At 40.4% G+C, this 72,089-nt stretch overlaps 1 protein-coding gene across 1 annotated transcript; it reads left to right on the top strand.

The window, feature by feature from the left end:
• The first annotated feature begins 10,296 nt into the window (after nt 1-10,296).
• Aqp9 (aquaporin 9) lies at nt 10,297-54,296 on the top strand. The gene is made up of 7 exons (XM_020184574.2): nt 10,297-10,493; nt 11,373-11,860; nt 37,157-37,283; nt 42,161-42,298; nt 43,598-43,716; nt 47,187-47,404; nt 52,217-54,296. The coding sequence occupies exons 2-7, from the start codon at nt 11,750-11,752 to the stop codon at nt 52,386-52,388; spliced, it is 885 nt and encodes a 294-aa protein (XP_020040163.1). The 5' UTR covers nt 10,297-10,493; nt 11,373-11,749; the 3' UTR covers nt 52,389-54,296.
• The last annotated feature ends 17,793 nt before the right edge of the window (nt 54,297-72,089 follow it).

Consider the following 72,089-nt stretch of genomic DNA (forward strand, 5'->3'; position numbering starts at 1 on the left):
GAGCTATATAAACAGCTGCTGCTTTCATTCTGTCCTCTGAATCTTGCACAAGAATTTTGCACATGGCTGACCCTAACCAGAAATATAGATGAAGGGCACTGGGGGAAATTCATTCAGCTAACTGAAGTTGACATTTTACTAAGACACCATAAAGAATATAGCATTGGTATATATACAGCAAAATCTTCTAGTGAAACAAAAGAAATTTCACAAAATCATAATCTTGAACCTGCTTTTCTCAGAATTGACAGGTTCAGTGTACTGGGCAGAATTCTAGGATGGCCCCAAGTTTTCTGCCCTGGTATTTACATACATTGTAGTCCAACTCCTTAAGTTTGGACCAGACTTTATGAACATGATGTGACACCACTCCTATGATTATGTTGCATTGCATGGCACAAGGTCTTACAGATGCAAGAAAGGCCCCCAATAAGTTGACTTTAGCTTGGCAAAGAGAAATTACCCTGGGTGGGCATGACCTAATTAAGTGAGCCTTTAAAGTGGTTTGGCCCCTTCTAAAGTAACTACTGAACTCTGAAAAGGCCTGTGGAAGAGGCCACATGGCAAGAACCTAAGGGCAGGCTCTAACAGCTAAAAGCAGCCCCTCACCAACTGCTAGCAATACAATGGAAACCTTATTCATTGAACTACAAGGAAATGCATTCTGTCATCAATCTGAGGGTCTGAGGGTGCTTATAGATCTCTTTCTCTAGCCAAGCCTACAGATGAGGACACAGCTGGCCAACACTTTGATTTTAGCCTGGCAGTATCCACCAGGCCAGATTCTTGGCCCATTGAATCTGTGCCATCATAAGTTTGTTTTGCTTAAAAGTAGGTTTGAGCTAATGCTAGGTTTGTGGTAATTTGTTATGCATCACAGGAAACTAATACACTAAGTATCATTAAGTAACTAAGGATTCATCTTGATTATGTAAATACATAACTTTGTGCAATGCAAAGATAGCCTTCAAAAGTTGGTAGAACGTGGGCTGGAATGTAACTCAGTGGTAGAGAGCTTGGCTAGCATGCATGAGACCCTGGGTTCTATACCAAGAACCCCACAGAAAGTTTGCAGAACATTGAAAAACATAATCATGTGTTGATCCACGACTTTTTACATTCCAAAAAATAGAAATCTTAGACAGTGGATTCCTGAATATTCTGAAATAAAGCTAGATATTGTTAATAAAAATGTCTTGAACACTGTGTTTACAAAATCACACTGACAAGTAACTACTTGGTCTAAGGGCAATCAACACAGAAATAAGACTTCTTAAGAATGAAGCACAATGCACTCGCCCACAGATTTAATCAACTCGCGGATCAAAAATGTTAGAAAAAATTACATCTATACTTAAAACTTATAGGCTTTTTTCCTTTTCATTCCGTAAACAATGCAGTATAACAACTATTTATATGGCATTTAAGTTGTAGTAGGTGTTACAAGTAATCTGGAGATGACTTAAAGTATACAGAAGGATGTACGTGAGGCAATATTGAGTTCCATACCTTTTTATAAAAGCAAATTGTGCATCCATGGATTTGGATACCTATGAGGGTCCTACAACCACTCCCATAGATGCAGAAAAGTGAAATATCAAGATAATATAAAAACATATCCTTCATTTGCTTCTATAAGAAAGAATAAAATGATAGAGTAATAGATAAGTACAGTAAATGAAATGAAAATAAATCAGAAGAAATGAAATAAAAAGTTGATCTGATCAAAAAGAATTAACCTAGAAGGTAACACCCACGCACAGGAAATCAATGTGAGTCAATGCCCTGTATAGCTATCCTTATCTCAACCAGCAAAACTCCTTGTTCCTTCCTATTATTGCTTATACTCTCTCTACAACAAAATTAGAGATAAGGGCAAAATAGTTTCTGCTGGGTATTGAGGTGGGGGAGCGGGAGGGGGTGGAGTGGGTGGTAAGGGAGGGGGTGGGGGCGGGGGGAGAAATGAACCAAGCCTTGTATGCACATATGAATAATAAAAGAAAAATGAAAAAAAAATAAAAAGTTGATCTGAAATAAAGCAAAACTGTCCACAGACAAAAATCAAGCCATGTCTCTTTAAAAATAATAATAAAAGTGAAATACTTCTAGCAATTGAGACCAATGAGAAAAAAGAAAACAAAAACATATTTGACATGAAAATAGATATCTTAAATTGTATACCACATCTGGATTCTTAATCTTGAAATTCTAGACTAAATAAAATGATGTTTAAGAAAGCAGAAATGATTAAAATTTACTTAAGATCTATAAACAGGCTGGATATGGTGGCTCACTGCTGTTAATCCTAGCTACTGGAGCAGCAAAATTCAAGAGGATGGTGGTTCAAGGCCAACCCAGACAAAAGGTTCACAAGACCCCATCTCAACCAACACAAGCTGGATGTGGTACACACCTGTTATCCCAGCTACATAGAAAGCATAAATAAGAGGATTGTGTCCTAGGCCAGCCCTGTGCATAAATATGAGAACTTATTTGAAAACAACTAAAGCAAAAGGGGTAGGAGGTACAGCCCAAGTGGTAGGGCACCTGCTTAGCAAGCACAAGACCCTAAGTTCAAACTCCCGTATAGCCAAAACCATAAATAAATAAATTTATAAACAGCCCTAACTACAGTAGATATCAAAACATTCTCAATGGTCTATTACCCAAGGAGGAACATGACTTACATTTATATGTATTTGGAGGCCATCAACTTTTAGGGAACATATAATTCTTGGGCTATTTAAACTGTTCCATGGGATAGAGATAGATGGAACTCTTACAATTCATTTGGACATTGCTAGCATTGGCCTGACATGAATGTCTGTTAAGTGAGACACAAATCACCCTTTAATAATTCTACATGTGAATGTCCAAGCAATTTTTTAATTTCAGAAAATGGAACCTACCCATATATGTGTATTTTATCATGACCAAGTAGGGGTCTTCTTTTAGGAATCCTAAGTTGTTCAGTAGTATAATATTTAAAATGCAATTCACTAATTAATGACATATGGAAAAATAAAAGGAGCTTTTGAAATAAACTCATTACTCTAAAAACATTTGATAAAATCTAGGATCCATTCCTGTTTTTAAAATGTCTTAATAATTAACAACAAAAAATCTTCATATAACAATAGAAAATATGAACCTTAATGAATGGTGCACTCAAAGTACTACCTTTAAATTGAGAAATGATACAAGGATGCCTATTTTCACTATTATGATTCAATATTTTTGTAATGTTTCAGCAAAAACAAGATAAGAAGAAATAACAAAAATAGGATTATTAAAAAAGAAAAGATAGCATAATGATTTATAGTTCATATCATGTTCTACCTCAAAAATCTAAGGTAATCAAACCACTAGGAAATTTTAATGGTGACGTTAACAAATCACCTTCAAACTGGGTTTAAAGTGTGAAATACTATTGGTGCATAGAACTGGAAGCTCAGGGTTGGAGTCGGCCTCAGGGTTGGTGGATCCAGAAAGTCAGAGAAGTCATCAATGCAGGTTTATCCTGTCTTCATGCCCTGCCTAGTTTCTCTATTAGGCTTATTAGAAGACTAGTTCTCGCCTGCCCTCGCCTATCCAAGATTATAGGATGTCTGGCTGGAATAGCTACAAGCTTCCTTGCTCGTATCCAGTGCAGGACAAAGAACCAGGTTTTCATGGCTTTCACAGAAGTAAGGAACTGCTTTCCAAAGCCCCAAAAGGTCCCTTCTCAAAGAGTCACATTACTTCTGAACTAGGCACAATTTTACTGGGGCATGGGGGAGATTATTCTGACAGGATTATACTAATTAGTGTTTAGCCTTGGACAAAAAAGTGCATAAAGGAAAGTTGTATAGAGATATGCAAATGGAAGTACAGTGCTATTAGAAAGAGGGTTTAATAGATACCAAGTAGACAACTTACAGTATTTACTATAGTATCAACTAGAAGCCTATTTGAAGCTAGAAGAAAGTTTATTGGGGTGGAAAGATATAAAATATAGACCCAGAAATAAAGTATTGCCTGTAATCATTGGTTAGAAGAGAATAAAAGAGGTCTCACCCTAACTCCAAACATCAATGTAAACAAATATTGGGTGCCTAGAAATAATAATTTGTTCCAGTGGATCTGGACAAATTATTGGATAATCAAAGGTAGAACAATGCACCTGTACTTAAGAACATAAAGAAGACTTGAGTTAAGTGGAGAGATGGACTATATTTCTGATGGGGAAAATTCAATATTATGACTTTATCCATAAAGTTAATGTGTTTTCAGTAGTAACAGTTGGGAGGAGATGGAAGTTTTAAAAATGACCCTAAAGTTCACCCGACTAATAACTTTTTGAAAATAATAATGAGGAGAAACCTACTATACACAAAACACACTAAAATATTTAGGACTACTAGAGTGTTTAAAATAATCTTTTGATTGTTGTGCTGGGTGGGAGCCCATTGTAACATTTACAAAGGTTCTTACAACATATCAAGTACATCATACTTGAATTCACCCCCTCTACTGCTCTCCTTCATCCCCCCTCTCCTGATTACTGGAACAGTTTCAATGGGTATCATTTAAAATCATAATTTTAAGTTCTGGGAATTTTTTTATTTACAAGAGATCAAATGTCAAATCAAATAGTATTGAAAAGCTTGTCAAAAATATGGGGAAAATATTAGAGGCCTACCTTACTTTGTATATTGATATATATTCTAGGACAAATAAAGATTTAAAAAATAGGATCATGAAAATAGTAGTGTAAAATACATGAAAAAAATACATGTAAAAAAATAGGATCATGAAAATAGTAGTGTAAAATACATGAAAAGGTTTAATAATTTTTATAATTTTGAGTTATAGGAGATCTTTCTTAGAATAAATACCAAAGTTAGAAACAATCCAGAGATGGTCTTACGGAATTAAATACATGAAATTTTCTAAAGTTCTTTATAGCTGCAAACACCATTGTCATAGATTAAAAGATAAACAGTTAACTGGGAAATGACATGCCATACTTAAAAGATAAAGGATTCTTATTCTTAATACCTTAAAGAGCTAAAACATTATTAAATATAAAGTAAATATTAAGATGAAAAATAGGCAAACAGCATAATTTTAAACCTTAAAAAGAATAAAAAGTAGCTAACATGAAAATGCTTAGCCTCACTATTAATCAATATGAATTTCTAGCTATTAGAATTGGAAAGAGTTTTAAAAGAATTACATTACCCAATATTAAGAGGGAGAGAGGAACTGGCATTCTAAAACATCTTACTTATATTCTTTGATACAACCTCTAAAAAGTTATGCTAACAGATACACAGGTGTATACACAAGGATGTTCATTGCAGTGCTTTTGTTTTTTGTTTTTTGTTTTTCACCAAGTGAACCAAAGACTTCATTTTTTAAAGCAGTTACCACCAAAGTACATTGTGGTGGCACAGTTTACTGCAACAGCAATTAGCAACATTTTCAAAACATCAGCTGAATAAGCCAAATCAATAGTTATAACTATAATTTTTCAAGCAATATACAGACTTTCATTCACAGTCTAAATTTAATTTCTACCACTATTATTCACAGAAGTTCCCTGTGCCAGTTTAGGATTGAAATGGGGCCTCCTGAAAGACAAGCTCAGCTGTCTCAATTTCAAAGATGCCCTCGGGCCAATCCAGAACTCCATGGCAGTCTTTGCAATCAGGTTGCCTGATGCTGGGAATCGTGTTGATGGCACACAACAAATTGTACCTCTGAAAAATTAAATCTGACTTTAGACGCCTTTGACACACTCCAGTGCCCACGCCATGACACCCAGGTCGACCCAATGAGGCTTCTGAACCCAAAAGGAGTCCCATGCAAAGAAGGTTTTAAGAACAACATTTAGCCCATGTAAAGGCAGTGGATGTACTTACCCATTTCTTTTTCTGTCAGAGAAAGAGGGAGAGGGAGAAAGAGAGAGAGAGAAAGAGCGAGAGATAGAGACAGAGAGAGATGGAGAGAGAGACGGAGAGAGCAAGAAAGAGAGAGAAAAGTTTGAGACCAGCCTGGGCTACATAGCAAGACTCCATCTCAAAAAAGAAAGAAAAGAAAGAAGGGGTGGGGGGAAGAAGGAAGGAAGGGGAAAAGAAAAAAAAGCACTGGCAAATGGGAGAATGATACCCATAATATGGTTGCAGAAAACAGTTCCATAAATCCCTCCTTTCAATAATGTTCAAAGGTGTTTATGACTAAAAGGAGGTCATAAAAACTGAGAATTGGATTACTCTAGAAGAAAGAAATTCCTTCACCCAAAGTGGTATTGGTGATCTGGTGCAAAGAAACAAGGAAAGACAGAAGAATATAAAATCTACCTCTATTTTTTTTATTTTGCATTTGTGGATATGTGCCTGGTGGTTGGTAAGAGTTCTTCCTATTCATTTGAAAAATGAGTTTGAGTGCTAAGGAGGTCTACAGAATCCCAGAGCCAAGACTCTAAGTCTGTAAGGCAAGATTTTTGTTATCAAGGGTGGGAAGAGATGGAAGACAAGTGTTAAAAGGCTGGTTCAGGTGAGTTCTAGGCAGAAGAGTCTCAAAAATAAGGCAAATTGTGGCTTCTCAGTTTGAGACTATCACCAGAAAGGCCCACTGAGGCAGAAAAAGGAGCCAGCCAGGGGCAAATCACTGAAGGATTTTTCAGACAGGACAACTATTACAGCTGGTTGGGATGACTGGGGTCATGTGTAAGCAGCAAACCCTTGAATCTTGAACTCAAGGTCAAGGTCTTTGCATATCCCTTGCAGGACTCCAAGCATCAGTTTTTGGGGTCTGGAGGTTTGTTACTTTTCCTAAAGAAGACATGAAGATGGAGCCCCAGGAGAGAGACCACAAGAGGTGAGCTCTCCCAGGGGAGGGTTCGGTGAGAGTCAGGTGACTTCCTGCACCACGCAGCTCCCCAAGTCTTGTCTTCCCTTCACGGCAGGTTATGAGTTCTGTGGCCACAGGGAGGTCCACTGGGTACTAACTGTTAATGGCCACTGTCCCTTCATAGGTCCCGGGAGCGGGTGAGCACCGAGGAAGAGAGGCCCCGTGGCTGCCTGGTAAGATCCTTCAACCTACATTCTATTGCTTCTGATGAGGGAGGATGGAGGATAGTTGGGAACAAGCATCTGTCAAAAGGAGCTTGCTTAAATTGTTGCACATTTGTATAAGGGATACAGTCATTATAAAGAAGAATTGTGCATTGTCAGAGAAAGGTGGACAGAACTTTTTCAGTGGGAAAAAAACCTGTTCACTCTAGTAAATACAGAGAATCCCCCTTTTAAAGAAGAAAATAAATATTTATCTTGATCTTAAAAAAAAATCTGCAGGGATATATTTCAGTCTGTTAAATGTAGTTATCTGTGAGGCAAGGATTCTAAAAGAGTTTCACAGTTGAAATATTTCTGACTTTTTTTCAATTCAGGGGGAAAGGTTTTCATTTCCTCAAATAGGAATGAAAGAAAGTAGAAGAGCCAGGTCTTTCAGTATACGAGAGACCTGGACTTGTTTCAGGACCTGAGATAAACATCCAACTTGAGCAAGAGAGAGTGAGGAGGATGCTTACTGGCCAGGGCCTCCCAGACAACTAGAACAAAATAGGAGACGGGTTCCCTTTAGAAAGAAGAGGGAAAGGAAAGGGGGATACAGAAACAAAGTGATGCCATCTTTTTGAGGAGGGGGACATGAAAGGAATTATAGCCAGTGAACCCTGTTTAGTTTCTTAATGGATTGGGAGAAAATATAATCAGCTAAGTGAGAAGGTTGGGACTGGGAGATGGAGCACACAGAAGAGTCGTGCAACTTCTGCCACCTAGAGTGGCATCTGAATTATGAGTGGTATCATGAGTCTCAAGTGCACTCGTGAGACTCCTGGGCTCTCCCAGATCTTCAGAATCAGTCTCTGAGGGTGGGGTGATGCTGATGCATGATAAAATCTGGAACCTTTGAAATAAAAGGTTAACTAGGATATGGGGCCACTGCTGGTATTGTGTCACAATATCTGCACTGGGGACAATCAGTACATTTATATGAATTTCCCCAGCATCGTTCAGCAATCTGGGAAGAGAATACTTAGGAAGAATGAATGGCTGGGCAGTCTCGAAATCGGGTTTGTGCATTGTGGGTATAGAAGAAAGTCTTCAGGATCAACGGACCCTGAGATGCTGGCAAGTGTGTCCTTAACCTAGCTAATCACTAGGTAAAAGCTAGGTGGAATTTATGAGGATGCAAAGCAGATTCGAGAAAGAGAGTTGGTGAAATGTGAGGACTGAACATTTTAATCAGTGAAATGAATGTGGGTGTTAAGATTTTGAAAGAGGAACAGTACTGGGTGGTGATATGGTCCCAAAGGTGGCCAGGCAAAGGGCCTTCTGAACTAGAGTGGAGGTAAAGTTGACTAAGGTAGGAGAGGTTGAGAAGTGATGTCAGAGTGCAAGGTGATCACCCTGTTGAACACCTGCAGTTTCTTGAGTGGGAAGCAGCAGATAAGAAGAGAATGTTGGGGCCAGGGAACAGAGGCTGCTCCTGGGGGCACAGCATGGCACTGTGTCCAGAGCACAACCATTTTGGAACTGTTGGCCTCAAGACAAATCAACATGTTAGCAAATGTGGAGTGATCTCTCAGGTGTCCATCTGTGTAGTGACAGTTGGAATTTTGATTCAGTACCTTGCATGTACCTCTGTTTCACTCTGTGGGGTATTCATTTGGAGGTCATTGGAGCTTAGAGTATTAATTCTTAACAGTAGAGATCTACCTATTTTTGAATCCTCAGTGCTTAACATGGTGTCTGACACCTGGCAGGTACTTAATGAAAACTTTTTCGGGGTGGATGAATGAATGAAAGTAATTAAGTAGGTCTGTGCTTCAATTAAAATGTTGGAGTGAGGGTATTTCTACCAAGGCCATATCACAAGTGGAGAAATGAAAATGTGACATTTATGGCTTATGTTCTTGGGATGCTTTGGACTGTTTGGTGGCTGGCTAGGGTTGTGGGAGTGAGCTATATTTGATGGTAATGGAGGTGGCAAGTATGACTAACACCTGAAGGTAGAATAAAATAAATAATAGATATTCCCCCTCTACCTCAGCATGATATGAATGTTCTGTAGTTCAATTTCTTTTGCTTTCAAACTCTCTTCCAAGGAAACCTAATCTGTCCTCCCTCGTAGCTTCAGCTGTCACCTCTGTGAGCACATGGAGTATTGTGGTCCATATTGCTCCCAATTTTACATCTCTCAGAAGTACCTGAGGCTCAACTTTGCACAAATGAGAATTAATGATCCTCCATTGCAATCCTGGTCTTCTTCCAGGGCTTCTTCTCCCAAGGCTTAGTGCTACCTTCCTCAGCCAGCCAAGGACTCACCAACTACCCCAGCAAGTCCCTTTTCCTTGTCTCCACATCCAGTCCACCAACACTAGATACAAAGAACTCTTGAGTTCTTCCATGTTTTCATTATCAAAGATTCTCCCAGTTCTGCAATTCTTTAATACCTCAAAGGAAACTACCTATACCCGTTTCTGGTTCCCTCCAATCTCTACCTCACAGTTGGAATAATTTCTTCAAAACTCAAAAGAGCTGATGCTGTCACATTCCTGCTTAATTTACTTCAATGATTTTTTTATGCATCTAACCCTAAGCACCATTTACAAGGCTCAGCATGGTCTGACAGCTGTCCACAGCTCCAAGTTCATTTTGCACACAGCACTTGAGTCTTCACCTTCTCTGGGGACTGGCCAGAGTGGGTGTTGCTCTCATTCCTTGATGGGTATCATGCTGTCACCACCTCATCCCTCAAAGCCTTTGTACAGACACTTCCTTCCCCATTTTATGCAATTAACCCCTGTGCTTTGTTTTGATCTCATCTCAGATATGATTTCCTTGAAGACACCATCAGAGATACCTTCAACAAGGTGAAATCCCTTTGTTACATCTGCTCTTAAAAATATGTCCCCCACCTGCACAACATGTATCTCAGTTGTCATTGTATATTTGTGCATGTGTGGTTATTTTGTTTGTCTCTCTCCTACTCTAGGCTCTGTGAAGAGCTAGAGTCCTGTGTCCTTTTGCTAAGTGCATTGCTTGGCACACAATGAGTAGGCCATAAATATTTTTTAGATGAGTGAATGGAGAGACCAAAGAACACCCTTGTGTGTTGTTAGTTGAAGTCACAGTAATAAAGTCCTGTTTCACTGGTCTATCCACTGGGACTTGGGAATAGTATGGTCATAGAAAATGTTTCAAGATGATTATATCCATGATAATTTAACCAGGAGTTAAGGCCAAAATGCTGGGTTTTATCCTAGTTCTGTAATGGTGTGGCCTCCAGAAAGTTATAACATTTTTTAGGTCTAAATTCTAAATTTTACCTATAGGTTTGGTGTCTTCTGCAGTTGAGTTCTCACCAGCTCTTTTCTCATATGCTCTCCTTTTTCCTTCCTGCTTGCCACCTCAGCTGGAAATGACTGAGAGCCTCCCGCAAAGGTAGGGAAGGGCCTGGAACAGCCGGCTTCTCTGTGGGAGGGTTGGGAAGGGAGCACACGGTGTGGGTACTAATTTCGTGGGACTGCCTCGATATTCAGAAACTACTGCTGGATTGTATTTCTTCAGGCAAACCAGCTTTGAAAAGTAAGGCTTGAATATTTGGCAAATCAAGAAACTAGTCCCAAACATATCCCTTGCTTACAAGGATATTAATTTAATCAACCTAAATGGTGTAACCTAGAAGCACTGGTTAGTTAGACATCCTTACCCCTTTCTTGTTTAATGAGGTGTTTCAGATTGCTCTCTTTCTGGCTCTGAGATCTCCATGCAGTACAGAATTTCAAGCTACTATTGTTTATTTTCAATGCATGTTGCCTAAATATCTCATGGTAAATGAAGGGGAATAAGTTGGTTTTCAAACTGGAATATTTCTTCAGAGAAACCCAAGAAGTAGCCTCCTCTGTCGTTCTGATTCTTCTATCCTAAACTATCCTCAGCATAGAGGGTCCAGTTCGAGTCACTGACGGGGTGTCCTTACTCCATCCCTTAGGCTTGCGGTGGGAATCTTGGAATGGTCTCTCAGTATGCTTACTTCTCCATCTCTAGACTGGTTCATCTTACAGTGGTTCTTTACAACCTCCAAGTGATTCCAGAAAATCCCCAAAATGCTACTGAAAGAAAATATGAGGGATTAACTTGTGGAACAATGAATCTATATTTTTCATATTCTCTTTAGGAAAGAATGTTTACACTGGAGGTATCTATACCTCATTTGACAATTTCAAATTACACCCCAACCACCCACTTCCGAATAGGACGTAAAAAAGAAAAAAAGCAGAAGCCTGCAATTGTGTAACATGTAAATCTCTTCTGGAACAGGGCCCATCTCTGTGGTTTGGCAACACAACCAGCAAAACATCTCTCATCTCATCTCTTGGAAACAAAAAAAAAAAAAAAAAAAACCAACAAAGAAAAAGTACCTGGAGAATAAAGGTAATGATTAATCTATCATCTCAAAAAGGATCGTTTTGAGGATTTCAGGTTCTAACTCACTAATTCAAACAATAGCAGAGAAGAGGGAATTACAGTTTCACCAGAGATTAAGTCACAGCCTCTAATTGGGACAGCATTTGCACAGAGAATCTCACCCGACATCTCCAGGAATCTGTGTGGAGTTATCTAGTTTGCCTTTTCATGTGCTTGTGAAGGTGAGGATCAGAACAAGTGCAAAGGGTATCTCTCAGAGAAGCTCCAAGATGCAGCCTGACAAGGGACAGACGAGGAAGAGCATCAAGCAGAGACTGGCCCTGAAGAGCCGCTTAGCCAAGGAGACGCTTGCTGAGTTCCTGGGCACATTTATAATGATTGTGAGTACTTCCTGCTGTCCAAAATTCTGACCCACTGGTGCCCTCCTGGCTGCCAGGCTGGTGGAGAGTTTTGGTTTGGTTTGTTTTCTTTAATTATCAGATTCATCTCTTCCAGGAAGCAACAAGTTACTTCTAGACTGGTGGCATAACATTAGGTTTGCATTTACTCATTGCATTTACCCACAACAGAGGATGGGGATGTAAGAGGGAGTGTGAAGTGCTTGCTTTACTTACTTAATCTAAAATGGTTTGCAGCTGGAAAAGTAAATTGCTACAAACTTTTCTCATTAAATAATTGATCTGTACTCTGCTTGCATTCCACCAGCATTGAACTGACTTAGTTGCTTGGAATAAGTATTGGAAGTCAATAAATTAGAAGCAGCCCGCCATGAAAGATGGCTGGCAACAATTGTACTGCCAGATTGCTTGACTTTGATGAATTAGAAATAGTACCAGGTAAGATTGGTGTACATGCAATAGTCCAGCTTTGGTTTTGGATCATTCCTCCCCACTCCCCACCCCACCCCTCTATTCTCCTCAAGCAAATCTCTAACGACCTTAAAACAGATAGATATAAGAACTTTCTAGATATAACAAGCAGCCGATTCTATGATCCTCTTGAGGATTTGTCCAGAGATTTGCTCAGCTGTTAACAAAAATATGAAAAGTACTAGAAAGTATGTTTACATAGCATGAGTTCTAAGCTTTCACCTTGCTGTGTGTTCTAGACTTCTCTGCATCCCGAATTTTTAGATGGAGTCAGATCATTTGTGAATAGAAAATTCTTTTCATGTAGCAACTATTGGTTTCAACTTATTTTAAAAAAAACACTCAAAAATTCCCTACCCCAGGTATAAGTAATTTCATTTCCTTAAGGATGTAGAAAATAGCCCATACATTTTGCATATTAAGAGGTTCTTTGCTTTAACTTAGAAGAATAAATTTAGAATGTCAGCTAAGTCAAGAATGAGAAACCAACATGAACTCAAAAACCGAGTGAGGGTAACATAATAGTTCTGCATTTTCTGATCACAGAGAGCCCCTTCCTCCCCGTTCATGCAATGTTTTGGGGGAGTAATAGCCCTCGTTATTCTAGCCATGATCATGCTCAGAATTTAGGTAGAGGGAGTTAGAAGCAAAGGGAGACAATAAAAACCAATGGGTCTTCTGATTTTAATCACTGTTTACTGGAAAACCATTCTCAGAAATGTGATAATCTCTGATACTTGACAATCTGGCCCCAAAGAAGAAAGCAGTTGTCACTACAGACTGATTTCAATCCTATGAAGACTTGGACAGAAAAAAATGAAACAAACTCAGCATGAACCTTAGTGTTCTACAGAGAACAAAGAAGAAGAAGTGAACTAAACATCCTCTTTTTTTTTTTTTTTTGCAACTGGAAAAGCTAAAAGCCTCCATATTTCTTAACACAAATCTGTTTCATAACCTGATTCTTTTTAAGTTGAGAAGGGGAAATTTGCTTTCAGCCACCCGCCGTTTTGCTCATGTCACTACTAGCGTGTCTTCCCGACTGTGATATTGTCATACACAATTTTTAGTTTTCACCCATAGTTCCCATCTCACTCCTCCCTTCCCAAGATAGGCATGGAAACTAGAATTTCTCTTCCCTAAGGCAGGTCAGGTCATAGATTCTAATCTTCCCCTACTTTTCTGTAGCTGGACATTAAACGAATTTTCTAACCTATCTTGTCTGAAAGTAGGTCATAAGACCCCCATTTTAGGAGCAGCCCTACCGCATGCCCTGGAGGAAGAAATGCTGCATACAGAAGAATCTGAACAGACAAGCCTTTCTGGGTTTCCCTACCCAGTCGTTTTTTGTTTAAGTTTTGGTGCTGAGGATCAAACCCATGGCTACGCACACCCTCTACCCCTGAGCTCTATCACCCAACCCCCACCCAATATTTTAGCAATAGATTTTACTGTTTGTGCAATCACCTGTTCACATGCTTCAACATGTCTATGCAATGAAGTCCCATAAAACCCAAGGGGCAGCTAACACATAGAGGTGTCTGAAGGATGGTGCATCAGGAAAAGGCATGGAAGCAGTGCCCCTCCCCCTCTTATCGCCCCCATCCATCTTTTCATCTGCATCCTTCATAATGTTTTTTATAATAAACCTGTAAAACCTAAGTAAGTATTTCCCTGAGTTCTATGAGCTGCACAGGCAAGTTAGCCAAACCCGTGGGAGGAATTGTGAGAACCCCAAATTATCCTGGTCTTTCAGATGCACAGGTAAAGTAATCTGGGGTTACAGCTGGCATCTAAAATGGAATGGGGAAGTAGTTCTGGTGACTGAGCCCTCAACCTATGAGACCTGACGCTCTACCCAGGTAGATTGTGTCAGAATTGAATTGCATTGGAGGACCCTCCAGCTGTGTCTACTGAAGGATGAATTTCTTGCTATCTGGTGGGGAGAGACCCTATACCTTTGTGGAGACAGAAGTCTTTTTGTGCTGATTGTTGTGGCGTGAGTGAGAATACACCCAGTATTCAAGATGGAAGCTAAAGATAAGATATCTTAATACTGTATGATGAAAAATTAAGCTTTGTATCTTCTGACTAAAGCCAATCATTCCATGAAAGGATTATTTCCTATTTATACTGTATATTTGTTTTCTAAAGTACACCCTGATGAAATCTGTAATTGTGATTATCTTCAACTTTGTGAGGAGTGTGGGGATATACAGACAAGAAGTTTCTGCACAAGCTCAAAATATGTTTTTAAACAATAGATCTATGTAGTTTTGCTCAAAGGTTATCCAGATTAATTATCTCTGGCTTATTAGAAAATATGCATTTCACCTTGATTTTTCTAGGAAAAAAAGCTTTACCTCTTGATAAGGTCTGGGGAAAGAGACAGACCTTTGTGGCTGAAGATACACAAAATTCCTCAGCCCTTCAAACTGCTGAGGTTACTTTCTCCCCCAGATGCTGGGGAGCCTAGAGCCATTTTTCTCCCTCTTCTCAAAATATGCTTTTAGGGGAAGCATCTCAAACCTCATTCTACAGTGGTGTAGATAGCTGATAAGGCTTATTTGTGGTAGTAAGGGAAGAGAAGGTCCAAGAAAAATTCTTTGTAAACTACAACAAAAAACAAAACAAAAGTGAAGTTATTGCCAAAAAACTAGCTCTAATTTGTCCCTGTGGCTCTTGGGGGAGATAGGTCTTCCATCTTTACTAGTGTCAGAGATAAGTTTTGAAGGCATTGAGCTGCAGGGTAGGGAGCACGTGTTAAGTACTTATCCTTAGTTACATTTGCTTAATCCCTGTGATAGCTGTATTCCTTGTTTTGATTAATTAACAATTATATTAGCAATAATTAATAGCAAATAGCAATTAGATGCTTGATTATCATCCATAAACAGCTGGCAAAAAAATGAGGGATCAAAGAGATAAAGTAACTGGCCAGAACCAGGAAAGCATCAAATTATATATATTTATAATTCTAGAACCTAAATTCCCATCCATCACCAGGATCCCTTGGGATATGTCATAGTAAGTCAGAGTCCCTCTGTTTCAGCATTTCTATAGATGGGAGCCATGAAGAAGTTGGTATTTAGCCAGACACTGGTAACTCAGGCCTGTAATCCTAGCTACTCAGCAGGCAGAGATCAGGAGGATCACATTTGGAAGCCAGCTCCAGGCAAATAGTTCCCAAGACCCTATCTCAAAAAAAATACCCATCACGAGAAAAGGGCTGGTAGAGTGGCTCAAGGTGTGGACCCTGAGTTCAAACCCCAGAACTGCAAAAAAAAAAAAAGTTAGTATTTGCTTGTGGGCATAAGAGTTGAACATATGGTCATGCTGGTGAGACCAGTCATTGTACCCTGGAGCCAATGTCCTCATTTCCTCTGAAGCAGAAAAGTCTGCTCCATGTGAGTGGACAGATGTGAATTAAAAATGGAGAACAAAATGTTAAGGCCTCCGCACCTGGGCTTGTAGCCTGAGGACATCAGACTGCAGAAGCTGCAACAGCACTGAGACCCTCAGGGGAGATAACACTGCTTCCTGAAGACTACATTATGACTTCAAGCAATGAATTTTGTCTCCTTAACTCTTGGTTTCTTCAACGGGAGCTGACATTTCACAGTACTTCGTGAGTATTGAAATGCTGGTTCCCTTTCCCCCTTCTGTATGCGGATCCTTGTAGAATCTGACAACAGCTGCTTTGCCTTCCCCTGGGCATCTCAAAGAACCTTTCCCAGCATCTGCTATGTAGCTCAGCACAAACACAGATGGAATCCCATAACTCTGCATGGAATTAAAATCCCTGCTTTAGGCCAAGCTTCCCAGACTCTCTCATCACTTTGAGTCACTTCATAGGGACTATGTTCACTCCTCATTATTCTATATGCCATCCTCTCTTTTTAACTTTTCAGGATTCCTTGATACAAAGCTTATCTTATTAAAGATGCTGAAGTAAGCAATCCAGAAAGCTTCCATACTTCCTCTTGAGGTGGAATGGCACCCTTCTTGGGTGGGACTTAGGAGTAGGAAACATCTCCTTATGTAATGGGGAAGACCCTTAATTCTTTTCTTACCATGTCAAGCAGCCCTTTTGGCATCTGTTAAGGGTAGAGGGAAAAACACAACTACTTCTGCTAAAATTAATACCCTTGATCTGTGCCCTAAGGGAAATAAAAAGGAACTATCCTGGAACAGAGAATACAGAGGGGATAAGGAAGTGGGCAGAGCAGAAGGGAGGAAGGAAGGAAGCAGAAGGTCTATGATACATATGAAATTTCAGACACCACAATATTTCATATTTCCCGCTCCTGCCCTCCCTCTGTGACTTCACTACTCAGGTCCCTCTTTGCCAGGATCACAGAGTTCACAGTTCTATTCTGGAAGGATTCTCAATCAGATATTCTAGCTATAGAAATTTAGGGCTTTAAAATAAATTTAGAGTAGGCATATTTTGAAACAGAAGAATACATGGTTAGCATTTAGAATAAAATAGGAAAGTTTTTCATAGAAGCCAGATTAAAGGAGCCATCTGCTTTTTGGTCCCTAATCTGGGACAATTTTGGGCTACTGCTTTATTTGGAATCCCCAGGTACTGGTAGGACAACCTTGAGATAGGGGTGGGAAGGTGTCTTTGGGCTTTTTCATTGGTAGAGGACCCGAGGCCCAGGCTGATGCAATCGTGTGTCCTCAAATCAACCCAGAGTCCAGCTGCCCTCACGTACACACTAACTTCCTCTGTACTTTTCCTCCGAAGAGCACAGTGTGTGCTCATCTAGATCTTGTTTTGCTTATATCTCTCCTGGAAGAGAGAAAAAGGAAGGTGACCAACTTGATGTTTCCAGACAGGGAAACAGGTGTGACATATTTAAGAGGCTCACCCAAGATCACCCAGCTAAAGCTGGGCTTGACTCCCATCATTCCTAAAGTACCATCATTTGGTGAGAATTAACTCATTCAATGTGAAAATCCAAGAGAAGAACTTAACTAATTTTTGTAGCCTAAGATACATTAGACATTAGAGATGTCAAAAGACAATTCCATGGAGCAGATGCAGTCATGGCAGGGATGTTTTATAGATCTGCTAGCAGTTTTTGGACCTCCTTCCCCCACAAACACATCCGAATCTCTTGTAACACCATGGTTCTGAACCATGACTTTGTGGCATGTTGCCCATGCATTGCACTGGGTTTCCTCTAGTACTTGTATTTTCTAGGTTCTCCTGGAGACCTCCCTTTTGGCCCAAAGTAAAGGACCAACAGGGAAGGAGGCCTCAAGGGAGCCTGTACCTTTTCTTCTCTTACTTTATGCTCAGAAATTCCCTGCTCTTTCTGTTTCCTGTTTTGCTTGGTTCTTCTAGTTTATGGCTTTGCCAAACTCTCCCTCTACCCGAAGCCTAGGATGACCAAGACCTTGAGGGCCACACAAATCTAGAGCTGTCAGTTTGCCTACAGATGATAAGTCGGGAGCCTCCACTGTCAGTGGTGGCCTGGCTGATTCTGGCCACTGACAGTGATATGGCTTGGATCTTGAATGTCCCCTAAAGATCCATGTGTTTACAAAGGCTTGGTCCCCAGCCTCTGGTGTTACCAGGAGGTGGTAGAACTTTTAAGAAGTGGGTCTAGTAGGAAGAAGTTAGGCCGCTGGAAAAACGCCCTTGAAGAAGGCTTTGGGACTCTGGTCCTGTCTGGTTTTGCTTTCTGGCTGCTATGAAATGAGCAGCTTCCTCCACCATGTGCTCCCTACAGCAATGTACTGCCTCGCAACAGGCCCAAAGGCACCTGGACCAAGCAAAACCTCTGAAACTGTGAGCCAAAATGAGTCTTTTCTCCCTATAAATCATTTACCTTAGATATTTATTATAGTAATGCAAAGCTATAACACAGACTTACAGAGCTGTGGAAGGATCCACCATCCTCAGGTGCTCACACAAGGGCTTTGGGAAAAAAGTGGTCTCTGTTTTCTGTTGTTACCATCTTTCAGATGAGGGAACAGAGACCACAGTCTCACAGAATTGGGACAAATGTTCTTCCTATCACAGCAGAACGTCAGCGAGAACTTGCATGGTCGATCCTGTCTGCTGCTTGTTATTCATTTATGATTTGTGTACAATACTTTGTACCTTTGCACTTGGATGTTCCACACCTTTAAGAAAGTCCAAGGTTTTAAATAAAAATGTGTGGAAAAGATAGACACTGAGGGTTCCACAGGGGCTTTGTCCTGATGGCCTCTGCAGGTGTAAGGAGGCCTGAAGCAGGAGGTTAAAAACAGCAGGTTGTCCCCCTCCTAATACAGTGATAAGGATGAGAGAAGATAAAAGGACTCAGGATTTATTAAGCATACTCTACACACCAGATCCTCTTTAATCCTTAAAAAAATTCTCACAAGATAAGAGAATCAGTCTCATTTCACAAATGAGAAAATCAGGACTTAGTGTGGTTAAGTGACTTTCCTACAAGCAAGTGTGTGGCAGAGCTGGGATTAGAGTCTACTCCGTTTGGTTTCTCTTCACCCTGCTGAAGTTACCATTCTCATGTATGCTTCTGAACATTTACTAATGTCTCTTGTAACAATATAAGTTGCTATTTAGTTTGTATCTGAAATTTACATGCATAGCTTCATAGCCTATATATCTATTATTACTTGAGCTTGTCCCTGAAAGACACCTTTTGGGATTTACCCAAAAAGTCATTCATTGCAGCTGTTTGGGCTGCCTTATAGACCCATAGCCCTCCATGAACTGTTACTTGGTAGCTGGGTTTTTTTGGTGACAATTACCCATACTACTGCCTGAGTACCTCTGTACAAGTCTTCCTGAGCACATGTATTCAAGAGTTGCTCTGGAGAAAATGCGTAGACCTGGGTCTGTTGTCCTAGACTGTGTGGATGCTCGACTTTATGCTGGATTCTCAGATTGTTTTTCAAAGTGGGTGTAGCCACAAATGGTCTTACACTTTTCCACATACTAACTATTCTTGGTACTCTCCAATATTTATATTTTATTATTCTGACAGATAGAAAATAGAATTCCACTAGTGATTTTCACCATTTCCAATGTGATGATCGCCTTATCACAAGTCACTCTGGGTCATTAAGTTTTCTGCTGTGACTTGCCTGATCATCTCCCCTGCACAGTTCTCTTTGGGATTTTCTACTTTTCCTTAAATAGTTATAGAATATTAGTATTTCTTTTAGATCTGGACTCTGAAGACATTTTGTGTTTTTATGAAGTTTTAATATTTTGCTTTTCCTTTTTGGTTGGGTCTTCAAATAATTAGATTTTGTTTTGATGTATGATATGGAGTTGATGTCTGTTATCCATGTCTAGAAAAGTGGACAGACTATCCTACCTCCACTGATTGTGGTGACATCTCTGTTGTATACCAGTTCACGTATCTGTGTGTGTTTCTATGTCTAGACCATTCAGTCCCAATGGATCTGTTTGTCCAAACTTGCACCAATTCCATGTATTTTTGTCATAATCACTTTCTGAATATCTTTTGGTTTCTGATATTTTTGTCATTATTTTTTCAGAATTGTCTTGGCTATTTTTAACTTTTTATTCCTCTATATGAATTATAAGGTTAGTTTATCAACTTCCATAATGACATTGTAGAAAGTTTGACTGGGATTGCATTGAATTGTATATTATTCTGAGTAGAACTGACATTTTTAGAATATGAATTTTCTTATTCATGAATATGAAGTAGTCTGATTTTTATACTTAAGTTTTATAATTTACTTTGTATTAATTATATATGTATTTTTGTTAGGTTTCTAGGTATCATATAGTTTTTGTTGCTAAAAAGTACCTTTTAAAGTTTTTAAATACTTACCAAAATTGATAAATAAAATAGTTTATAGTGTACAGCACAAAGTTTTGAAATATATGTGCATTATGGAATGGCTATATATAACTAAGTAACATTTCCATCACTTTAATAGGTTTTTCCCCTGGTGAGAACACTTAAAATCTAGTCTCTTAGTGATTTTCAAGTATACAACATGCTGTTATTAACTACAGTCATCAGTAGATGTCTTCTCCTGTCAATCTGACATTTTACATGTTTAACCAGGATCTCCCTAATCAGCACCCCTTGGCCATGGTAGCCATCATTCTATTCTCTGCTTCTGAGTTAAACTTTTTAAGTTTCTTCATGTAAATGAAGTCATGTGTTTATGCTTCTGTGCTTATTTCACTGAATATGGTATTCTTTAGGTTCATCCAGGTTGTCACAAATACAGGATTTTCTTTTTTTTAAAGGCTAAATAGTATTCCACTGTGTGTATGTGCATGTTTGTGTGTGTAAATAATCTTCTTTATGCATTCATCCATTGATGGATGCTTAGATTGGTTCCATATCTTGGTTATTGTGAACAATGCTGCAATAAACATGGGAATGCAGATGTCTCTTTGACAGACTGACATAATTTTCTTTTAGATATTCTCCTGATAGTGGAATTGCTGGATCATATGCTAGTTCTATGTTTAATTTTTGAGAAATCTCCCTACTGTTTTCTATAATGGCTGTACTAACTTACATCCCACCAACAGCATGCAAGGGCTCCCTTTTCTCCACATGAATGGTATCTTATTAAAAGTGTATTTTAATTGATGGTTATTAGGGCTTAGGGACAATATTGATTTGTGTTTGTTGGTCTTACATTCAGCAATTTTTTTATTTTTTCAATTAAATTAATATATTGTCTTGTATGTTCAATATAGAGATGGTCCATCAAATATGTTAGCTATTAGTTATAAGCTATTAACTTAAGTTTCACATTTAAATGAAGCTTAAGTACAATAAAACAAACTGAGTCCCCGAGTTTTGCCAGTCCTTTAAGTGCTCAGGAGTCATCTATGTCTACTGGTTGCATACAGTGCCGATAGAGAATTTCTCCCTCCCTGGACTAGCACAATGATGCTTCTGTCTGAGAGTGATGAAGACTTTTATTTTTTATTTCTAGTTCTTCAATATTTAACTTCTTCTTACTGTCATCTTTTGTGGTTAAAACCCTCTTTTTAATGTTAATAGGAGCCATAATTATATTATTTCATTCTCAACTTCAAAAGACTTGCTTCTAATGTTTTTACCATGAAGTATGATAGTTCCTGTAGGTTGTTGGTAATACTCTTGATTTAAGTAAGAGAATCCCTGTCTGTCCCTCATCTACTGAAATTTTCATTGGAAAGTTTGTGGAATTATAAAAAATCCCTTTTCTTCATGTATTGAGATGACCCTATGAGATTCTCATATCTGTTAATTCAGTGCATCTCATTGATAAATATTGTAGCATTAAATAATCCTTACTTTCTTAGGATTAATCCCATCTTAAACATGCAATGTTCTATTAAAGATTTGGGCTATAATTTCTTTTTACTATGTAGTTACTATGTAGTTACAAAGGTTACATTAGCCTCATGAAGTGAATTGAAATTATTTCCCCTTTATTCTGAACACTTTGTTTAAGATGAGGATGAGCGAATCCTTAAGGATTGCTTAGTATGTGCACTGAAAAAGAGAGAGAAAGAGATTTTTTTTTTAAGTTACAAGTCCAATTTAGATTTTTTTGGTTCTAATTTCAATTTGCCAACTTATTTATCTAAGAAATTGCATCATTTGCAGTTTCATGTACAGTTTTTCAAAGCTGTTGATCCTTTCCAAGCTGTATTTCAATTTGGAAATGATAGCCACAGTATCTGCTATGACTTCTGAAATCTCCACTGTGCCTGCAGTGACGCCGTCCTTACCTTTTTAAAAAGAGGTTTCTTTGTTTTCTGCTTCAGTACTTTTTGCTTTGATCTTCCTAGTGCATTGATCAGGTTTCCTTATCCTCCCCCTTTTTTCTCCTCTATGTGTACTTTTCTATTTTAGGTACTTATCCTCAAATTATTTTTAAAAATGCTTATTGAGTTAAAGCTTAAAATGAAGCAACATCTCTTCTCTCCTGAACAACACCAAAACTTTTTAAAAGTCCTAACTCCCTCCAAAAAAATTAAAATATCCTAATTCCCACCAGCCATTCCACTGTACATGTGTCTAATAGTTAAATCCCTTATTACTGGTATTGACTTTTAACAGTGAGTATCTGCTTAAATTTGCTATCAGTTACCAGCTTATTTGCTAATCGTTTCTGCATACATCCATTTCTTTCTTTTGGGTGTGATTTTGTCTGTCCTGTACTTCCTTTAGAAAATTTTTTTGGGGGAAGGTGGGAGTGGGGTGAACTATTTCAGACCCTGTGTGAATATGGGCTTGTGTTATGCTCCCTACTGAATGCTAAATTCGTTGCTAAGTTTTAGATTGAAATTTTGAAAATGTCATCCCAATGTCTCTGTTACTCCTGTTTCAAGTCTATTGCTGGTCTCATTTTAGTCCTTAAAAACCTGCATTTCTCTGGGTATTAATGAGAGTTTCTCTTTGTTTTTCATTCTGAGATGTCATTATAATACGATTAAGCATGGACTTATTTTATGTCTAGTGCTCAGGACCCTCTGTTGATCTTCAGTCTAAAGATTTACAATGTTTGCCAATTCTGGAAAAATTCTGTCACCTTGCCTTTCCCACAGTCTGTTTTCTCCTTTTAGAATTCCTGATGTGTTTGTACACATTTGGCCTTCTCACTCTTTTTATGTCTTCTAACTGTTCTTTTCTCTCTCTTACTCTCTCTCTTTTTTTTTTTTTGTTGTTGTTGTTGTTGTTGATGGGACTGGAGATTGAATTCAGGACCTTGTGTTTGTTAGGCAGGCATTCTACTACTTAAGCCAAACTCCCAGTCCTTTTTGCTTTAGTTACTTTTGGGGTAAGGTCCCCCCTTTTTGCCTGGGCTGGTCTGGATCATGATCCTCCTATTATTGATTCCTGTGTACCTGGGATGGCAGGCATATGCCACCTCACCAGCCATTGGTTGAGATGAGTGTCTTGGTGACTTTTTGCCCAGGCTAGCCTCAAACCACAATCCTTCTGCTCTCTGCCTCCTGAGCAACTGGTATTGCTGGGGTAAACCACCACACCCAGCCTCTTTTATTCTCTTAATCCATGTTGAGTCTTGCATAGTTGTCTCAAAATATCTTCCAAACTACCAATTCACCATTGAGTTTTAGCTAATCTTCTGTTTAACACCTCCATTGAGTTTTTTAGCTTCATTAATATTTTTAGTTCTTTAAATTCTGTTGGTCTTTTTCTTTACTGATTTTCTCTTGTGTGCTTATTTCTTTGATCTCTAACTTACTCAAGCCTAATATATTTATAGTACTTAGGACTCTTCAATCTGTTGCCTCAAGATTTGGAGAGTTAATCATTCTGATTATTTTATCCACTGACTCACATTCATGAAGAACCTTTTCCTTTAGTGTTTTGTACTGTCAACAATTCTGGGAGGTTTGTTTTCCTCTGTGAGAATTCTTTATGGCCCAAGTTGTAGAGCTGTTCCTCTGAAGCAGGTTTGCATTTGCTTCTGCTGGGTTCCCCAGGTGTGTAACAATCCAGAAGAGATTATTATGAAGTAAAAAGATAAAAATAGAAGATTGGTGGATGCAGAAACCTGTTAAAGAGCATCCTCCCAAAAGACCAGCTCTCCTAAAGTGTTGTGTCCAACCATGAATGATGAACAGATCCCGTGTTTCTCCCCATGAGGTTGGTCCTACTCATGTCCTTAGACCTGAGTCAGCAGCAGCCAAAGGAAGATAGTCCTGTGGGCTTTCCCTTATCCACAGTGAACAGGGAGAGCCAGACTTACCTGGGGAGCTTCACAGTTCCAAAGGATGTGGGGAAAAAAGTCTGTCTCAGTCATTAATCTAAGGGCTGCAGACTTCCAGAGACAAATTGAGTCTGGCAAACAGGACTCTTCTTATGATTCCTGAGTTTTCATTTTGACCCAGAAACTCACAATTTTCATTGACTGTCAAAAGGAAACTACTATTTTTTTCTACTTTCTAGAAGTGGGTTTGATTGGTTTTTCTATAGAGGCAAAATCCATTGCATCATGTTCTCGTTACTTGCCAAGAAAGCAGAAGCCGGAAATGAGAGCAGAAGTTGTCTCCTCTTTACTCCACAGCCCTGAGATGAAGACACGACAATAGCAAGGGGCTGTGAGGAAGGAAAAGAAGACTTGTGAAAGTGAAAGAACAGCCAGGAGAGCCACTCAAATTGCAGAAAGAGTTAGCAGCCAAGGCTTCTCAATACATGTCATGGGGCACCTCATTCCATGTCTTGGGTAGGTGGCTCAGTTCACTGAAACTGCTAAGCAAAGGAAATGCTGTGAAAGAAAATGTGTCAGCAAAATGTGTTCCTCCTTTTCCATTCTGTTAGGTTGGCAGATCATGCAAAGATACAGGCTTAGCATAGCTAGTCAAGACCATAGAGGATCAGAGGACCAGACCCTCTCCTCTTACAACCAGTCCATATATCTAAAACTAGGTCTGAAAGTTCAGACTTTCTTACAAGAAAACCTCCCCCAAATCCTAATCATCTATCAAGAGGTGATCGATTAAAGATGGGGGGTATATTCACACAATGAATTATGTTACATGCTGATATGGAAAGACTCTAAGCTATTCAAAGGGAAGAGTAGGCAGAAAATGCTATGCATAAAATGCTACCACTTGTAGCAATATTGTTGATAGATAGTATTAGTATTAGTTACCTGTGAAGAATAAAATTTGAAATCTGGGGTGGAAAGGAAACGATATTTTTAATATTGTGCACCCTTTTGTTATTTTAAAAATTCTACCTGTTCATGTGTTTTCTTTACCCTTTTGCTCCCTGTGAAAGGGTTTACCCAGAGGAATATGCCCTTTCCAAGTGTTGTAAGGAGTTATTCAAGAAATCTTCTAAAGACACTAGTTGTATAAAATGCAAGTGAGGATTAAGTAAAGGAAAACATGCTGTCCTTCCCATGTTCACTTGGGAAACAGTGGGTTAAACCAAGTAAGCTGGAATTCTCAGAGGCCTGAATATTCGTTGCAAATCTCTAAGAGGGAAATAGAATATATTCCTCAGACCCGCTTGTCCACAAACCTTTGCCATTTGAGAGGAATATCTCATGGGACCAGCAATTTCTTGAACATACTTTGAGAATCACAGGCCTTGTAATGAACGTAGGAATGCATCTGTTCCCAGAAGTCCTCCATCTTTCAGGGATCCTCCAGACTGAGAGTGATCTGAGGTGCACTTGACATTGCTGGGCACTGTGGATTGAGGGAGAACTGTCCCCAGTAACCCGCATCCACAGACAGGACACTCAGACCCGCAAGTCTGATGCAAGTATACACACACACACACACACACACACACACACACACACACCCCTTAACAAATAAATGCATAATTAGTTTGTTATTCTGGACCCTAGGATCATGATCAAGTTACAGTCCAGCTGAGCATTTGGGAAGAGTTGAAGGATGTGAGTGATGCCTGGGGTAGATCAGAATAGGAGAGCATTGTTCTTTTCAGCCTAGTAGCTAATGGAGTTTAATCACCTCCCATTTCTGCAGTCTGAGTTGGTTTGTGGCACTCTTTTTTACTTGGAGAGAGCACTGGGGTTGGCTATTTGCCCACCCACCTGGCTCCCAAACTACAGATTCCTTTTTTTCTATGAGCCTACCCTAATAGGGTCTCCTTTCAAGTACAGCTGGTTCTTGAGGGGTGATTGATCTCATCCTGATATTCCCTCAGGCTGCAAGCCACTAAATACTTATTTTTAACCAGAATGTTCAGGTTGCAGTCTTGGTTCTCTGTGTTTACTTTTGTTATGACTGAGAAAGTTTTATTTTCCAATTGGAAAACTAACTGCCTGGAAAACTGTGCATAAATACATATTATGTCCTTAAAAAAGGAACAGGTAGACCCGCAGAGGCAGTAGTGTTGTCATAGGAGGAACGTGGTGTAGGGAATCAGAGGACCTAGCTCCAGGTTAGGGCATTAACACTTGGACCTGTCACTTAGACATGGTTTTTTGTGAAGTTGCTTGAGTTTTCACTTTTTAAATGGGTATTGAGTATGTAGGAATAACAGAAATAATGTCTGTGAGTTTCTGGCCCATGTTGTATGGGTTTTAAGTGCTCCTTTTTCACTCATCCAGTGGTTAAAATTATCTGCAGCCAGACCTCGACTCCCATTGTTTGCTTCATGTATGAATGTGAGAACTTCCCCTCACCTCTCTAAGCTTTGATTTCCATATTTGGAAAAATGGAGACAAGAGGACCTCCCTCACAGGATCACTGTGAGAATTAGTGGGCTAATATATGGAAAGTGCTTAGCTCACAAAAAGCTCTCCATGAATTTTTGTTGTAACCGTTAGTGTTGCATGTTTGAATGGACATAGTCACAAGTGGAGTAGGATGGATACAGGACTCCTATGACATAGGCTGGTGGGTCAAGATTTACAGAGAATACTATGCTGATAGATGAGCATTTGTTGCCAAAGCAGCTAAGTTACAAAAAAAAAAAATGCTTATAGGAGCAGCAAAGCCTGTAGGAAGGCCCAAAGTGGCCCCTTGTTCAAAAATGGCAATTGTGGATTCAGGTCTGTCTAGAACCACCATCTTAGATAAAGCTTTCCATGTAGTCAGTCTTTCATTTGAAGGTAGTCACACCTCCTTACTCCAGGAACTGAGTGGGTTGGAGACATGTCAGACCAACTCTATTGTCACCATGGTACTTATGGGGCCAGGAAATAGTGGGCCCCAAAAGCTTAATGGCTTTGTCTTCCCAGATCTTAAGACAGGACTCAAGTCCTGTCCTGAGACCAGACAGGCAACAGGATTGAGTGAATTGGGCCTAGTGGACTTAGGGGTGCAGTGGACAGTGTATACACTGTCTTGGGAGTGGGGGGTGTGTCTACCATCAGACCCTCCCCATTGTGGCCCAGCAGGAAAGGGTAAGGCTTGGCCAGATTTTCCAGTTTTTCTATGTTCAATTTTCTATTTTCAAATACTAGCAATAATTCAAAAAATTTTTTAATTACTGTGTGGGCAAAAGAAAGCCCAGCTATAGTTCAATCTTATTCATGGCCACCTCCAGCCATGGGTCAACAGTTTAAGACACTGCTCTAAAGACATCTACCGTTTAACCACATTCTGCAAAGACAAAGTATGGCAAATGGAGAGACTTATGAAGGTCTAAGCCTTCTGTTTGGTATCATTTGTTTATGGGTGCTATGGTTTGAATTGAATGGAGTTTGTCATCCATGGATTCATATGTTGCAGGCTTGATCTGCAATGTGGCATTGAGAGAGGCAGAGGGGGTGCTAGTGCAAAGTCATTAGGTAAACCAGCCCTCTTCCCACACTTTCGCAATTTGGCTTCTTATCTTACCATGTGATCTCTCTCTCTCTCTCTCTCTGTCTCTCTCTCTCTCTCACTTTCCCTCATGCTCCCACCTCTGTGATGTTATCAATCCTGAGGTATTCACCAGAGCATAGCCAATGCTGGTGCCATGCCCTCAAAGCACAATACTATGAGTTAAATAAACCTCTTTTCTTTATAAAGTACCCAACCTCAATAATTTCATTACAATAACATAAAATGGACTAATACACAGTAGACTTGGCTGTTAGAAATTGAATTCCCCCACATGCAAGATTGTGGTCCTTTTCTTTCCTATCCAACCAACCTGACAAAGTTGGTTCAGACAATGGTGGGCAAACCACTTTTTTTGGACAATATCAGAAGAAAAACCTTGATTTCATAGCATTTTAATCAAGTTCTTCATTAGGCCAATTTGTTATGCCCTCAAATGCTGACTATATTAATATAATCTCAGATTTAATGATATAGGTCAAGTGATTCGATAATTTGGGAATTATCCACCATCTACTTTAGTAAGGCCATATTACAAAGTCATACTTTGACATGCACGTTTTCTGGGCATAAATGTCTGAGCCATTCATTAACAAGCTACCTACCCCGTCAGCTGTACTTACCTCATGATTCTTACCACTTCTTAGCTGGTTTTACAGCTGTGTATCCTACCTCTCCTGACGGCCTGCAAGCTCCCAAGGAAATGTGTTCTGAGTTTTTTCATCCCTGCTCTCCCTGGACACTGTGCTTGACCCTTAGAATTTTTAATGTATGGGCATGTGGAGGAACAGATGAAGGAAGAAGGACTAGCTGAGTGAGTGCCAAATCCCAATTAGATTGCTTATGGATTTGGGGATCTTAGTTTCCTACAATCTGAATTTCAAAGATAGACTTCTGGAGCCCAAATCTGGATAAACTACTTGTTTGACTCAGGAACAGGTGAGGGTTGGTTAGTGTCATGGGGGGCACAAGTGTTAACTTTCACTAGTGCATTGAATTACCTATTGTCTTAGTCCTAAAGTTTCTTTAGATGGAAACAGGACAGATTTCCTCCCATTCAGGTTATTATGGAAACCAAATATATTCATTCTCTCTCTCTCTCTCTCTCTCTCTCTCTCTCTCTCTCTCTCTCTCTCTCTCTCTCTCTTTCTCTTTGTCTCTGTCTCTCTCTCATGGAATACATATATATATACATACATGTACATGTATAGGTATACATACATATTGCATTAAATCAGTTGATTTAAAATTTGTGTTGCCACAAATAAGCTTTTTAAATGTTTTCTGAACATCTGCATCATTTAATGGCATATTATCCACTTGGGAGTGTATTTAATTTTCTTGCATTCCTTTCCTGTTTCCACAAAGACCTGTGGCAGCTGCAAGGTGAGACGGTCTCACACAACACATTTTCTTGGGTTGCTGCTTACTTGGGGCATTGCAAACATGCCCAGTCTGGCTGCTGGATTAAAGGGGGATCTTCACTTCCTCTTAAAGTCTTTAAAGGAAAAATAACAAATACTGGCTCAGTGATATTTGGAGACACAGGGGCATTATAGAATGGTCACCTAAGTTACTTCTTTGGTTCTGGTTCAGTTAAAGGTACTAAAAGGGCAGGGAGGGTTGGGGAAAATTTTTGGTACCTAGACTCCTGGTGTTGAGAATGGGAAGATATGAATCCTAAATAAGTCCCCCAAGTGTTGACCAGTGCCAGTCACCCATGTGGCTGATGCTCAGTGTCAGTAACATAGAAAGGCCCAACTCAGCATGGTTCAATGTCCCACTCAGGCCACTGACTTCCAGTATTAGGCAAGTTTGGTGGAGTGTTGGTGATCACAGAAGTGGGAGACACTGTGAGGAAAGAAGAAAGTGAGAAAGAACAAAAGAGGAAAGGGTTTAACTACCTTTTGGTGCAGTTTTGTGCTAGTGAGCACTTGGTCATCTAATGAAACCTGTCTATGCAAGGGGAGCTTGAACTCAAGGCAATAGAAAGTGTGGAAATTGGTTTTGCATACATTTGAAAAACTGGCTATAATCACCAACATATCTTGTTGGTCTCTGAGAAAGGAGGGGAACTGGAGCTGAAAGGGAATTTCTCTCTAGGTCACTGGGAAGCTTTAGTGAAAAAACTCAATTATCAGGTATTTTCTAAACCAAGGTGACCATGTGTTGTCACACACATGCACGCACATGCGCACACACACACACACACACACACACACACAATCCACTTGCTGTGACAGAAAGACTAGATAGAACTCCAAGCAGGCTCCCAAATTAACCCTGGCCTCAGTCATGTCTTCTCAGACTACATACCTGGTTTACTAGTGAGGCCATTTATATTAGATAGATTGGTGACGGCTGCTGCCTAGGGTCTCCATGTCCCTCAGCCTTTCTGGACAACCCATTGCTTCCAGCATGAAAATAGGCAAACTGATCCTCTACCTACGTCGTGTGGAACACAGGAATATTTCCAATGCTCCTGAGGATCTCAGAAGGTGTAATGATTCACACCTCTGGCTAAGCCAGGTCTGTGATGGTTTCCTGGTTCTGTCTCCTTACAATGGCACAAAACTAGGCAAGTTGCTCAGTGTCATCATGCATAAGATGGAGACAGTGCTCTTTTCCTCCCAGAGGGATTGTAAGTTAATAATAGGATAGCGATGAAGCAATACAGTATGCTTAGCATGGAACCTGGCACAAAGAATGCACCAAATATGTTGGGCGTGGCTGTGCACTACTCTAATTCGCTTACTCAGGAAGTGGAGGAAAGAGGATTGTAAGTTCAAAACCAGCCTGGGCTGCATAGTGAGACTCAATCTCAAAAAAAAAAATGAAGCGAGCATTTGTATTCCTTTATTCACACAACCCTAAACAGACAAGTTAAGAGGTAAATGGTTCATAAGGGGCAGATCAGGACATATTACTCTTCCATGTTGGGACACTGTCTCATGCATAGGAGGTATCGCAGACTTCTTGCAACAATTCCAAGTTTCCCTGGTGGTTCCTAACCATACGTGTGTTATTCACACACATTTGCAAGGAATTACTGAAGTTCATTACTGCTTTTCTGAAAGGGCTCAGATTTTATTGAGTCCATAACACACCATATATTCTACTAGGAACATTTTATTTCACATTTTAAAATAAGCAATAAATATGAAAGAAATTTGAGGGGGTAAAACACAGTAAAATCTGTGGGCAGATTCTTCCTCTCCCCATCCCAGGCTATTCAGTTAATGAGAATCACTTCGTCATGCTAGGTTTCACTTTGTGTCCAGTAAACAGCTTGTCACAGGGGTCATGGCTCAGTGAGGGACTTCCCAGCACTTCCAAGGGATATTTCTTAGAAATTACACCTCCTATTTTCACATCTCATTCCACACTATAACCTTTTCTCCTTTTCTGCTTTCTCTTGATATCAAGGAAAACATGTTTTCTCCTACTTCTGTTTAAATATTTTAATCTTTCTTCAAATATTATTTAAACATAGAATATAAAGAAGAATGAGCTGCTCTCGTGGACATTATTGTCTTGCTGAGGTGCCACAAGACAAAGTGACATATAATGAAGTGACAGTCTATAGATGTGGTTGAAGAGGCCAGTAAGGGTTTAAGTTGTGAGAAAAAGCACCATGAAGAAGGTGAGATTGCAGCTTGAGTTAAGGATTGATTGACTTTGGTGGTAGAGACACAGGGAAAGGACATTCTTTCTGGGCCGGACACAGAGTGATCAGACACCCAGAGGTGAATGACAAACATCAGCTCAAGGGACACAGAGTGACCAGCACATAGCCTGGTTGATGCTAAAGATTCGTGTTGGGCAGAAAGTGGCCAGAATTTGTGAGACAAGGGAGTGGAAAACCCTCAATGCCAGCTGGAGGAAGCAGAGAGGTTTCGGTGTGTCTGTAGCCATGATATCTGGCATGGTCACTGGGTGGCAGAGCGGATGTGAGAAAACTGGTCAGAGGCTACAGGTAGAAGGCTGAGCAAGATATGGGAACATTGGGTATGAGTGAAAGAAGGGGAAGGAATACCATGTTTGGCTTGGGTGATTAGGAATGGCATGGAGTAAATCATATACCAATTAATTACACACCAATTCTGCCTTTCAAATGTTTTTCCCCCCTTTTCCATTGAAATTCTTTCTCTTGCTGCATAGAACCTAGTATTAGAAACAGCATTTACCCTCTTCTTTTCTTTTGTTGCTTTTCTACCCAAAGTATTGAAACCCTGCCGATTATACAGTGGTCTGTCTTTGGAATTTCACCACAAATAGGCAAAAGAACTTGAAGGAGTCATCACCTTTCCATGTCCCTTCCCTACCTCCCAAATTTGATTCCATGAATAGGAATGAAACTAACTATTTCTACTGTCTGTCATAGATGTATTTTTGCCCCTGTTTGTATTTCCAGGAAGTAAGTTAGTGGTTAAATTACTCATGGGTGCAATTGTTTGTACTTATTCACCCTGAACTGGAGTTTTTTTTTTTTTTTTTGAGTTTACATGTAATTCAACAATATCCTGCATTTATTACTGCCCTTTGTTGTTTAAATAGTGCCTTTGTTAATGTTATCTCATTTGAACTTTTATTCCCAAGTCCTATGAAGCAAGCCTGGCAAGATACTGCTTTTTCCATTTAATAGAGGAGCAGGCTGAGCCCAAGAAGCAGCGTGTTCATTTGCACAGATACCAATGTTGTTCTCATACCTGGAACAAATAATCTGATGAATAATTACCTCTAAAGACAAAGACACTTAATATATAATCTTGAATATTTTCTCGTGAAATTTTGAAACCAGGCACAAACATGTGAAAATTGAAGTATATCCTGAGGCTAAATGGCCCACCAGATGGCAGTAAAAGCCACAAATCAGAAAGTACAGGATTATTTGTTGTGTCACAACGTGATGCCCAAATACAGGAATATGGTGTCCATTTCTGCCAACCTAAAGCTTATCTAGATGAGACTCACTAGAAGTCTAAGGAGCTCCAGGGACCAGAGATGAAGGAACAAAGGTCCAGGAGAAGAGAAAACTCAAGAGAACAATATTGCTACTGCCACTTATTGGAATGCTTGTTATGCATTCCCAGAGGGAACAAGAGTGGGTCTGAAGCTAAAAGACTGAAATTACAGAAAAGAAGCCTCCAAGTTCATATGGAAAGGACTCCTAAACCCCTACATCAGTAAAAGAAATATATACAACAAACTACCTAATGTGTAATGAGTTCCCTACCCTAAAGGCAATATAGCATGGGCCTTTAAATATCCATTTAGGATGTTGTAGGGAGAATGCCTATAGCAGATTTCTTCTGTCTGATATCAAGTTCAGAAGTATAACTAAAAAGACACATGATACAGGAATTAAGAACACAGACTCTGAAGCCTGTATGATGCTCACCTTTGAAATCCAGTTGCCATGTTGTAAAGAAGCTAGGCCACATTCAGAAACCAGTTGTAAGTGTTTTGGCCAATGCCCAGCATTGGTCACTAAATGATTGAATAGATGAGCCTTCAGATAATTCCAGTGCTCCGACCTTGAAAACCACCACACTTAAATACAAATGGAGCAGAAATGAGATGTCCTACAAATCCTGCTCAAATACAAGATTCATAAGCAAAATAAATACTGCTCTAAGTTTGTGGCTAGTTATGCACTGCTGGACAAATGGTCATGTGACAACTGAATCACCATTGATCTTCCAAACCCACTAATAGCACTGAGTCAAGCAGAAGGTGGTATTATTTGTAGGACAGTTGGGTGGGTTGAGTTGATGAGAGAAGAGAAGGCCTGGTGAAGTTATTTGGAGAGTCTGAATGAAAGATGAATTAGAACTTTTGGAGACAGCAAAGGACACTATGAAGACTTTATCCATGGTTTTGTGATGCCACCCATCTCCTATAAGGTTTTGATATTTGACTAATTCTTCTGGAGAAGGCAGGTAGACTGAGCAGGTGCCGGGTCTTGCCAAGAATGTGAAAGAGACCTTGTAAGTTTATATAAGATCTATGGAGGAAGAATTGATGAATGGTTTAGGAAACAGAAAACCCAAGGGCACAGAGACTAGCATGTGGCTGATTGCTGGTATGGAAAGTAACCATAGAGATTGTTCTCTAAATAAGGAAACCAAGAGCCAGGCACTTGGAAAACAAGTCAGTATTGATTGTACGGTATGGACAGTATAATTGAATTTCAGAGAAGAGAGGTTAGGTTTGGTGAGAAGAGTATGAATGGGTTGGGGGCTTAAATAAGCTGTCCTGATGGAGAGGCCAGAACAAAAAACACAGGAGATATATGATAATGGACCCTTCCTGTGTCTAAGAATGGGAAAGATGTGACAGTTCTTAAAAGTCAAACCAAAAAATCGTATGGGAAATTTTACCTACAATACCATATAGTATAGACAATACTTTCATTTTTGAAGGGAAAAAATACACTGACTTATGAAAGAAGGAAATTAGAGTGAGTGACTAATTTTCCCAGCAACCAAGCCATGATGTACTAGAATATCCAAGTGCTGCTTGGCTGGAGAAGGCGGGCAAGGGAAGACACTAGTAGCCAATACCTGTCTTCCTCATTGCTTTTCAGGCTACAATAACTATATTTAAAAATTCAGTCTCAATGCTGAAAATCTGGGTGGAGATCTTCCAGGTGGCAATTCTGGTGAGGGTTACTGAGGCCCTCACATTTTCCTGTCCTCTTGTTTCTTCCCCACAGTACACACCAGTGTATCCTCCCTAGAAAGGCAACCCCAGCAGCGAGGGTAGGACACAAGAGTAGTAATCACAGTGAAACTTGACAGGGTAGAGGCCTCCCAGGTCCATTTAAGTTTTTATGTTCTCTCTGGTCCAGCAGACGAGCATGTGTGTTAGAACCCTGAGGAAGGGAAGGTGCCTATTTGAAAAGCACCAACCGCTAGGATTGCCTCTCTTGGGGTGTGTGTCTCCTCACTCCTGCTAGTCCAGATCAGGTCACTCTTGGCTCTCCTCTTTTCAGGATAGTATTATAAAATACTAGTTAATTTGGAAGTTGTACCCAGAGCATTCTATTGGCTTTAAATTAAAAAGAAATAGTATGGAAATTTCACAGTGAAACCCATGTACAACACAATGATTTGTACAATCAATTTATACGAATAAAAGAATGGCAATAATGTTTAATTCTGACAGGTATTATAATAGACGGGATTCTAGAAAAAATAATGTCATATCTAGGTGAAATTGGTAAGCTATGAGATAGACTTAGGACTTTCTGAAAAGGGAGGGAGAACATGCTCCTACTGCAGCTGTATTTAACATTCTGTGTAGGGTTTTGATCCAAGAGTGTGGGTGAAGTAAGAAAAAGTGCCCTGTGCATGTGGTGTGCAGACCCAAGGCCTCCCTCAAGAGGTCAAGCTCTCCTGCTGCTCCTCACTGTCCAGTAGTTGGAAGACAAGTGAGTATGCCGCAGAACTGGGGGTGGATGGGACATCTGAAGATCATCCATGTGCCATCTGTCTTCTGCCTGTAGGGAGGAGTAAACTGAAACCATTCTATATGTACTAGATATCTTTTTTCTGCACCATATTTCTCTGACGGGCCTCACAAATGAGCCCTTTGGAGACCATTTAGAATAATTCATTTCTGTCAAAAAATTGTTTGCAAACTTTCAGACTTTAGTTTTGGATTTTTTTCCCTTTTCATTCTTTGGAAAGAGACACTATAGCTAGATATTATCTTCCTGATAAGAAACCTTCACATTCTTCTCTGTGTGTGTGTGTGTGTGTGTGTGTGTGTGTGTGTGTTGGCACTGGGGGTTGAACTCAGGGTCTCCTTCTTGCTAAGCAGGTGCTCTACCACTTGAGCCATGCCCCCAGCCCTTTTTGCTGTTGTTATTTTTGGGATAGGGTCTTACAGATTTGCCAAGACTGGCCTGGATGGTGATCCCTCCAATTATGCTTCCCATGGAGCTGGAATAGCAGGTGTGCACTACCACACCCAGCTATTGTTTGAGATGGGGTCTTGCAAACATTTTTTTACCCAAGAAGTTCTCAACCACTATCTTCCCAATCTCTACCTCCTGTGTAGCTGGGATAACAGGTGTGATCCACTGTACCTGACCTGAAGCCTTCATGTTCTTAATTGCTTTTTCCTAAAATCTTTTTGTTCATGAAACCATTGCTCTACTATTTTGCTGCTCTTAATGATATTTAATTGCTTGATATTGAATCCCCCTCCTAGTTATGATGTCCTCCCTTTACCAATGGTTTTGCTTTCTGTCATTTCAGCCACCCATGGTTGATAAGAAGCAAGGTGGGTTAAATACAATGAGATATTTAGATAGTGCTGGGGGAGAAGAGGGGTGCCATATCCATGTAACTTTTATAACAGCATATTGTTATAATCATCTTATTTTAAGTTGTTGATAATCTCTTCCTGTGCCTAATTTATAAATTAAACTTCTATCATATGTATGTACTTATAAAAAACATAATCAGGCATAATGGCACATGCCTATAACCCCAGTTACTTAGGAGGTGAAGGCCTGAGGATCTCTAGTTCGAGGCCAGCACTAGCAACGTTAGAAAGACCTTGTCTCAAAAACAAAATGCAAAGCAAGGAGCTGGAGGTATGGCTGAAGTGTTAGAGTGCTTGCCCAGCATGCATGAGGCCCTGGATTAAATTCTCAGAACACACACATTCACCACACACACACACACACACACACACACACACACACACACACACACACACATACCACACACACAATCATATATAGAGAGTTTGGTACTATCCATGGTTTCAGGCATCCACTGCAGGCCTTAAAATACATCCCCTACAGATAATGGAGTCTACTATAGCTGCTCTTCCTTGTTATGAAGTCGAAACTAGACTCTATTCCAGGAAAAGTTTGGCCAATTTGACACATAAAAAGCAATCATCTAATGATTCCTCTGTCCCTATCTTATGTCTCCAGGACCACAGCTGTTTTTTAAACCAGAACATGATAACACCTGGTGGTCATTTGCTGTCTTTCTTTCCTACCACACTTGTAACAACTGCTTCATCTTTCCCAAGAACCCTCGTCCTCCAAATTTTCCTTTCATGGACTATGATGAAATGTTTTAAACTGGTTATTCCATGAATATGTAGGATCCATTTTTAAAGTCAGAAATGCATGTTAAATGAAAAGGAGGGCATACAATGAAAACTGTGCTTTCACTACCTGTCAATCACCCAGGCCTCCCTCCACAGCACCAATTGTGAAAATGCCTGACATAAATAGTGGGCAGAATTTTCATATTGTGAAGACCCAACAAAACTCAATCTATCAGCAAGATACAGCCTTGTGTCTACAATTTGGCTACCTGTGTATGGCTGGAACATCATAATTTGATTTGCGTGAAGTCTGAGGCAGCCTGATCCATGAATTTGCTTTAAAAAATGTTACTGATACTGTGAATTTCCATTGCTTTTGACAGTGGCCATATCCACATTTGCTTGTTGAGTTTTCCTCTCTTTCCTTCCAGGTCCTTGGATGTGGCTGTGTTGCCCAAGCTGTCCTCAGTCGAGGACATTTTGGAGGAATTGTCACTATCAATGTTGGATTTGCAATGTCAGTTGTGATGGCCATTTATGTGACCGGAGGCGTCTCTGGTAAGCAGTAGAAATTACAGCAGCTACTGTTAGCTCAACAATCCCAAGGTAGGAAGACAGCGCTGGGTGCTTTACATGCCTTTATTTATTTCTATATCAACAATCCTGGAAGAATATGAATTTGATCCTTTTATATATGATAAAATTAAAATCTCTAACAACTAGCAAGTGATTTATGTAAAGGCAACTTGTCTCTTTTAGCAAGAGACAACAATGGGGATTTGAACTCACAATTGATTCATTCCTGAGTATGACCACTGCCTCATTATCTTCAGCAATCAATGTGGTCTTTTACTTGCTCTACCTGACACTTGGAAACTACTTCTCAGATGTCCTGTGAATAGCTCAGTGGAGGTCATGCCATCAGAAGCAAGTCTCTGGACTTTCAGCAGCAGCAATAGAGTGTAGTGTCTTGCAAAATGGATGGAACTTTTAGGGCAGTGAATATCTGATCTAAGTCTTAATCTAATTCTTCCCTGAGGGCTGGGCTGATGAGAAGCCATTTATAAGTTTCTGAGAAGCAGAAATAATGATATTTAACACAGTCTGGAAACTTAAGAAGGGACTGTGGAAGGTGCTCTGAAACTTTCAGCAGCCTGGTGTGGGTACTGAGGCAAGACAGCTGATGAGAAGAGAAGAAAAGGAACTGAGAAACCGCTGTATACTGGGCACTGTGCTGGTTACCAGACATCCTTCATCTCCCTTCTCCTTTGCAATAGCTCTGACGCCGTATTATTGTCTTCATTCAACAGAGAAAACTGGGGAGGAGAGAGATTTAGTATATTGCCTAAGCTGTGCAAGGGGTAAAGGAACAGAACAATGATTTGACCCAGGTCGGCATGACAGTAAGGCTCACAATGGTCTGTTTTGGTTAAAAAGGCCCTGCCAGGTAAGATGATTGGCCTTAAAATAGATGCTGCCTTTAGAGTGCTAACGAATGATTGCCTGGACTCCCGGGAGCCTCCTGAACAGGATATCTCAAGTGGTGACTTTCTATTTGGTACCCTTTCCAAATCACAGACTCCCACCCTGGGGTGATCTGGTAATAGTTTCCAGTGTATATGATTTGTTTGGCATGTGTAGTATCTCCATTCAAGTTCTTCTTGAGTTTTTGCTGTGATCCCAGCACCATACTACCTACTTCAAGGCAGGCATCAGGTAGGGCACAAAAATAATCATGGGCCTGTCCTGAATGTGCCATGGCTGGATTGGAGTGCTGGACTTGACACCAGTTACAAAACACACTCATGGCTTAACACAAGCATGCCAGATTCTCCGTGCTATGCCCTACAAGCTCTCAGTGCATTCACGTAAGTGTGGTTTCTACAAACCACATGAGGTGAAGATGGAGGTATTGCCACCTGTCTTCTGGGTGCAGACGTAATTTTGGAGTATTTTGGTTGACTAACAATCTGAACTGAACATCATTAAGTAGTTACCTAGGATTCATTGGTCCTAGACTCTGCCAGTACAGGTAACACCTTTCACCACCATCTTGGTCCATACCTGTTTGTACCCACTGCTATATGTGGAGGTGGCGGGGGGTGGGGGGAGGTCATCATAGGAGGAAAAAGGGCAGTGATCAGCAGGAAGAATAAGAGGGAGTGAAAAAATGGCATGGAGCCTTCTCCTCTGGCCCTCGAACTTGGGTTAAGCCCCTGTGAGTAGAAGGGTAAGGGCCTATTTTCACTAGAAGTTGCATTTCTAGGTGAGTGTCATGTTGACTGCAGCTAACATTGGTTTGCGGCCACATGTGAGGCTCTCTTTGAAGATTCTAAAAACAACTGTATATTGTGCATAAATATAAGTGTGATCTCATTTTGTGATTGCACACTGGTGAGGTCAGCTGACATTTGACTTTTAAATATAAGACATCACCTTACTATAAAGAAGTTACAGTTTCCCGGTCCTTTGTGAATATGCAAACCAGAATCAATAAATTAGAACTCACCACACCCTTTTTGTGCAGCAGCCCACACAGAGTTTGAACTACCTGATGGTAGTCTCTTTTGATGCTGCATTTTGTTAGAAAAATAAATTCACTGATAAAAACAAAATAGCTTTGCTTAATGACAGATGAAATATAAGATATCTCTATCACTGAATTTTCTATGTGGGGTAAGGAGGAGGGAATTTGCCTAGAACAGAATCTTAAAAGAGTTCGCTCTGCTCACCTAAGACTCATCTTGGGCCTCATGGGTTCCGGCTGTCCCCTGATACTCTTTATGTGAATAATATGATCATCAAACCAACCTTGGCAGAGTCAGTGTTCAGGTGCAGGACTCTGACTCTAGATCATGTTCTTTCCACTACACTGCTCTGCCTTGTCCTTGTAGAAGCCCACAAGGACACTCATTGCTACGGGGAGAAATTTCTAGAAGTCACTTGCCCCCCAGCGAAAGAGGGGCAGGGTACCACTGGTTCCCCCTTTACTGAACCTTTTCTTCTACCTCTCAGACCTTTTCAAAGCATCCTCCCAGACACACCCTCTCTGACCTCCAAACAACTTTCCCTCTCTTTAGATCTTTGTAGTTACCTAAATAAGGCCTCCGGTTATTTCTCCAACTTTCAAGTCTCAAAATCCTACTAAGTTCCTTGTATTGTGTGAGGTTCAGGGTGCTTAATGGGGGGTGGGGAGGTAAAAAGCAGCAAGGTACGTATCTATGGGAAATTTTATTTTAGACATGGACTTTGTTAAGAAGTCTCCTATTGGTGGACTTATGTGAGGGGAGCTATTTTTGATTAGAGGTGACTTCCTCTGGCCCCCTTATGCTTTCACAGTGAGTGCCTCTAGGCTGGCTGAGTGACAGTTGCTCCTGATGCATCCTCTGGGAGAAGAGGAACAGGCTGGCTTCAGGACCTTCCTAGTTCCCTGTGTGTTCCTGTCCAAGCCCATGTTCTTAGTCTTGCAAGAAGACCAGCTATCTTCTGCTGGTCCCAAGAATCAAGGTTCTCTTGGATTTTAAAAGCAAAACACTACAGTTGAAGTATCTTCAAGGTTTCAGCAAATTGTCTATGCTTTGATATATTGGCATTTTCTTGCTCTCATTAACCCATTGGTGGAAGAAGCAGGTGAAGAAAGGACCCTTGTGGTTTAGCCAGCAGCCAGAAGCCCCATACAAGCACATTTTGGCTTGGAGAGGCAGGAAAAGCCTTGCTCTCTTCATGGGGGGAGGCCTTCTGGAAACAAGCTCTTGGTCAGATGGTACAGTTTTATCAGCAGCAGCTTCATTATCACCATGACATTCATTATTGCCGTTATCACCTCTCTTGTTTACAACCATGTCTACACCCTGAAAGTCCACATTTCAATGTGGTCACCTTGGCAGTGACTCTGATTCTCCCTCCACATAAAATGTCATCTGTGTTCCTAAAAAGAATGTCTTGTCTTTTTTTTCCTCTGGGAAGTGAACCTATATGCTCAAAAATGATTTTTTAAATTCTTTAATTTTTTTTCTCTGCCCACAAAGGGTGGCGAAGCCTTTCTTTGGTAAAGCATGTCTGGAAGTGGATTAACATAGAACCTGGCTCCGGAGTTCATTTGAATCTGGATTTGAATTTTATCTTTTGTTTATCTTTTTGTTTGCTTGTTTTTGTGGTACTAGGGTTTGAACTCAGAACCTTAAGCTTGAGCACTCTACCACTGAGTCATGCCTCCAGCCCTTTTGTTTGTAGTTTGTTTTTCAGATAAATTCTCAAGCTAACTGCCCTCCATCCTTGGCCTCCTGAGTCCTATCTCTACTCCCCCAAGTAGATGGGATTACAGATATGGGCCACCATCCTCAGATTCATTGTGTTTTTAAGAGGTTCAAATGTACATAACATCCCCATGATAGTTCAGTAAATGTTGCTATTACATCCAAAGCCCACTGGGGACAATAATGACTTTCCACAGAGCAAATCTTCTATCTGATTTTATGAATAGATGAGAATGAGAAATCCAGTTCCACTAGCTGTGGTCTGATTTGGAGAGAAGAAATTGTTGCTGTTTCTGTGTGAGAGAGATGTGTTATGTTCAGGCCAAGGAACAGAGGATAATCTGCTGCGATCACCCCAAAACCAAGGCAACACCTCACTTCAGGGACAGGCACAGAGCATTAGCCTGGGGCACTTCCGTTCAAAAGACCTCACTGTTCAGTGCTAAGACTGGGCATGGGCTGAGGAGTTTAAACCTTACACACACGTACTGTGTGAGTATATTGATGTTAATAGTTTACATCAGTCTGTTTGGCTTCTTAATTGATGATAAAATCCCATTAAAGCGCTTGAGCACATCAATTTCTTTCTGTCTTATCCCTTTTCATAGGATAAAAATTCTCAACAGTAGGTAATGATGTCTCCTCCCTTCACACTCACACTCACACACTCACGCTCACACTCACATACACACACTCACACACACTCACACACACTCACATTCACACTCACACTCACATTCACACTCACTCACACTCACACACACTCACACACTCACATTCACACTCACACACTCACACTCACACACACACTCACACTCACTCACTCACACACACGCTCACACACACTCACACACTCACACACACTCAACTCACACTCACACACTCACACTGACTCACACTCACACACTCACACTCACACACACACTCACACTCACACTCTCACACACCCACACTCACACTCACACACACTCACTCACACACACTCACACACTCTCACACACTCACACTCACACACACTCACACACACACACACACACTCACAGGCAAACACCTCTTTGTCCTCACATACGGCTCTTACCTAGCAGAGTGAATTCTGCCAAGGCTTCTACGTACAGTTTTCTTTATTACAGTTCCTCCTGGCTGCCCGCTGACATCCTAACCACCTTCTCTTCCTTGCAGGTGGCCACATCAACCCAGCTGTGTCTTTTGCAATGTGTCTCTTTGGAAGGATGAAGTGGTTCAAATTACCATTCTATGTGGGAGCTCAGTTTTTAGGAGCCTTTGTGGGAGCCGCTACCCTCTTTGGCGTTTACTATGGTGAGTAGGCCCCTGAATTCAAAGTTTTGAAAGCCAGAATTACTTGGTGGGAAGAAGTGAAATAAAGCAAGAATGGGGATAACTGATAGGAAATCCTAAGTTTAAGATAATTAGGCCAACATTATCATTTGGACAAATTTTATGAAGCTTCTTAATGGAAATGGTGACATCTTAAATGAGGACGGGGATGAACTTAAAGAAGCCCATTTTTAGGTCTAATTTGTACTCTGATGTGGACACACAAGAAATAAGAAATAGGCCAGTGGCTTCTCCACATTTTTTTCTGATTTGGCTGAGAAAGGAGATTCTGTTTGGTGGCAAAGTTTATGACCAATAAGTATTTAGAAAATGTCTGGGAAAATGTCTTGAAGAAAAGAGGATGCAGAGAAATGGGCTGGATAAGGAACTTCACCCCCTTCTATCAGGCAGCCAGGGCTTCCATGCCACAACAGTCCTTGGGGAAACATGGTACTGGTGATCAAAGACCAAGACTTGAGTTTTGCCTGTGTCAGTAAGGGGCTGTGTGATTTACAATAAGTCACCTGACCTGACAGACCTCAGTTTCCTCCTCTGGAAAATGAGAGAATTGAACTAGCTGACTTCTAAGGCCATTCAAACTAAGAAATCTTGAGATTCCATGAAATCTACCTCAATGCATTATGACTATCAAACAAAGACCCTGAGAGCTAGAACTGATAAGCCAAACTTTAGGGGAATAAACTGTGGAAAGGGACATCTCCCCATCATGTCTCCCTGAAAATTAAAGTCTAAGAGGACTAAGGAGAAATCAAGGCCAGACAAGACAGGCCTAGGGATGGTGCTGACTGTGTAGGTAGCTACAATCCGCCTGGTTCTAAAAGTCCCTGTGGCCATCCCCCAGCTCTCACTATAGTGTGATACCTTCAAATACTAGAGTGTGTTATTAGGGGCTACCAAGAACCCTGTGTGAACTATAAACTCTGCCTAGAGCATATCGAAGCCTCACTTTGACTTTAGGTTGATCTTGAAAATTAAAAAAATTCTGCAAAAAGATTAGTTCCCAACACCACACAGACTAAGGATTTGGTCCAAGTTTGGAGTGAATCCTCAGGGCAGCCAAGGGTTTTCTGCCTTGAAGCTACCATCCTAGGATTCCCCTTAGGCATCTCTAAGACTATCATAATATGAAGCCCAGAGAGACAGGATATACCAAGTTCAACCTGTGTGTTTGACTGTTGTTGTTTAGCACAAGGGCCTGACCAAAGATTCCCTCAACTTTTTCAAAAGAACACTAATGTACCATAGCTCTGTCTTTCATAGATGGATTTATGTCCTTTGCTGGTGGAAAATTGCTCATCGTGGGAGAAAATGCAACAGCATTCATTTTTGCAACATACCCAGCTCCATATCTATCTCTAGTGAATGCATTTGCAGACCAAGTAAGTGTAGATTCAACAAAGACTTAACTTTGGTAAAAATCCATAATCAATGAAGGGAGATGTATTGGAGTACATTACAGGCCTATGAGAAAGGAAAGGTCATATTTCCAAAGTCAGATGTCACTAGGTGACAAGCTTTCTTGACAATTTTTCACCCTTGCAGAAGTTGGTACCACTAGAAGAGTTCTCTGCTTCTCTCTAATACATACACTTGTTTCATATTAGCTGAGGTCCAGAAAAGAGTGGATAACTGAATGTTGTAACTCCTATAGAGGCAACTATGATTGTCTCTTTTGTACATATGGTCTAAAGGTGAAGGCCACAATAGAAGACACTGCTGTCTTAATTCAAGGACTGGGAAGTGTGGTAGTGAGCCTAGGGTACCATGGATTTTTCTGTATCTCCATGAGTCTAGGTTTCAAGGTAGCTAGAGGTTTCTCTGCCTTATTGATACTTAAACTAGTTGCCTGCACCCAAGAATTTGTGGAATAGCCAAAAGCACAAATATTCTGGTAGGTTTGTGGCAGGATCAACATTGTCAGACCAATAGACTATTCCTCTCTTGCTGTGTGGCAACAAGTGCTGGTCACCTTGGTCAGGGCAGAGGAAGGAAGGAAGAAAAGGAGGGAGCAAAGTAGAAGGAAGGGAGAGAAGGAGGAAAGGAGGAAGAAAGGAAAGAGGAAAGAGAGGGAAGGAGGGAGGGAAGAAGGGAAGCACGAAGGAAGGAAGGAAGGAAGGACGGAAGGGACAAAGGAAGGAAGGAAGGAACAAAGGAAGGAAGGAAGGAAGGGAGGAAGGAAGGAAGGAAGGGAGGAAGGGAGGAAGGGTTCTAAGTTCCCTAATGATCAGGATTTATGCAATGGGGCAAACTGAAGTGGGCATGTATATAAAATGGATCTTTCAGTTTATCAGCTATGACCACTTCCATTCAATGGATGGATGAAAGACTGTGTTCTTATGTCCTCATCCTTCTTTTCCACTTTAATCAGCAAACCAAATAGGCAGCTCTGTGCTTAACTCTATGTCTGGGGTTTTAAAGACTCACAGTTCCCTATACTCTCAGGCTATGCTGAAAGTCTGAGGAGCAAAGCGAAGTCTCCAGCTCCTTTGATGTTGGCCCCAGAAATATTCCCTCTCCACTAAGTCCGGGAGCAACATTCTCCTCCTTCCCATAGACATACCTCCTTTCCCTTCTAGAGAGTTCACTGGCCCCAGAGGTGTCCCTGACACAAAACTACCCCAAGGGCAAGAGAGTGGCACAAGCTTTCATTATAATTCCTCAGTGTGATGGGAGACCAAGTCTTAGCCCTGCCCCTTACCATGTGTTTGTCCTTGTACTAGTAATTAGAACCTTATAAGATCTCAGCTCAGTCTTCTGACAAATGGCATCAGTAATACCTGACTAATACACTACAGAAATAAATCCCAGCACAAAGAGGGCAGACAACAAATAGTAATGCTCCTACCCTTAAGCAACCCTCTTTTCCATCTCCCTACTTCCTTCTCTTTTTTGTTCTTCTAAAAGGATCTTGGAGACTTTCACATAGCCTTCCAGTTCCTATCCTTAAGGTGTTTCACCAAGTGTCTTGGGCACAAGGAAGTTCCTTGGCATCTGCTCAGTGTGGTCTGGCCTCACCGAGGGCTATCCCAGTCTTGACTGATGTGACACAGGTACATCACCTCACTTTCTTCACTGTGTCATTATCTCACAATGAGTTGCCACTTTTTCTAAGGATCATTGCTTTTAAGGCAATGACTACATATGGCTAAGTAGAGAAAATAAACATTAGAACTCATGGTGCTCCAATCATGAGCAATCCCTGAAGGCTCGCTGCATGACTGGCTTTAGAAGTTCAGGAAGATGCCAATTATTAGTCAGCCAACACCAAAGAAAACTGTTGGCCACCAAGACCATATTCTGGGGTTACCTTATCTCAAGGTTTTGTTCTAAATATTAACCAAGCATATTTCATAATTTAGTTAATCATTCATCTAGCCAATAAATATTTATTGGGCTCCTACAGAGGCAGGTACATCTTCAAGCTATTCTGTCTTCAAGTCCAGGGTCAGATGTTCAACCTGACAAGTAAACAGATCATTCCTTTGCAAGGTGACAAGGGCAGGAACCGAAATCAAGACAGAATGCAGTGAAAGCCCAGAGAGTGGAGAAAGGCTTTCCAGAGAAGGCTGCTCCTAGGAGAAGATGCCTTTCTGATTACAAATTCTTTTAATAGTATTACTTTAGAAAGCTGACAAAATGATGATGAGATTAAATTCTAAAATCAGCTGACTGGGTCCCATTCCGACTCATCTGCTTACTGGCTGCATGCCCTTGAGCAAGTGTCTTAACCTCTTCCTACCTATATTTCCTTGTTTATACACTGAGAACGGTAATAGGACTTACCTCACACGGTTCTTATGAAGTTTTAATGAAATAAAGCCTAGGAAGGACCATGAATGAAGTAGACACATTGTCTACTTCAAATGTGACAACTGTCAGTACATTCATATGAAGCATAATGAGCATTCAGTAAGTAATAGTCACCATTTAGCTGTTCAAGTAAAGTAATAGTTTAAAAGTTTAGAAAACAGAGGGGTAAACACCAGCAAAAACCCACTACTGCAGAATACCTGTTCTCATTTTTGTATAGTCACTTGCAATTTTTGTTTTATGCATTCTTTTAAATATAAAACACTGTACATACAATTTATTTTTCACTTAATATTGCAATCATTTTTAAAATGTTACCATATAGTTCTTGTGTATATAATTTTAATGGCTGAAGAGTAGACTATGAACTAGACATTCAATAATATAGCTCTTTCCTTATTGAGGTGTATTTAGGTGGCCTCCAGTCTTCAGTACTGGAAACAATGCTTAAGTGAGCACATCTGTTTTATAATTTTTCCACACTTTCCTTTCGAAAGTGTGGTATGTGCTTAGTTCTTCTATAAACTCTGAAAGACTTCATCTTCTTCCCTAACATTTGGTATGGTTTGTATTTCTCTTATTACAAATCAGATTTCCCACTTGTTTCCTAATCTGATTTTTCTTTTAGGAATTTTCTGTCCCTTTCCTTTGTATATGTCTCTATTGCTGTCTCGATGTTTTTCTCACCAATTTGAGCAAGTCCTCCGTTCATTTTTCCCACCTGCAACCTGCCTTCCTGAGTGACTGATGAGTAGCTCAGCCAGGAGTAACAGTGTAGAAGTTCAGGTAACAGTCTCTAGAGATGATCACTCTGGGCCTGCACCTGCTGCCAAGTGTGTGACCTTGGGCAAGTAACTAATCTGTAAAGGACAATTATATTAGCATCAACTTTTAGCATTACTGTGGAAAGAAGTGCTGTGTACTTATCCAGTATATGTTAATTTTAACTAAGTTCATCTTTTAAAAGGAGGGGTGAATTTTGAGGTAGGCAAGTTGGCAGAATACAGCCTAAACTATTGTACCTTTTCTTCCTTTCTAGGTAGTGTCCACCACATTCCTCCTCCTGATTGTCTTTGCCATTTTTGACTCCAGAAACTTGGGTGTCCCCAAAGGCCTAGAGCCTGTTGTCATTGGCCTCCTGATTATTGTCATTTCTTCTTCTTTGGGACTGAATAGTGGTTGTGCCATGAACCCTGCTCGAGATCTGAGCCCTAGACTTTTCACTGCTTTAGCAGGATGGGGGTTTGAGGTCTTCACGTAAGTACCAACGGGGGATCAGGGAAAACGATTCACACCATACCTCATTGGAGGAGGGCTCTGCTTTGACTTGGAGATCCAGGAGGGTGCAGATCAGAGAGCAGAGGTTAATATGCAGTCTGGTCACAAGTGTGGAACACTCGACTTGTGTTTTGTGATATGATTTGTGTGTGTACATTTGTGAGGGGCCATGCAGAGAGATTGAGAGAAAGAAGCGTGTGGGTGGGGGGGAGGCAGAGACTCTAGGCAAATTCAGTAGTGACAGGCTTGTCTCCTACAATATACTATTATAATATTAATCCCTCAATTGGCCTATGGCTTTATGAGAACATTTTTGTTGGATAGCTTGTCTACAGATTGACTTTGTGACTGTCCGAACTAGAATTTCCATCTGCTGATACTACCAAAGGGCTTTTTCTTGTGAGTCCTTTCCTCATTCACCAGATCTTTCTTGGGTACTATCTAAGTTTTAGTTTCTGTGCTATAAAAGGAAATTTCAAAATCATCAAAGACACTAGTCATGAGCAACGTAAGAAGTGCTCTGGCAACCCCTAAAAGTGTTGAGGGAATTCAGAAGGGAATGAGTAACTCTGCTGAGGAAGTTGAGAAAGACATGACTGAAGAAGTGAGAACCGAGCTGGGTCTTGAGAAATGAGTAAGAAACTCCTGACAGAACAGGCAGAGTGTGTGCCCAGGACATGACAACACCATGTGGTTGTCATTATCAATCTTCTAGGACAAACTGCCCAATTTCTTGCTCTCACTTTCTCTCCATAAAGCCACAGAGCCCCATTCCCATGCACTCATGGCAGGCTCTATTGGCAAGGGCAAGGAGTTCACTTTGTTTCACTAAAAAAAAAAAAAAAAACAAAGGCTCTAACATAGAGAAAGGGAAGTAGGAAAAACATGTGGGAACAAACCCCAGTTTTAATGCTTTCTGTGAGAATAGAGGACCTCAGGGTTTCTAAATGCATGTCCTGACAATTTCAATGAGAGTTAGGGTTACCAATGTGAAGATCAAACTGATATCCACCACAGATACTGTTGAGTGCCTTTAAAGTACCAAGAGGACCTTGACAGCTTTCCCCTTGTGTTTCCACAGTACCTACAACTGGGTATGACTCATAGAAAGTCTCAATAAAGCATGGATAAATGAGTGCTATATACCAAGCATCTTTTAGAAGATGGAGGATATAGAGAATGAGGCAATATTCCCTGTCACCCAGAAATTAACAGCGCAATGAATTTTCTACAACAGTGCTTCTCAATGAGAGGTGGACAATTTTGTCCCAATGACATTTGACAATGCCTGGAGATACTTTTAATCATCATTCCTGAGGGTGGGGAGAAGGGATTGCTACTGGCACCTAGTGGTTAGAGGCAAGGGATGGCTCCTACATCATACTACTACACACTGGGCAGAGCCCATAACAAAGAATTACTGAGTCTGCAATGATAATAGGATTGTAGTTGAGAAATTCTGTTCTAGAATGATCAGAAGTAGGACATGAAGAGGTCCCACCTAGGAATGACCCCTTATATTCTTGCAATGGAGTGTCAAAAGCACTTATCCTAAAAATACTCTCCTTCCCAGAGTTCTAAATTAGCCATGTTTCCTTTAATCCCTCCTGACAGAACCTCAGTGATCACTTTGCTCCCCTCCTCTTTGAGTCCTCCTTGGTGATTCATCCAAAGCACTAAAAATCATGGTGATTCCCAAACAGAGAGCATGTATGACCCCTCTTTGCTTTAAGCGTGTGAGAGAATCCCTGTCTGCGGGGGAATGCTGGAATCATCTAATTCCAAACCCTGAGCCCCTGTTCCTCATGAGATTGTGCCTCTTCCCTTTATACATTCATTTATCCATTCATGCAGCTACTTCAGCTATTATGCTAAAGACGACATGACCCAGTTGCTGTCCTTCACCAGTTCATTTATATTCTTCTTGAGAGGTTATAGCATAGGCACTTACACAGGTTGAGGCTGTCAAGTGTCATTATACAGATTTGATTAATAACTCCAGGAACTGAAAGGTAGTTCACAGCTCCAAAGTTAAACATTAGCAGGGGTGGAAGTGGAAGTGGGAGCATTTTGTAGTCTTTGGACATGCTTAAATGGACAACAATAAGGATATCTCAGGCTGAGAGCACCCTGTATTCAAAGACAGAATGTTCAAATAATAAGAACGGACAATAATCACATCAAAGAGGATATGGACTCCCACAATGAGAACTGTTGGTTTTTCTGCTCTCTATTCTATAGGTTATGGGGAGCAGCAAAGGATTTTTGACATGGTTAGGATGCCAATTTAACAAAATTAATCTAGCATCATTATATAAGATGAGTTGAAAAAGCAGAAAATAGAGCAGCAGAATCCTGTTAGGGAAGAGTAAGGTTGGATGGTTATCCTCAACCCAAAAGGTCCCCCAAACCTTTAAGGCCATCAGGTTTCCAAAGTATCCCTAGAGTGTCCTGTCCTTTCAGGGTTCTCTATCCAAGGTAAGCACTTCAGTAGACATCGTAGCCTGGTCCTACCTCCAAGGTCTCAGCTACAGCCAAGATTGCCTTACTCCCAGGTGCTCACCTGCCCCTGATGCCAGGCAGTGGAGGATGGCGGGGGAGTAGGGAACCAGAGGGTCTGACAAGAGCAAGAGCCAACAGACTCTGGCTGGCTCCTGCTTTGACCTTAGGTATTAAGATGCTTCCCAGAGTTTTATCCAGTGTTTAAAATTCAGGTATTACTAACTTAATGGGTAAAGAATCTCTGGAATATTAATAATATATAAAGGTAGTTTATCCAAAGTAATGAATCCTTAATGATTTTCCTTTAGGCAGAGAACATAGACCTGTTCTTCATAGCACCCAAATCATAGTGCAAATGATGACCACCCTGTGTGCATGAACAACGGTACTGGACAGGGTCCACATCTGGATCCTCCATTTATGACTTGTGCTCCTGGCACAATGTGTGCAGTCAATGACAGATATACATGTGCCCTTGCAGATACCTTAGACCTTAATCTGTTGAATGACAGGCAGAGCTGTGCCAAAAAAGGAAATGATGGACCAACTCAGATAGTTCATACTCTGTTCATGTGCTGACCTCTAGAGAAGGCTTCCAGTTGCTTAAAGCTAGGTACAGGAAGCAGCCACCCTTCACATTCTTCTCACAGAAACCCATCCATCCAGATCTGGGGACGTGGGAATGGGCATCCAAGTTGAGAATATGGAGTGCAGAGTCTTCTCTCTCATGCAGTAAGAGTGACATCTGGTGGTTGCCTTGGTGACTGAGGACACATGAAAATACCTGGATGCTCCAGATGGAAGGGACTCTGCAACAGGCAGAACCAAGCTTCAGAGGGTGGCTTGCCCAAAGACCTTCCAGACCGTTTTGAGAATAGAACAGGGTCTCCTATAGTCTAGGACAGGGCTCTTGTTTTCTGCTTATTTTCTTTACTAATCTTTTCTAATCAGGATGTATTGTTAATGAAAGGGCATGCGGAACATCATGTAGTTATCAATCGTAGTATGAAAAGAACAGAAACCAATTCTTCCAGAATTAAAGTTCTCACCACAGAGCATGGTGGAATCCTCATACCATTGTGTTCACAGCCTGTCCTCCTGCTGCTCCTGCATTACTCTGACTTTGTGTTTATCATTTCTCCTGATTTTTAAAAATAGTTTGTCATATATATGTGTGTGTGTGTGTATGCACGTGTATATATATATACATATATATATATTTGAATATATATATTCAAATAATATTCTGTATGTTTTGTTTGCTTAAAAGCAAATAAAATCACGGTACTTTCTATGGAGTTATTTAAATGGATTTCCTTCCTCTAAAAAAGACATTGAAAACTCACAAAGCCACCTGCTGTCTCCCAGAACTGTACCTTTACCAGAATGGATTGACTGAGGACTTGTGGAAGGAAGAGAATGCCATGCAACCTCAAAAAATATGCACTAATTTAACTTGTATTTAGTACATAGTTCATGTATCAACTTTAGATTTTTTTTAATTTAATTCATTTTTTTTATTTACTTTTTTGGCAGTTTGAACTCAGGGCTTTGCACTTGCTAGGCAAGCACTCAACCACTTAAGCCACACCCTCAGCCCTTTTTTGCTTTAGTTATTTTTTGGAAAAGGTTTTACATTTTTGTCTGGGGATGGCCTCAGATAGAGATCTTCCACCTAGTAATGGGGATTACTTACGTGTGTGTCACCATCTCGAGCTTGTTTGTTGAGACGGGATCTTGCTAACTTTTTGACCGAGCTGGCTTTGAACTTCAGTCCTCCAGATCGCCATCTGCCAAGCAGATGGGATTACAGGTGTGAACCACTGTGTCCAGCACTCACTATTTTGATTGCCTTCATAGACTAACAACCCCCAGGAATCTCTCCATATTCTGAGCATCTCTTTCTATTCACAGTCCTCAGGCTTATCCTTATTTCAGGATAAGGAAAAGTAGATTCCTAAATAATTTGTCTGAACTTTTCCCTAGAGGTCCTCAGCCTTGACTACGGGCTCAGGCACTATATTCTCTAAGAGGAAAATAAATGAGGCACAATCTGTCATTGGTGTTAATGAGACACTGTATAGAACACTTGAAGTCAGGTATCAGCTATTCTGGAAAGTCTGGAATGATGGCTGCTATGCTACAGTGAGCACCCTTATTACTTGGTTGTTCCTGTGTTAAAGGGAGCTATGAACATGAGAAATATTAGGTAAGTAGTAAATAACCAGACAGCAACACCAGGGGACAGATGGCCAAGAAATGTATCACTAATTTCTTGTTTGATTTCAGAGCTGGAAATAACTTCTGGTGGATTCCTGTAGTGGGCCCTTTGGTTGGAGCTGTTATTGGGGGCCTCATCTATGTTCTTCTCATCGAAATCCACCACCCAGATCCTCACATAGACTTTGAGACACCATCTGAGAACAAACCAGAGAAATATGAAATTAGTGTCATGATGTAATGGTGTACTCAGCACTGGATCTGCAGTTTGCTTGGTACTCTCTTCAGGAAAGATGACATTTAAATGTCTGGGTTTTTGTGAGACCAAGATGAAATCTACCCAATTTTCTCTGCTAGCCACGTGGAATACCCAGTTGCAGAGGCATTGTGTGAAGATCTAGAAATACTGACCTCTTCTTTACCAGTCAGCCCCTTCCCCAGAATAGCACTGGCTGTTCCCTGAAACAGCTTCTCCCTGCCTTGCTTACTGCATCTTTGGTGGAAATCCATCCTTCTAGATGAGTACCAGTAACTTGAAATGTTGGCCATAGACTGACTTGCATTGTCTCAACTGCCCTGCCTACTACATGAAATAGTGTCATCAAAAGCCTTATCCTCAATATCTACAAATCTTATATTCTGAATATCAACCAAAGCCTAAACCAAAAGACAGGGAATGAAAGGGTTAACTCTCTAGCTAAACTTTGCTACCGTCTTTGCATAAATACTGATATTCTCCAAACCAGGGGATGTAGGAAGCAATGAGTGCAGGTGGAAAGCACAGGCAAAGGACACTGGAGGATTTAGAAACCTCAGGACACAAGATAAATTTGGGAAACCAAATGGAATTTTTTAATGGAAACCATTTATCAGATTAATCTCTTGCTCTTCTTCATTTTAGAGGGTACCAATTAATTTCCTGGTCTTCAGTATATAATAACCTAAAAAAAGATTGTAATCTCAGTCATGAAAAATACATCACTGTCTTTTTAGCTGAAATGTATTTTCCTATTTGCCCACTTGAGGACAGACACTTGACAAGTGAAGTCGATGATCACACTCATCTGTCATTCTACACATGCCACAGAAGCCAAACCTGAAAGCCACTGGAGCCTGGTCTACCAGACTATTCAAGGTGGAAAGTCCCTGGAAAGATAGTATTATCTTACTGGGCTTTACGATTCACAAAACATTTTCACAGACGTTATTTAATTTAATCCTGACAGGACGACCTGAGGTAAATACAATGATGACCAGTTTTTCAGATAAACACAATCTCAGGCAGGTTATGAAAGTTGTCTATTATTTCATGGGAAATTGAACATGTCTAATGCAATTCTCCATCTTTTGTAAGATCAATAACTGATCAGGTGTGGTGATCCGCACTTGTAATTCCAATATTCAGGAGACAGAGGCTGAGGCTGAGGCTAAGGCTGGGCTACATAGCAAGACTCTGTTAAAAAAAAAAAGTGGAGGGGGGAGAGAAAGAGGAAGGGAAGGATGGAAGGAGGGAGAAAAGGAAGAAGGGGAGGAAGAAAAAAAGAAAAGAGCTAGATTAATAACTGACTTACAATATTTGCCAACCCTTCCTCCTCCCTGGTTGGCCTAAAGAAGTGATATCGGCAGCTTCCAGAACATATAGACCTTGTGAACATAATGTCATCTGTTTTTATTCCCACTGTTACTGAAATACAAGTGAAGGAAAGAAGTAGCAGTTTGATCGTAGCTTACCTCTGCTGAAAAACATCAGAAGGCCTCCCTTCCAAAGCCACGATTGTTCTTGCTAAGTCTTGATCTTCCTCCCCTGCCAACCCTAAACATTGCATCAAGAAAGTTCTTCCTCACCTTCTTCCCTGTGAAGTTCTCTAATTGATGTTACTTTCAGCCAGAGGATCTCTGTGAGTGACAAGCACAGAAAGAATTGCTGTGTATCAAGGAATATACCTTCAGCCCAGCTGCTGAAAGCCCAGGATTAGAGGAGGCACCCAGTTTCCCAACTGCTTTGTGACAATAACAGAACAACAAAAACAAAGTGGGAAACGCCTTTGGTGACCTACATCTTATAACCCATGGACATATGGAGTTTTATTCTTGCTGTGAAAGCACCTGGATATTCTGTTTGAAATAAAATTTGGGAGTTGTTTGTTTATTTTTATGGGATTTGTAAAATTAACTGCTAAACACTTAATCTTAACACTTAACACTTAGTGTTAAGCTTGTAACACCCTTTTCCCTCCCTCTTGTCAATTGAAAAACTTCATAAGCTCATTTACCTCAATGTCAGAGGTGGAATTTATGATTAGAAGTTATTTATCCTGTCCATGAATTGCAAATCCATGGGAGCTTTTAGGAAATACTAATGCCTGGTTAGTCCTTCATTTGGTTCTAACATGCGGGATTGAGAACATTGACTTGGTTAAATCATATGGGTCTTAGGTTTCTTTGAAAGCCAACTTAGTGGTAGCCACAGAATTGCTGGTAATAATCTCAGTCTTGGGATCCCCACAGATTAGAGCATGGTTCTCCATAAGGGGAAACTTTGCTCTTCCCTCTCCCCATTCCCAGAGGAGCATTTGGCAATGTCTGGAGACATTTATGGTTGTCATGACTGGCAATGAGGAAAGTGCCAGGGAGGTGCAAACATCTCAGCATGCAAAGCCAACCCCTCGTAAGAAAGCTCTATTTTCCTTGGAAATGTCCAGAGGGTCAAGGTTGAGAGAGACTGGAGTTGTGGACAGTTGAGACAAGAGAAGACACTGAAACCCTATGCCAGGATTCAAGTTTTGCTAGGAGCAGAGGTGCCAAATCCAGAACAGACTCCCAAGGTGGATTTCAATTCTTGGAGTAAGAGGCAACCCAAAGGCTGGATTTGCAGGATATATTGTGGATTACATGATTCACTCAGGTGCTCATAAACACTTCTTGATGATTAATGACCAAGATTACAAAGAGGAAATATACACTGTTAGAAACCCACCTCAGGAAGGATTTTTTTTTTCATGGAAAAAGTTTCCCTTATTCCAGGTGCTGTCACACCAGGTGCTCACACTCCAATTCTCTCTCATTCCCCAATTTACAAGTTAGTGGATTTGCCTTTATGGGTAATTCAGAATGTGTCAGGAGTCAACTAGATAGAGCCAACAATCTATTTCTTAAAACTTATCTCCCTTAGGAGTTAAGCTTGTAACACCCTTTTCCCTCCCTCTTGTCAATTGAAAAACTTCATAAGCTCATTTACCTCAATGTCAGAGGTGGAATTTATGATTCCAAGAGAGTTGAGCTCTCAGAACACATCTTAGTATAGAATTTTTCTAACAGTAACACTGTCAATATTCAGCTGGCAGGGTAAACAGAGTAAAAAATCACATTTAAAAATCTAATCTTTATGATACAAATTATGATTTCCCATCATTTGCTTACACATTTTATTTGAAGGTATATCGGTGTCAGTAATATAGGGAAAAGAATTACAACTTCCAGTTGCAGATAATGATTTGTAAGTTTTATTTAACCATAGAATCTATTGTTCAAATAAAACTTGTGTGGTCCCCACAAGTGCACTGGAACTGCTATATATAGAAAGGGGGAGGAGGATTGGGATATCATCTTACACACTTCCTGATGTGACCCCTGAAGAGTCTCTGGAGAGAAACTGTGTTGCAGGGACTCTTTAGTGTCATGGTTTGAAACCCATTGATAACAACTTGGTCTACATTGTTGAACCTTTCCAGAACTTACCAAAGGCCATATTAGTTTGATTTCAGGTGATCTTCCAAAAACTTTTTTTTTAGGTACTGGGGTAACAGGACTTCATGCTTGCTAGGCAGATGCTCTACTGCTTGAGCTATGCCTCCAGACCCCTTTTTCTCTAGATAGGGTCTTGCTTTTTGCCTGTACTAGCCTGGTCAGCAATCCTCCTATTTTACATTTCTTGACATAGCTGGGATGTCAGGTGTGCACTACCACACCCAACTTTTTTCTTTGAAATGAGGTCTCACGAACTTTTTGCCCAGACTGGCCAGGAACTAAGATCCTCCAAATCTCAGCTTGCTATGTAGTTTAGGATAACAGACTTGAGTCACCAAGCCTGGCTTCCACAGGCTTCTTAGTAAATGAATTAGGATAAACAATTACTCAATACACCAGCAAAGAAATGTATATCAGTTCTCAAACTGGGAATTCCAATTCTCTGAGATAAATAGATATATTAATCCTAGCCCATGGAGAGAAGCTATGGTAGTACTGGTCAGGTTTACTGTGTGGAGGAGGAGGAGATGACCAAGCTCCACTGAGTATCTCTTATCTGAGAGATGTTATTTCTGGATTAATGGAAGGAGGGCCAGTACCAACCAATAAACAATCAGAAGGAGCTGGCCCATGGAACTACATGTGAATGTGCATCTGTCTCCCCACAGGGCTACATTTTATTTTTCCTGGGCATTAGACACTCCTGCCTCAGTGGGCCTCTTCACCCCAAAGAGAATAAATGCTATATAACTGTGCTGGTGATACATATATATGTGTGTGTGTGTGTATATATATATATATATATATATATATATGACTTCAGGAGAGATTAAAACATTTTCATGTGTTCCTAAAAGCATACTGGACCCTAGGCATTGTACCTAAGAAAGGTGCCAACACTGCCTTCCCACTTCCTTCCTAGCATAGAGCTCCTGGTGTCCCAGAGCTCAGTGTCACCCACAGCCCTCTTCACTCCTTGCCTGTGAAGTCTTAGGACACAGTGCAGGAGCTTTGAGAGTTCTAGAGGTTAAGGGAGACACTTCAGAGTCCAGAACCCCAGCTATGGGGAAATCCACAACATGGTCCCTCCTCTTTCCCCTCCTCCTCCTCCTCCTCCTCCTCCTCCTCCACCTTCTCCTCCTCCTCCTCCACCTTCTCCTCCTCTTCTCCTCCTCCAGGACCCAGCAGGAAATGGGCTTGCACAGGCAACAGCAAGGTCCCAGGAGGTCCCAGAGCCTGACTGCCATGAGCTCCAGAGACACTGTAAAATGTTAACACATGGTTTTTGTGTAGTGTCTCAGTTTGCAAAGCATGTTCATGTCTAGTACCTTTAAATGTCACAAATGGCTGCTGGGGGTGGTTTTGCTCTATTCAGATAAAATCACAAATTATCAGGGGTAGCTTTTTCAGTGTTGGTGGCCCTGAGTTCCTGAACAGCCAGAGGCTCATGGACGAGGCCTTCACACAGCAGAGGCTATAACTCTAGGTCCTGAGAACTGGAGGCTTAAGTTTCCTAGCATTCGAAGCTAGTCTTAGAGCGCTAGGTGCTCAGGTTGGTGCAAGCAGCCCTGCACACGACACCTAATGTTGCAGCCCCAGAGTTTGGACAGCTGATGGATATCAGACCCAAAAGCCCCTAACCAGCATCTCTGGTACTCTTCCAGTCACAAGGGTCTGCATCCCTCCACTTGGCTCTTTGCAGTCTCTTGCTTTCTGGAGTCTTGGCTCTTCATATATTCTCGCTTTCAGCAGTCTGAGCTCTCACCACCTCCCCTTCTTAGCCCTTCCACAGTTTTCCACGTTCTCCATAGTCTGTCCTCCTGGCCTGGAACTGTTTAGCTGCGTCCTAGCTTCTGAGAGTGCTAAGGCCTTAGAGCCTCAGGAGTCACTTTCTAGTCACCTACTAGCTGCTGCTAGTGGTTGTCTGGAGCTGGAAACCTGGAATTTTGTCTGCACGTAGTGTTACCAATTCAACCCACTCTACCCATGATAAAGACCATAAGTAGCCAATAAAAGACCATAAGTAGCCAATAAAAGACCATAAAGGAGAATCCTTTATTGGCCTACTGCTGCAACACTGGGGAAAAAGTTTACAGGAGAAGCCTCCCCAACAAACCCAAGACTGAGAAACAGCTTGTTGACATATCTACAAAAGGAGCATGGTATGCTTGTGCTCAGATTCTAATTCTACCAACACAACCTTGAATGGGTGAAATTTCTAGTTCCACCAATCATAGGCCTCGCATTGTACCAATCACAGGCTTTTTGCTAAGTCATCAGGGAGGTGTTCTTCTTCCTGTTCTGGGGAGATGTTCTTCCTCCTGTTCTGCTCACCAGGGTAAGCAAGTCATCTAAAGTTCACTGGGGCTTGTGTTGCCCACAGTGTAGTGTTCCATAGCCAAGGCAAGCTGCCTGGAGTAGTTGTGACTAGAGCAAGGTCCCCTGAAGCTGGAGTCATCCATTCAGGGCACCCATGATTGCAATGGTCCTTGCAGATGGAGTGGAGTTTCCTCAGAGTGATGATGGAGTGTTCAAAACAGCCAGACTGAGGGCAGTGTCATAGATTTGGGGAGCCACAGGTTGGTAAAAGAATTTACTAAGACTGAGTATAGGAGAAAGCAAAGATTTATTAGGACACCATTGAAAGAAGATAGAATGGTGGACAACTACAAACAATGTATGCACATGTAAGTAAATGTAAAAACAATTAAAAAAAAAAGAAGAAAAAGAATGGTAGTCAACTGTGCAAAACAGCATAGCATAGCACCATGAGACAGGGTTGAGAATGGGGTTAGATCACTTTTGATTTGCTCTCTTCCTTTTCGTGGATCTTACTGATTATCTCTTCTCAGACCTTGGTTTGAATTTTGCACAGGCAGGAACATCTCCTGTGATCAGCGCCTCCTTCCTCATTCTGCCTGACTCTTGGTATTTTGTTCCCGCCATGCCTCCACAGGAGGCTACTTAGCTGACTGCCCCCAGTTCAAGGCAGCCAGGCATAAAGGAGGATCTGTCAGTTGTCATTAAAGAGGCCCAGTGACCCACTCCAGCTTCCAACAATTCTATTCATTCACAAAAAGCATTAAAGGGTGCTTACAATAAAGACTTAGAAAATCAAGATTTATTATAGTACTCAACAGTGTTTATCCTCTAGCCAAATCCTTTCGGTCTCTCTGATTTGTCTCAGAGAGACTCTCAGAGATGAGGAAACTGTCATTTCTCCTCTATGTCTAAAATCCCCTAGTGGGTCTCCTATTTTTCTTCTTAAATGCTCACAGCCTGCAATCAACACAGCTACCTGCATGATCCTTAGTTCCAATTCCAAATGGCCTTCAAAGCATCACCTTCCTAGTCTGGTCTCTACTGTTCTCCCTCGTCTGTCCTCTTGGCCACAGTCATACAGGCCTCTATCCTAAACTTGAATCCACCAAGCAAATCCCTGCCATAGACCCTTACACTTAATGTTTTTGTTGCTTGAAATTCCATACGTCACCTCCCTCAGGTCTCTGTTCAAATGTCACCATATTAATCAGGCTTTTCCAACCACCCGTCACTCCCTGTCCTCTTCCTTACTTTATTTTTCTTCCCAGAATATCTTGCTCTTTCCAAAATACAATTATATATTAAACATTTTGTGTCTCATCTGTTACCTCCTATTGGAATAGAAGACCCTCTCAAGCAAGAAATTTCCCTCTCATTCACTATTCCTGGGACATGGTAGCCACTCACCAAGTTGAGTGAGTGAATGGAAGAGAGAGTCACACTCTCTGGATTCAAGTCTGCCTCCTCTGCTTTCTAATACAACAGCCAAGTTATTCAAGCTCAGCTTACTTATGTTTTAAGTAGGGATGACAACATGACAGTGTGAACCTCGTAAGACACCATGACATGTTGCTGCCACTGCTGCTGTCATCATTGTTAATGTTGTTATAATTTGCTATTGTTTGAAAACACAGAATCAGGTCATCAGAATGTGGTTATAAACTCTTCCCTCACTCTTCATTCTTTAATCATTCTTTCAGAATTATCTCTCAAATGCCTAAAGATTCAGTTTTGGTTTTCCAATGTTACCAGACATCAATAGCATTAAGATTTATTACAGTACTCAACAGTGTAACTTGTATTATGAAAGATTTACATCAGTAGCACTACTTGAGCTTTTATTATGAAAGATTTAAGAAGTAAGAAAAGAGTACAATGATACTCTGCATACTCCCCATCCAACCTCATTTATACTCCTCTGTGCTTCTCACTACACCCCCTGGGATATTTTCTGAAGCAAACCCAACACAATATCATTTTATCCATGAATATTTTATGTGTATCTAAAAGATAAGGATTCTTTTAGGAAACAACCACAATACTATTGTCACACAAAAATTTAATTGCCAATAATTTCTTAGTACATCAAATATCTGATTACATTTCCAAGGAGACTGATTTCTACCTCCACGCGTAACAGTGCATTCAATACAGGCTGACAATGGGCGATTTGCTCTGACAACGGCTCAGGAGAGCATTCGCTGGTGTAATCATTTACCTCAGTTTTATGCCTCCATTGTAGAGTATTTTTTAAATCTATATTTTATTTATTTATTAACTTATATTGATTTGGTGCTGAGGATTGAACTCAGGGTCTCGTGCTTGCTAAGCAAGTGTTTTACATCTACATCCTCAGTTCCATTTCAGAGTCTTTGTAAGACTTTAGCAAAATATTTTCATTTTTATACCAAGAGGAAAATGCATTTGTCTATTGCTAAAAGTAGCCTTCTCCCAGGAATGAAATTATGTTTAAGCAAGGATAAAGTCCTGAATTTATTTGAAATTGTGGGAAAATGTCTTTAATAATTATTGCTGCATCAAGAATTTCACACTTTCTAAAATGCTTACATTTTAAAAGCTGAAATGTGCTGTAGAAAGAGATCCAAATATTGAAGACACATACAAGCCTTTGTAAGACACTGAGGGTGACTGACATAAGTGAAAACCTAGAAATTCCTAAGCTACTAAAACCTATAGCAGCAGTACTTATTTGATATTCACCCATTCACTCATTCATTCATTTTTACTCAAAGGCTGCAGACCTTTGGATATAAAAGCCAATATAAAAGTTTTACCATACTTCCCGGCCCCAAGCTTTGCATAAAAGAAGCCATCTCTATCTAGAGGAGATTTTGATAGCCCTCTGTTGGCTGATCTCTGGTGATATTCTGAGAATATACTATGTATAGACAATATAATCACAATGGATCATGGAACAGAGAGGACCATACCTTATCCATCTTGGAATACTCCAAGATGGAGCCAAGCAAAGAGCTAATGATTTTCAAATGAGACCATCAGGGAATCCAAATGCTCACATTTTGGAGACAGTATAGCTAGTGACTAAGGGATCGGGCTTTACAAAGAGCCAGGCTGATTCATCATTAGATCACTGAATGTGACCCTCTAAGCCTCAATCTCCTTATCCATTCAATGTGAATGACACCAGCACTTGCATTCTATGGGTTGTTGAAAATATTAAGAAAATGCCTGGGAAACTCTTAACATAGTACCTGAAATTTGTTGCCATCTTAAGTGTCAGCTAATTCTAGAATTATTTCACACTTAAAAATTCAGTTGTATATCCTGTTTTGCTGACATATAAGAATTGGAAGCCCAAAAAAAGATCTCCAGGAATATGAATTTGCTGATGCCTAAGTTACTTAATTCATATGACTGACTTAGCGCTACCAGTTCTCTTAATATACTTAGGTGCAAGGAACCTGCACAGGACTATGTTTAGTTTATGGACTGCAGAGTTTAGCAGTAATAAATTAACCAAATTATTTAGTTGTCTAATGGAGCTACCAAATTAATTTGAAAACCTACTCAAATAAATAAAAAATATCTATAGAGTTAATGCACTGCCAATAAAAAATTCAGCAGTTTTTTTGTGGGGGTAGGGGAAAGTAGAAGTTACCAAGTTGACTTTAAATTGTATATGTGAACCAAACCAAACTTGAAAAAGAAGAACAAAGTTGGAGAGTTATATGGCTCAATTTAAGATGTTGTATAAAGCTGTGGTACTCAGAAAAGCATGTTGTTAGTATAAGCAAGGACAAGTAGATTAATAGAACATAATAGAGAATGCAGAATTTGAGGCATACTTTTGTAGTAATTGGTTTTCAATAAAGGGACTAATGCAATCCCAGAGAGAAAACAAAGTATTTTTCAACAAATAGTACCGAATAACTAGAAAAAAGCAATTTTTGGTAACTGTTTTACAGAAAAAAAAAAAACAACAACAAAAAAGTAATTCAGTATGCATCACAGACCTAAACATGAAGTTAAAACTAATAAAGCTTCTAGAGCAAAACATGGGAGAATGTATTTTCACCCTTGGGTTTGTAAAGATTTCTTCTTTAAGAGCAAACTATCATAAAAGATAGATCAAGCAGACTTCAGTGAAAAATAAACCTTGTATCCACTAAAAGACATCTTAAAAAACAGACAAAGCTACAGACTGGGAAAGAAATATTTGCCAGAGCCACAGCTAATGAAGAACTTGTTCCCAGAATATACAAAATTCTTCAACTTAATAAAAAAAGACAAAATGATTTTTAAATGCACTAAGTCCTGCACTTCATTAAAAGCTGTATATGAACAGCCAAGAAGCTTAGTACTACCATAGATGTTCAAATTAAAATCACACAACACACCATGTGATAGACACTAGCATGGTCACCTCCAGTAGACTGACCACACCAAATGACAAGACGTGGGACAATAGAAGTTTTCATTCCGTCACCAGTAGAAGTAGAAAATGGTGCAACTAGTTTGTAATAATGTCTTACAAAGTTAAATATGGGTGCCTGTCCCTTGATCTCTTAACTCCTTTTCCAAGAAAAACAAAAGCTATATTACACATAAAAATTAATATGTAAGGATGCTGTTAGTCCCATCTGGAAAGAATCAAAATGTCCACCCACAGGAAAATGGACAAGCAATTTATGATATATTCTTTCAATAAAACTCTTCCCATGTATTGTACTGAACATGTTATTAATATGTGTCACAGCATGAATAAATCAGAAAAATGCTAATCAAAGGAAGTCAGGGGCATGAGAATGCATCAGTGATGCCACTTCTACAGAGTGCAAGAGTAGGAAAAAGTACCCCATTAGTGACCAAAATTGAGGGTCGTTGCCTCAGAGATGGGAAGGGCTGTTGTTTATGAAAGAGCCTGAGTAAACTTTGTGGACCGATGGAAATTGTATATATTTTGATTGGGTTGGAAGTTACACGGATGTACACAAATTTAAAACTCACCAAACATTACCTTTGAAAATCTATGCTGTTTTCTGTGTGGAGATTATACAAAAGACTATCAGAAATATTTACAGCAGGCTAGGTGCCCACCTGTAATTCCAGCTACACCAGAGGTGGAAATAAAAGAAAATCGCAAAGTCCAATCCAGGCAAAAGCACAGACCTTATCTGAAGAATAACTGAAGCAAAAGGGTCTGGGAGTGTGGTTCAAGTGATTGCATGCTTGCCTTGCATCGCAAGGTGAGGTCCTGAGTTCAAACCCTGGTACTGCCAAAAAAATTACCATAGCCAATTTGCTATTACCATAGCAATACAGAAGACAGTGGGCTAGCATATTCAAACTAATGAAAAAAGACTATCAGTTAAGAATTCTCTATCTAGCAAAACACCCTTCAAAAACGAAGTGACTGAATAGTTACAGTTTTTTTTGGGAATGACACAAATGTTCTGCAATTAGATACTGAGGATGACACCTGGAATCCCAGCTACTAAGGAAGCAGAGAGAATAGGATCATGGTTCAAGGCCAGTGTGGGCAAAAAAAAAAAAAGTTAAGGAGACCCTATCTCATACACAAGTCAAGTGTGATGATGCATCTTATAATCCCAGCTACTTGGGGAGGCAGAGGTAGGAGAATCATGGTTCAATGGGAAAAAATCTGAGACACTATCTTAAAAATAAAAAATAAAAAGCAAGTGGGCTGGAGCATGGCTCAAGTGGTAGAGCACTTGTCTAGTAAGCCCAAGGCCCTGAGTTCAATCCCCAGAACCAAAAATTCCACACCTCTATAAATAATCTAAAAACCACTGAATTGGACACTTTCAAAGCATAAAGTTTTTTTTTATTGTTTTATTATTCATATGTGCATACAAGGCTTGGGCCATTTCTTCCCCCTGCCCCCACCCCCTCAATACCCAGCAGAAACTATTTTGCCCTTATCTCTAATTTTGTTGTAGAGGGAGTATAAGCCATAATAGGAAGGAACAAGGGTTTTTGCTGGTTGAGATAAGGATAGCTATACAGGGAGTTGACTCACATTGATTTCCTGTGTGTGGGTGTTACCTTCTAGGTTAATTCTTTTTGATCTAACCTTTTCTCTAGTTCCTGGTCCCCTTTTCCTATTGGCCTCAGTTGCTTTTAAGGTATCTGCTTTAGTTTCTCTGTGTTAAGGGCAACAAATGCTAGCTAGTTTTTTAGGTGTCTTACCTATCCTCTCCCCTCCCTTGTGTGCTCTTGCTTTTATCATGTGCTCAAAGTCCAATCCCCTTGTTGTGTTTTCAAAGCATAAACTTTATGGCATGTGAATGTCATGGCTATTTGAATAACAGTCTGGAAGCACTTGGTGATCCCTGAGTTAGTGACCTCGCTCCTCTCGATCCACTTCTTGTAATCGGATCCACATGGAAACACGCACGGGGATATTTATTGTGCTGTTTTAGGCAGTAGTAACTCTCCTGATACTAAGGGGACTCATAAATGCTGTGTGAAAAACGCACACACGCTCTCCAGCACAGTGTGGCCACTAGCCATCATCAGCCAGATGGACATGCCACACTAAATTAGATCCTGGAAACAACATCGAGACCAGATAGGTAGATAGATAGATGATAGGTAGATAGACAGACAGACAGATAGACAGATAGATAGATGATAGGTAGATGATGGATATAAAGTATATGTAAAGTTATATATATAAAGTAAGAAACAAAACAAGACCTCTAGCAATTATCATTTTTGTAAATTAAAAACACATAAATGTGAGAATATAGCATCTTAGGGTGGTTGCTAGTGGAGGGAGGGGCAGGAAGTAAAGACTCGGGATGAAGAGGGAAATAATAAAATAAAATAGAAGCAACCCCCAGGTTAATGCTCCATGGCTGAGAGGCATGTTAGTGACCTAACATGCATCAGTGACTTAACCCTCTCCCCTTGAGGTTCAAACCAAGAAAAGAGAAGGAAAGGAAGGGGGGAAAGAGGGAAGAAGCTAACAATTTAACAATTGTCCACAGGAAGCAGAATTGTACTGGGGTTTATTTCCCCATCTCCTTCAGAATTTAAAAAAAGTCTTCGGTTTAAAAGGCTCAGAAATGGCAAATCACATCTAAGAATACCTTGATGCTCTGCACATGCATCTAATCAGTGCCATTCTCCTCAGGTCATTGAAGTGGAGTGAAAATGACTGCTCTGTGAAGTGTGGCTATCACTGTCCGTCTTCACTCTTAGATCTATTCCAGCTGTAAACTGACATTGTGAGTACCGAGAGTCACTAGTGACCTGGATGCTGCTCGGTAATGTCATTCTGCTGACAGGGGCATCAGATTGCCTCTTGATTGGCCTTCTGATAAGTAAGTCTGTCTCTCAAAAGGCTCAGAGACCAACACTGAAGGGGCCTCCAGGATTTAACTCAACTAGAAGCAGAACTGAAAAGAGCAGCAAGTTCCAGGAATCTTGGCAATTCTTTTGGAGAACATCTTACTACCTCCTTTGGCCCTACTGGGGTGACCCAGTAACCCCCACTGCTGGGACCACCTTAAACCTCTTAGAGCTTCTGCTCAGATCCCTGTTCTGGTACTGCCTGTTTTAGGAGAATATGAGGACATTTCCTACTGTGTCAGCCTCATATGACAGATCCCAGTCCTACTTTGACTTTCTCGTTTCCCTTGGTGCCCTGCTTCCCCAGGACCAGGTTGCTCTCTTGCTTCTCCAAGTCTTGCTCCTAACCCAAGATCCCATGACTTCTGAAAGCTGACTAATGCTCTACCCTATCCTGGCAGATCCAAGTGTCTTCTAGGTCTGGCACATCCCAGTCCTGGTGCTGACAGATCTGTGTAAAATATGAGACACAGAAGGTGAGAAACACAAAGAGTGCTGGGGTGGGTTTATCTGATACCAGATGGGGCTCCAAATGATTGAGCATGTGGAATATTCGGGGGCCACAAAAATGTGTGAGTTGGGCAAGGAAGGGAGTGGGGACACATTTTAATCAATGTTTTGAGCAAGAACAAAAAAATGGACTATACAATTTGGGGCAGATGGTTAGTGTGAACAGATGGTAGACAGAAGGCAACACTGCTTTTATTTTTGCTGTATTCTTCAATACAGAACCATAAGAATAGGGATAGGCATGCACTATTTAAATTTCCAGAGGAGTGAAAAAGAGGAGGTCAATTTTGGAGACTATCATTAACAACTTATCATTATAATAACACAATGGTAACAACAATGGCCCTCGGCACACATTGAGGGTATATTACATGCCACACGCACACTGAACGCATGGAGAAAGTGTTATTACCTTCATTTCCAAAACTGGTAAACTGAGGCTCAGGGAAGCTGAGTCACTTGCCTTAATTCACAAGAAACAAAGCCAAGATTTCAAGTCAGGTGTGTTGGGCTATCAAACCTGTGCTCTTCAGATTCTACAATAAATTATTCATGATCCTGTAGGAAATGAAGTGGTGTTCGTTAGGAGCCTACATGACTTGATTAACACCAAGTCATGTTAGACTAAATTTAAACCATTTTACTGGAGAGTTTTGCCCAGGGAAAGAGTAGAGACCAAAATATACCTTGGCTCCAGCAAATTTTCCATGTCTTCACGAAGCAAAAGAAAAAAAGCAGGTTGAAGGGCAACAGGTTAGACAGAAATACAGCTGGAATGCCCATTTCTTAAAAGTGCAGCTCAATCAATGGAACAAAACCTACTAGATAGGGTCTTAAGTGTCTTCCGAAGGACTCAAATTTGCTAAAATCCTATTCAACAATTTCATTGATGTTTGAATAAAATATGTGTGGCATATTTATAAAAATTGCAGAGGACAAAGAGATAATTATTACATGGAAGAGAGACTCGTATAGATATTTTTAGCAGCTGAAAGTATCACTTATTAAGTGCTGCTTAATTAATGTATCAAAACCTGCTCAAAAGGAGATTTTAGTGCCCTGCCAAATGAATGAAATTGCCGGATCTATTCAACTACTTTGTTAATTGAGTAAAAGATGTATGACATATTTATCAAATTGTGGATGAAGCCAGGAGGCAGGGCTCACACCTGTGATCCTAGCTACTTGGAAGGCGGAGATCAGGAGGCCAGCCCAAGCAAAACATTCACAAGACCCCACCTCGATCAATGGCTGGACACAGTGGCATGCATCTGTTATCCCAGTTATGGAGGGAAGTTTAAAACCAGAGACTCTCGATTCAGGCCAGCCTGGGCAAAAACTTGAGACCCTATCTCCAAAATAACCAGAGTAAGAAGGATTGATGAGTGGCTCAAGTGGCAGAGCACCTGCCTAGCAAGCATGAGACCCTGAATTCAAACCCTGAAAATGCCAAAAATAATTGTGACAACATAGGGATAATTGATATATTAGATAACAAAACTATTGTGTTAGATATTAGTTAATATGTCACAACAGTCAAGATGAAAATTATTAAGAAAAAATATGTAATCCTTTATTTAAGTCCATAACACCATTTAGGAAGAAATAGGAGAAATAGCCAAATAGCAAAAAGTAGTCCTGTGACAAATGCTAGGGACAGATTTGTCTACATAGTTCAATCTGACTGCTCAATGTAAAATAAATCCGAGACTGTGTTAACAGTGTCAAGACAAAGAGAGGGACTGGGTTTTCTATCCTCACCACTAGGCAGACCCATTTTGGCCCTGGTAGTATTTTTTGAAAGGTAGTTTCAATTATCTATTGCTATACAAGGAATTACCCAGAGCAGCTTTTAAAACAATGTATTGTTACCTCTCGTGATTCTGTAAACAGATTGAGTGGCTCTTCCATTTATCTTGCTCTGTGACTCTCTTGCAGTGGTGGTGAGATGGCACCTGGGGTGGGACATTGGGATCCTATGGGTTGGAGCATTCAAGATGGCTTCCTCACCCCCACATCTGATACCTCAACTCCTCTCCATGTGGACCCCAAATCTTCAGTGAGAACTTTGCTCTCTAGCAAGACAGCCAGACTTCTTACACGGCAGCAAGCTTCCAACAGCTCAAAGACAGACACTGTCATGTCTTCTTAACATCAGAACTGGCACAGAATCATGCCCGCCACATTCTGTTCAGGACAATCAAATTTTGGTATGGGAGGGGACTCCACAAAGGCATGAAGACCAAGAGGTGTCATTTATTGGAAGCCATCTTTGGAATCTATTGGAGGGGGACAACCAGGTTCCAAATGAATCTTATCAAAACCACATATGACATAAAAGATGAATAAATTTGGGAATTTTAGCCCTGCCTTGATGTTTCATAAGTTCACAAAAGCTATATTGAAATCTGTGCACAGAAGAAGGCATGGATATATAGTGTTTAGCTCTAGGGGGAAAAAATTAGGACTAGAGGTAAGTTTCAAATCAAATGCTAAGTACTCAAATTGTTGAGTGTGGAGAGGTTTGTGCTTGGGGAGCAAACCGTATTAGAAAGTCTCTACGGCTTCTTTCAGCTCTTAAAACCTAAGCTTCCAATTATGTGCCTCCTCCTGCTAATTACTATGGGTGTATGAATCCTATCTCCTCAGTCAGATTTTAAATTAGAGAAGCCAAACAAATGAATAAAAAGAATTATGGACTAGCTTCTAGTCTTAGCCCTGCCATCAATCAGCTGCTGTGTAAGTTTGGGTAAATCACTTAATATCCCTGGACCTCAATTTCTTCATTTGGAAAATAAAGAGTTTGTATTTGGGGGGAAGTTTTAACAAGGAGTTATTTTAGTATGGCAGGATAAAAGTAGGGAGAAATGGGGGAAGAAAAGGAGAAGCATTTCCTTTTCCGCATACAGGAAATGGAAGGAAAGACTCCAGGAATTTGGATTTTAACCTTCCTCCTAGTGCAACGTGAGAAGAATCAAGTTTTTGCAGGGTTACCTTAAAGATCAAATGGAAATAAAATTAGGTAAAATCCATGAGACCCTGCCTGGCTTGTTAAAAACACTTGCTCTCATCGTTCCATGATTGTAATGTTTCTGATTCTAGGCATTCCACGTGTCCCAGAAGATCCTGAGTTCCTTTAGAACTTCACTAGTTTTACTCTGCTCGGTGAAGCTCAGAAAGTGTTTCCTAACTCTGTAGGTCTCCTTACCAGCTCACCAGGAGCCCACCATGACTCATACAGAGCGAGCTCTGGAGAACTAACTGAAGGAAATCCAAAACAATTCGAGCAGCAAAGGTGTTCTCTTGCTCCATGCCCAGCAGAGGGAGCAAAAGAAAAGGAACAAGTCCTTTCTCGTAAGTAAGGAACAGAAGCAATCAGGGGCTCCTAAAGATGTCATTCACCAGCCCTCTCCCTCACTTATAGATGGCAAAACTGAGGCCAAGGTTACTGCGTCCCCATTCCTAATTCTCAAGTCTTTGACCCATGGTCCTTTTAGTGGTCTCTTGGCACCGTCTTGTTTTTTAAGGAAAACAGCTGTGGTTAATCGCAACAGCAGCATTCTCTTTTGCCTTGGTTTTCTGACAACATGGGCTTTGGAGTTGAGTCCTGCCTCTTCTTATTATTAACTGTGTGACCTTGGGCAAGTTCCACAGCCTCTCCAAGATTCAGAAACACATCTCTAAAGTGATTGTAATAATTATATCTATCTCAATGGGTTTTAGGAAAGAATAAATAAAATCATGTAATATCAACCTTGTAAGGCACCCTGAATACACAAGATGCTGTAATAGATGCAAATACTTATTCCTGTCAAATCACTTTATCTAAGTGAATTCAAACTGGGTATCACAGTTTTCAAACTCAGATGTGTCTGGGAGCCAGCCATTTAAATAACGCTGTCTGCATATACATCAGGGATGTCTGGGGATTATGGAAAACCATGGAGTTCATGGTCATGGGAGGGAATCAGTCTCCACCAGGAGGAAAGTCAAGACCAAGGTCACCAGTTCTCCCAAGAGAGGTTGGACTCAGGGTTTTATGTGTAAATTTCTTGTTTAGAAAAATACTGTACTGACCAAATAATACTTAGGCCAACAGATTGTTACAACTGCTTTGAAACTAGTTTTAGAGTTTCCTATGCAGATAAATATATACATATCTGTATATGTATATACCATACGTGTATATGTATATGTATATACCATACATGTATATGTATATGTATATACCATACTAGAATTAAGAAGCTTAGTACAACCAATTCAAGAGAAGAAATGATATCTCTCATTTAAAGGGAACGTACCGATCAGATAAACCCACAGGCTGGTTTTTCAAAGGACCCGATTCAACAAATCCACTGAACCTCTGGGAATTCTTTTGCAGTCTCTAGACTATCCTCTGCCTGGCCTGGGTGACTTTAAATCTTCTGCCCACTCTGTGCCTGATGCCATTTATGTTACTGTAGTCTTCCAGCTTGGGGACAAATGACACATGCCACACTGACGCACTTCCTCTTTATAAGATAGAAAATAACATTTCAGAATGTTATATATAACATTCATTTTTACTTAACAGCTACCTTCCTTAGATATTCACTGAAAAGACATTCATTGTAAGCAACAACTAGGCAGGGAAAAGGGGGGTTGAATGTCTAGAATTTGTTATCCCAAACTACCCAGTATATAGGAAGAGTAAGAATCATTTTGTTCCAGTCAAAGAAGAAAAGTAAACTACAGGCATATCAGAACAGGAGAGGGGAGAAAATGCAATGTTAAGTGAAAATGAAAATAAAAAAGGTGGGGGAGTGGAAGGGAAGTTAGTGGATAACAAGCAAGTTCTTTTCACTTCTCTACCTAGGGAGGCTTAAGCCCTTAGGTTCATGCTTGACTTCCAGCATCTCCCTATTTATCTCTCCTCCCTTAGGGGAGGAAAGATTAATTAGGAAACTGTATCCTGAAGTTTTATTGCTTCACTACCTAGCAAAATATTCTTGCACAAGCTCAGTATGCTAGTTAATTTACAGGTTGATGTATTTAAGGCTACCCTCTGCAGGAACGGCTATCCCCTTGGAGATTGGGAAAGTTCCTGTCCCAAACATAACCTTGTGTTGAAACTGAGGCCTCCAAATACAATGGCCAAGATATTATTATGTTGACTTAGTTTGGTTAATTGTATCAATAAAGTCAAGAAGCCTATTTTAAATCTGCCCAAGAATTTTAAGGAGCATGAATAACAGTGACTTGACAGGTCTGTGAGAGTGGCACTGTGTTAAAACAGGGATGCAGTGAAGCCTAGGAATTTGAGGTGGGTAACTAAAGATGGGAGCCTATGAGACCACCAAGGCTTCTTGCAGCCCAGGTGCTCAATCTAACAAGCAGAGAAACCATGGTCCAGAGGAGAGAGATAAAGATGGTGTCTGGGCCTCCCACACGCCTTGCCTCTTCCAGTCCTTTTGATATGGAAAAACCAGTGTAGACTAGAAGAGATTAAAAAGAATTTTAACATGCCAAAAAGTGAGGTTAGTTATCATGAGAGGCAGCAAAACCTCCTGGCAGAAACTGAACTCTGGATTGTGAACTCTGTGGTTTTAGGCAAGTTCCCTAATCTCTCTTGGATTTACTTTTCAACGTTTGCTAATAAAAGATTTATAAGATAAAAATTTGAAGACTCTTCCATGTCTCCTGTTATATAGCCAGATATCCCCCCCACCAAATTTCTATTTTGAAAAATGTTAAGTCTGTAGAAAAGATAAAGGAATTACACTGATACATCCTTCGCCTGCATTCGCCGATTGTTAGTGTTCTCCCCATTAGTTTTATCTTTCTGTCTCTGTTGCTATCTAGTAAGGGAAGACGAGGAGATTATATTTTGTTAAATCCCTTTATGTTGCAGCCATCCATGGCATATCACCACTAACTCCTTACGATGCCCTTACTAAGAGTAAGAATGTTCCTCTCTATCAGCACAATGCAGTAATCACATCTGAGGAAACGACAGTAATTC

The sequence above is a fragment of the Castor canadensis genome, chromosome 2 (genome assembly GCF_047511655.1).
Source record: "Castor canadensis chromosome 2, mCasCan1.hap1v2, whole genome shotgun sequence".
NCBI lineage: Eukaryota > Metazoa > Chordata > Mammalia > Rodentia > Castoridae > Castor > Castor canadensis.

Excerpts from the sequence above, each read along its gene's own strand:
- Aqp9 (XM_020184574.2), top strand. The coding sequence starts at position 11,750 with ATGCAGCCTGACAAGGGACAGACGAGGAAGAGCATCAAGCAGAGACTG. Across the intron at positions 42,299-43,597 it reads CCTCTTTGGCGTTTACTATG|ATGGATTTATGTCCTTTGCT; the intron begins GTGAGTAGGCCC and ends TGTCTTTCATAG. Across the intron at positions 43,717-47,186 it reads TGAATGCATTTGCAGACCAA|GTAGTGTCCACCACATTCCT; the intron begins GTAAGTGTAGAT and ends CTTCCTTTCTAG.